General features: G+C 40.2%; 1 protein-coding gene across 5 annotated transcripts; it reads right to left on the bottom strand.

Moving 5' to 3' along the window:
- Positions 1 to 9,222: 9,222 nt before the first annotated feature.
- On the bottom strand, positions 9,223 to 59,476 carry CYLD (CYLD lysine 63 deubiquitinase). 5 transcript variants are annotated; one of them, XM_019732335.2, is made up of 18 exons: positions 59,399 to 59,476; positions 58,677 to 58,755; positions 52,152 to 52,804; positions 50,654 to 50,956; positions 48,077 to 48,182; positions 34,787 to 34,885; positions 33,077 to 33,193; positions 29,815 to 30,194; positions 28,749 to 28,914; positions 27,718 to 27,859; positions 25,891 to 26,013; positions 23,715 to 23,806; positions 22,832 to 22,898; positions 18,406 to 18,538; positions 17,380 to 17,488; positions 16,432 to 16,550; positions 15,943 to 16,159; positions 9,223 to 14,336 (listed from the first exon to the last, which is right to left on the bottom strand). In XM_019732335.2, exons 3-18 carry the CDS (start codon positions 52,653 to 52,655, stop codon positions 14,152 to 14,154), a joined length of 2,862 nt encoding a protein of 953 aa, XP_019587894.2. In that variant the 5' UTR covers positions 52,656 to 52,804; positions 58,677 to 58,755; positions 59,399 to 59,476; the 3' UTR covers positions 9,223 to 14,151. The 5 variants fall into 5 exon arrangements, with proteins under 5 accessions (XP_019587894.2, XP_019587896.2, XP_019587893.2 ...); XM_019732337.2 differs by having other exon boundaries at positions 58,697 to 58,755; positions 59,399 to 59,451; XM_019732334.2 differs by lacking the exon at positions 59,399 to 59,476 and adding an exon at positions 59,306 to 59,396.
- Positions 59,477 to 60,948: the final 1,472 nt, after the last annotated feature.

The raw sequence follows: 60,948 nt of genomic DNA on the forward strand, positions 1-60,948 counted from the left end.
ACCTGGCAGAGGTGAAGCATCCAGCTCCTGGACGAAGCAAGAGAGAGGGAGGTACAAGGCTGGAGTGGCTCCGTGGGCCAGGTGAGCTCTGGGGAATGGGCAAACGAGGAGCTGGGATGCGCTGTGCTGAGGCTGGGGGAAAGGGAAGTCATCAGGAGATGAGCAACCGTTTGTCTGGAACATTCTACCCCTGTCCACCCCAGCTGCCAGAGCAGACTCCCATGCTCCCTATTCATTACCTGACATAACTAATTGCCTGGTGACATTTCCCATATTATAGACAAATGTGAAGTATGGGCCCAGCTGTTTCCCTTCTCGTCACCAGGAATCGGTTGATAAATATGTTTATTTGAGGTCAGCCCGCCCTCATCCATTAGAAATATTGTTTTTCTAAACATTACATTGATTTAATTTAACTCTAATCAATTTAAAATGGTTCTGACAATTAACAAAAGCTTCAAATATGACCTTAAAGTAATAGGATTCATTAGCTATGTTTAGGATTAAACTTACCCTAATAGGGCAATTTTTCTTCCGAGGGTATTTGGTAAGCGACTAGTGGTCAGTCAAAATGAAATCAATTATTATAAATTATACAGTTAAAGTTGATTATGTATCCCCTGCTAATTTGTATAAATAAGGGCCTCTGACAATGGGAGTAATTTATTAATAACTATCTCTACCCCAGCCCGGTATCACTTCACGTAACAGCTGCCAGGGCATCTGTAACCCATGAAGTATTATTTTCCAGGGCTGCTCTCAATGTATGCTAATTAAACCCATAATTAATTGGAACAGTTATAGTTAAAGACACAATGCTGGCGCCCTTTGCCCTATTATTCATGACAGTCAACTCATTCAAAAGGCAATCTGATCAAAAATTCATATGCTAGCTCGGGCGCCCCGAAAGGAAGGAGATCGTACTACAAAGGGTGCCTGTGATGTGACAGCTGGTGCACTGGGGAGGGGTGCGAGGCAGTCAGAGTTTCTGGGTTTCCCACCCTGCCAACAGCAGCCAATGCCTGTTCAGGGGGAATGTGGACTCTTAGAGGGGCCCGGACAGAATGTCTGCGTCAGAGCTCACAGATTGGTGGCCCATACAGCATCGAACATCAAACAAACAAACAAAATCCAGTTTTTGCCAGAATTTTACAAATTGGGAGATGTCACTTCTCTTGGAAATTCCTGACTGAAAAATCAGAACGCACAGGGCCTGCTTCTCGCACTTCCTTTACCACCAACCCTCTTCCTTTCTTTCCAGTACCTGCCTGGCCCCTGCAGGCATGTGAGCTTGAGAGCCATGGTCTGGGACAACCCCTCATTTCACAGGTGGAGACATGGAGGCCCAGAGAGGGACAATGTCACCAAGAAGCCTGGGTGGGGCTGGTTTTACAGAGTATCTAGGCCAACGTGGGGTCCCGGGGGGTGGTGGCTGTGTCCAGGAGTTGGTCCTCTCTCTGCTATAGACTGGCTGAAGCGTGGTGGAGGAGACGGTGTGCAGTGAACCAACACGCAAGGCTCATGGGGTCCTGAAAGTTTGGGGTGAGTGTGGACTAACACCACGGTGTTGGATGGCTGCAGTTGGAAACAACAGACTGAGTCTTGCTAATCCCAGATTCTTCAGGTTGGGCTGGAGAGGAGTGGGGGCCACTTTTCCCTATCCCATCTTCTGAGGCATGTGGATGAAGGAAGGGACCAAAGAGAAAATTCCTGACAACCAAAATAGCATGGACACAAAAGAACATTCAGTTTGGAAATGCTCATGAAAAATGACCTTACATGAACATTCAATCTTCCGGTGAAGGGGAAATGCCCTCCACTGGGGCATCCTGTGATGGATGCAGAGGACACAGGGACAACATGGCTTTGGCCTTCTTGCGGCCCCACTCCTGGAGCCAATAGATACGTATGACGCCTTGTGGAAGGCCAAGGAGCCCCGGGGTATCTGCGGGGAAGGGGTCATCTTGGGGATAAGGGCAGGCTGTTGAAGCTCTGATGTGCGTCCAGGTCTCCCTCTGCACTCAGGAAAGTGAGCCCAGCATCTCTGTAGGGAAAGTCATGACTTCTTCCTGACTGTGTTAACCTGAGGCAGGTTGGTGAGGAGGGAGAGGGAGGGAGGTGCAGGTGTGAGGCCCAGAAGGCCTTGGCAGTGAAGGCACTGGGGAGCCACAGATGACGAGGTCAGACCAGGAGCTAGAAACCGACCCTCTGGCTGCGGAGTGAGCATCTGAGGCCACCCGTGTCCGGCTCGGGAACCCTAATGGCCCAAGAAACCCAAGGAAGGCCAGCATCTGGGCCACTCTACCTCCTGCAACTTAGGGAAGGCCCAGCATGCATCCAGGGGCACAGCCACCTGCACTAGGAAAGCCTGCAGGGTTCAGGACCAAGCACCAGCCGCACTCACCTATTGCCCCACAGCTCAGCCCTGCACCCATTTTGTCTCTAATTCTCCAAATGCCCCTGGGCGCAGCCCTTCCCCCATAGGCTGCAGGTTCTCCAAACTTTAAAATGAAGGGTTGAACCTAATTTCAGCCAACCCAATGACCCAGGCCCCTGTACAGCAGACAAAGCCTGCTTGCGGACTTGACCTTCAGGAGCGTTTTCTCATTCTGCTCTGGGCCTGGGTTTTAAAAAGAGACAGAGGACACACACACACACACACACACACACACACACACACACACACCTTAGCTGGAAATAACTAAACACAGTGATTAAATTTCAACTCAAAAGGAAAGTTTGTCAAAACTCATCAAAGTGTTTACTTAAAATATTGCATGTATGTAACTCGCTGAAGTTGGTGTTAAGAGATAAAACGAGGCACCCTAAAAATTTCAAGAGTTTATTTGAGCATAAGTCGACTGGAATCCAGTAGCTCCAAACCAAAATTGGTTAGGAGTATTCTACAACAAAAGCTAGGGAAGAGGATTTTATAGAGAAGACAAAGAAGCAAAGCCAGGAAATTATGTGATTGGCTGCAGCTTAAGCAGTTGCCTTATTTGGGAAAGCCTCATTGGCTGTGATTGGTTGTCCTTCAGTTTCATTTTTTCAGATTGGAGTACATGACTTTGGCTTTGGTTTTGGCCCTCCCTGGCAGGAGTGATGGCAGGCTCTCTACATATGGGCGGCAGGGTGGCTCCTCACACTGGACACACCAACAGAGCATCACAATTGGGCCCTTACCTGGTGGGCAGGGGATTGAATACTGAGCGGAGAACAGAGCAGAAAGGGTCCCTGCGTGACTTAGGCTGAGTGTTTTACACAAGCCACCCAGGACCCAGCCATCAAATGCCAAAGGAAGTGATGGCTGCTCCTGTTTACGCTGCCCCTTTAAAAACCTCCTCACACAGGATGGGCCTCCTGCTCTGGGATTCCTTCGGTTTTGATCCAGCCATTGGCAGCACCTCACACCCTGAGCTGCCACCCACACCTTTGATGTGGTGACGGCCTGTTTGTCGCACTCTGGGTGCCAGCTGCAGTTCACTACCTCTCTGGGGTCGGAAAGTCCTCTGACCTCCTGGCCCCTCCGACCTTTCTTCCCAAATGCAAGTCCCTTGTCTTCCCAGAACGGCGAGGAAATGGGTGTCATCTTCCTTCGGAACTGCTGGGTCTTTATCATGCTAAGTGACCTCCCAGAGTACCCTCCTCACTCCCAAACAGGCCACTGTATTTCATTCACAGCTCACAAACTCTCTCACACCCATTATCTCCTTCTGATAACCGGCCCCTGCCCAGCCAGCCTCCCTGCCTATCCTGTCATTCAGTCAACTGTGGGGTTTCAATTTGGATCCCACAGGCAAGGGAGAAAACAAAAACATACAAATCATTTGCAGTCACTGCATGCTATGTAGTCAGTGTGTTCACTGCTAAGAAACTTCAGCACACTCATACGCATGTTGTTATAGACAAAATTATCTCTATGGAGACACTTAAGTTTTCATATGCTACTCTTTTCACCTAATATATGGTGGACTGTTGCTCATGTCCTTAAAAAACTGAGGTTCTAGAAGAATCCTCAATGGCTGCAGAGCGGCTATACCATAAATTGATCAAGTTCCTCCACCTTTAAGTTTTTCAAGTTTATCCCCATTATAAGCACTGCTGCCTGCAGTCTTACAGCTAATCGTAGAACCCCTTTGACCATCACTTCCTTAAGAAAAATATCCCAGCAACAGGGCTGCTAGGTATAAGGTATACAAAACATTAAGGCTTTTGAAAAATAAGCACACGCATATTGAAAGCTCACGTGTCTCCCAAGCTGTAATTGTTTAAGGCCAGGAGGCCTTAGAAGAACCAAACCAGAGGTCAGCAGTCCAATGAGGGGTCGTGCACACACCAGATCCAGTGTCACATGGGGAGGGGGCTTATAAAGCAGTGGGGCCCTTGAATGCCACAGCTGGATAGGACAGTGGAGACTATAGCCCAATCCTTTTGTGTTATGGATGGAGAAACTGAGGCTCAGAGAGAGGCATGATTTTTTCAGGATGATATCCCCTGAACATAAGCCTAAATGCGTCTTTTGGAGCAAAAATTAATATAAGACCCGGTCTTATTTTGGGGGAAACATGGTATCACTTAACCCACACCACAAAATGAGTGAAGGTGGGAACTATGACTTCATAAGACATTCCTGCATAAAATCACACACACACAAAGCGCCTTAATCCAAACACAAACTCTTCCTGGATTTTGCTCATGGAAAAATGTCTTTTCCACAATGGCAGGGTCTAAGACAATGGTTCTCAGACTTCTCTGTGTGTAAGAGTCATGGGGGGGTGGGGGTGAGAGTAGGAGGGATTCCAGAGCCCTCACTGAGAGTTTGATCCTACATTTGGGGGGCTCTGAGCCTGTATTCTTAAGGCCCCCCTCTGTGACTTGGGTGCAGGTGGTCTGCAGACCACTCTATGGGAAACGCTGACGAAGAGTGTGGTTTATTTCCATGTGGAGAACCTGACGACTTCAGCTGCAGTAAAGTTACTACAGTAAAGATGAGGCCCACATCGACAGCCTTTTCCCGTCCCCCCCCCGCCCCCATAGAAGAATAGCTCTAATGAAGGGGCTTGATGTCAGGATGCCATTATTTGCCTGTTTTCTTCTCATAAAGCTACTGGTTGGTAATTCATTCTTCCGCAGATCCCTGAGACCTCACATCCGACCTGACGCCATTTGCCCAGCAGATGGCACTAACCCATTTTAAATAAATTTGTAAAAGGAGACCGAAAGCTCCAGGTAGATGGACAGAGAAAAGATCACACAGAGACAGTGTGTGAGCCTACTCACAAGCAGAAAAGTCCAACACTGACCAGCTGTCCTGACATGACACAGAGGAAGCATAATTGCTCCCGGATGTATTTTGTAATCGGCTGTGCAGCCTGACCAATTGTCACATTTGCTTCTAAAAATCACCTGCTGCATCCCAGACCTGGGATCTGGCGGCTGATGGAAACTGGGAGGGAAGACCTAGGACCATAACCTGTTATGACCACACGATGGCAGTGCTGCGCCAGAAGGACGATGGACATAAGAAAACCTAAACCTTAAAAAGCTAGAATCTAAAGACTTGAGAGTATGACCTGAAAATAAGATCGTGCAGGGGAGAAGGGAGGTGGAAAGAGACGTGTTGATTACACTTGCACTTCGCAAACATGGTATCATTTCAAGCTCATAAAGCCTTAGGAGGCAAGATCTATAATGTAGCCACTTGTGAGAGGAAAGGTGGGGAACCAGAGATTGGGACCTCTTGTATTTTCTCTAAAAAAAAAGAAAAAAATGGGGACAGTGATGCAATATCGGCCACACCAACAGCAGTGAATGAGGTGGCTTCTATGCATAAGACGCTGGGGGTAAAAGTGCCTTCTTCCAGGTAGCAAATATCTGAGCACGTACTTTGTGCCCGGCATTGTTCAAGATGCTAAGGAAAGGGAATAGAAAGGACTAGAGAAAGTCCCTGCTTTTGAGTCTGTTATCACTTAATCCACACCACAAAATGCGCAAAAAGACCCCAATAAACCATTAGGTCCTGTGAGGGAAACAAAGAGCTCTGGGGCTCCAGGGTCCCTGCAGGAGCGTTTTACATGATGCCCGTGGGAAGTGGGCACTGGCCCCACCCAGTCACCAGAGCCAACTGTTAAATAGTCAGGAGTTTTGTGAACCAATTCTTAAATACATCCATTATTAAAGTTAAATTATATAAACTTACAATTAAATAAGTTGTACTTAAAAGCTACAATTAAATGCAATTAAATGTCATATCTAAAGCTCATCACTTCCTAATTATTTTACATTTTACAATCACCTCTGCCAGGGGTAAGCAAATTTTCCATAAGGACCAGATTGTAAATATTTTAGGCTACGTGGAGCATACAGTTTCTGTCGCAACTACTCAACTCTGCCATCGTAGAAGCAGCCATAGACGTGAAATATGAATGGGCCTGACTGTTGTTGCAGTAGGGTGTTATTTGCAAAACCAGGCAGTGGGCGGGGTTAGGCCCATGGGCCATTGTTGGCTGGCCCCTGGTCCATGCTTTGTACGGTACGAATGCTGTATGTCTGTGTGCTAATCCTACCTGCATCTCCTCTCAACGCCACCTCCAGTGATGTCACACTGGTAGCTTGCAATCAGTCATGGTGAGAGTACGTACATCACAAAATTGGCAAACATTTTTCTCCCTGGAGAGCTGGTTGTTAAATGTTTACCAGCGCACCACTGGCTAATGTGGTCAGAAAAGGCCTCTCAGAGGGGGTGACCTCCGAACAGAAACCTGAAACTACACTTGGTCTTTCCATCTGCCACTGCCCATCCCAGCCACAAGAGGCCACCTACAGGGCAGTTTAGAAACATATCTGAACAAAACAGCCTAACATTTGCAGAGACGGTCAGAAAGAGTAAAACACACATTTGCTTCAAACATATAAAATACATAGATTTCAACATGATAGCTCCACCAGCCACACTCCACGGAGCAGCCTTGCCTGTCCTTCACCATTTAGAATGCAGTTAAGAAAGCCGCACATCATGGCCCAATGCCTGGTCTCGTTTATTCTGCAGGCTGGTGAGACCCTGCCAGCCACCCAATGGAACCCGCCAGATAAGACCTCAGAGGTCACATTCAACATCGCACAAAGTGGGAGGGATGGAAAAGAGGGACTCAGGAAGGCATCCTACCTCTTCAAACTCACGTGCAAGCTCGTACTTAGGAAAAGTCACTATTTAAAGCAGGCCTGGGTGGGGGTGGCCGATTAGCTCAGTTGGTTAGAGCTCAGCGCTCTTAATAAAGTTGCTGGTTTGATCCCCGCATGGGCCACTGTGAGCGGCGCCCTCCACATCTAGATTGAAACAACTACTTGACTGGGAGCTGATGGGTCCTGGAAAAACACACTTAAATAAAAGTTTAAAAAATAATAAATAAAATAAAACAAATAAAGCAGACCTGGGTGTTATTTGTTAAGGTGATGATTTGCATGAATTTAAAAGTTTTCATAAACTCCTAGAGAAGCGGTAAGGTCAAAGCAGTGGTTTTCAGTTGCACTTTTGTGATGAATTACTCTAATTTTACAATGGCCAGTTCAGTCTTCGCTCACCTAATTACTTTCATTGCGCCCCAGAAACGCCTCCCCCTCCAACAGAATTCAGCACTGCAAACAGTCCTCCGGAGCTGGCCCCTCCCACAGACCTGAGTGTCCACATTCAGAGTGGAGATGCCCAAAGTCTGAACCCTTCCCAGGAACCCTTCTTACCTCAACAACCTGAAGGTGTTCCTTTTACGACATCGTGGTTCCCATACACGTTGGAGTATTTCCTGATCGGAGACAACAGCCTCTTCCCCATGCCCCTTTGAGAGGATCTGAACTCAAGTCTTCTTCCTAAGTTGTGAAATTCCTCCTGCTTCCAAATGCTTTCTCCTGCCTCCAGAGCACGTCCAACATACATTCCCAAGGCTCTTTCTCCAAGAGACTGGGCTGGGATCAGTACAGTAGATTTTCTACTTCCCCTCAGAGCTGGTCCAAGTCCACAAGCCTCTGTCGTTGGCAGGGCAGAGTTAGACCAGGGGGTGACAAGTAGATTGTGTCTCCCTCAAAGCCTCCGTTCCTCCTGGCAGGTGGCGCCCAATTCTGGCTGCACGGGGACCAATGGAAACAGCCTTGAAAAACACCAAGTGCCTGGCCTTGTCTGTGTATTCCTGTAGGTTTGGGTGGGCACCGGATTCGTACCTTTCAAGTCTCCAGATGTGGAGTTGAACTTGCAGCCAGGACTGAGAACCACTGTTCTAGGCAGTACATCCATGCCTCAGGTTTCAGGGAGGAACAGTGTCCTGAGTGAGTCAGGGAGGAAGGAGGGCGCCTGGCCCAGGAAGAGGCTGACAGTGGTTCCCCTGCTAGCCTGGCAGCTCCCCGCTGACAATGACTGTTTTCACTTGATGCCCACAACCGCAGGTGGGCACAAGGATACAAACTCACTGTCACACTCACCTGCCCACAAGGAGTCAGACAGAATGGGACCTATGGAAAAGCATGCAAACCCTTGAGCCCGACCCAAGGAGAAGCAGAGTGATGTCAAAATGGCCACGTTTCCTTATCACCGAAGTGTTCCTTCAGCTATGAGAAATGGGAAAGTTCTTGAATGTCCTCTTGATACCAGTGTGACCAACCCGGGCCATTCTGCCTTTCCTGCCGTGGTGTGATCAGTGACAAACTCCAAGTCATTCCTGGGGGAGCCTTATTCTACCAGTTACCTAAAAGAAGACAGAAATTTCATCTCCCATGGCATCATGGCATCATGCGTCTGGATTATCCAGACAAGGAAAGCATTTAACTGCCTCCTTGGCAACTGTGGGGACGGGACACACTGCTTTATAGCAAATGGCTTTGTGACCCTGTTTAGAAAGGATGAAAAGCACAGGGGAGTAACTTCAGGTTGGCGTGGTCGAGACACGCGTTAATTAGGATCAGAGCTTGGAAATGCCATCACCTCGAGAAATGACATGTAATCCTGACGGCAGGAGACGGCCCCGAGACCAGCACACCTCCCAGGACAGGAAACGTCTGTCAGGTTTTCTGAAGCAATTGTAATGATGGCAGAGGCATGGCAGAGGTGTGCATTTTCGGGCACAGCACTCCCACAGGGACCTTCTCTCCAGGCACCACTGCGACGACGTAAGAAGTTGTACTCAACCCCGGTTTTCCCACCACCCAAAACACGTCCCCAAAGAAATCAAGAAAAAGGAACCATAAAAATGTAATTTTAATGACACAGAAATAGTATCTCGTACATTTCTTTCCACAGCAGCAGTTCATTCATGTCTAAAAATTTTAACAAAATTAAGGCTAAATCAGAACAATCTGATAGTCAAGGGATATTTTATTTTTAAAGACAGTCTTCATAAATATAGGATGTTCTTCAGGGAAAAATAATAGTGAACAAGAGACCAGATATGGGAAACGCAATGCAGATTTACTAACAACCACACTTCCCTGGGAAGTTTCAAAGGGGGTTTTTCAAAACGTGCATGTTAATGACAGATACTAAGACTTTCTGTGTTAAAATTCCACAGTACTATAGGCCATTTCAGAAAATAAAGCCAAGGACAGTTGAGTCTCCAATACAATTTTTCTCTGGAGGAAATAAAAAGCGAACATAGACAGTGTTTAAAAGTGCAAGAGAATTGTGTATGAAGCCACGCTGACAGAACTATCCCCATAACAGGCCCTGACCTATGTTACACAATGAAAGGCTTAAAAACACAGTCAAACCAAAGCAGCACCACTGCCAAGGCAGAGGGTCAGGAGATGAGAGGCGGTTCCTGAGTGACCTGCTCGGCATCCTGGAGTTTACTATGACCAGGAAGGAGGAACAGCTTCCTTTCCCCCTTTCCCATTCTCCGGGGCCGTACCTGCTGGTTTGCTTTTCGCCACTGCTTCCTGACTCAAGAGAGACCCTCAGCTGTCCCAGGACTTAGAATAAGATGAAGGGGCATTTTTTTCTCTCTTTTCCCTCCAATAAAACTGAAGCGCCAGGCCAACTCCCAGCAGGAAGCCTCACTGTCTAAATTCCTGTCTCTGACGACGACGAGTGAAACGACCGCAGGATCCCGAGGCAACAGAAACGCTGCCCTCGCAGACCCATAGCTGCGGCTGCTGCCAGGGTTTCCTCTCTCTCCTCCTCCACGTCCTTTCGCACAGGAGTCTCTATCCTGTCGTGCTTCTCTTCCCACCACAGCCCCAGGCGCCTTGGGGAAACCAAGTATTCCTGTCGCTGAAGAATTGTAGGTGTGTCACTAACATCACCAACCCACAGGGAAGGTGGCCTGATTTTTCATTACAATCCTAACAGCCCACCTACTTTAACAAGACCAGAGGACCTATTACCCGAGGAAGACTCTTCTCCTATAACGTAAATGTTTTCATCAGAAAGTAGCAGATAGTAAGAAGTAATTGAAGCTTTTTCTTTCACTTTGCATGACAATTTTGTTTTTCCCATTTCTTTGGTTCCCCGAGTCTCCATTTCCCCTGAAGAAATAAATTGGAAGGCAAATGTCCAGGTAAAAAACATCAAATGTCCTCTTAAGACTGATGTGGGTTCCAAAGACTGCTAAAACCTCTAGGAAGTGGCGGATTGAGGCATATATATACTCAAATGCATTTCTTATGTAAACACAGATAAACGTGATAAAGCCAGTTACCCGTGTTTGTGTAGAGCAATTCATACAACAGTATATGATCGCACAATCATAAAGAAAAGGTATTTTTTGAGATCCCTTAGTTTAGTGGCTTTCCACTCTGGCTGATCATCTGGTTCACCCGGTAGGACTTTTTTTCCATCAAATTCCCAAGGCCCCATTCATGACGGAGCAGACCCAGCAGGGACGGCCTGCGGCCCAGAAATGTGTGTGCACATATATGTATGTATATAATATATACATATACATATATGTATATTTTCCCCTATAAATTTCGCTATTCCAACCCTCTTGTTACACAGAGCAAGACACTAAGGTCCAAAGAAGCCAAGATATCAGCCTAGACTAATAGTGACAAGGAAAGAGCTAGGGTCAGGTCTCTTGTCCCCTAGCCCACTACCTTCTCATCACCCCACGCTGCCTCCCCGAGTGTCCCAGACCTGGCACCCTTCCACTTAAGCTAAGCAACCATCAGTAGACACTGTGCTGTTAGAAGTAGGTGGTAAGCCATTTGGGGCTGGGACCACGCCTCACGCTCCTTCTGAAGCAATCCTGGGTAATAAACGTCTAATAAAGACGCGTCGGTCGGCTGTCAGTCACTCAGTTAAGGCCCGATGCCGGAGTTCTCCACTCACATCTGTCTACGATCACACAAGCAGATGCAAAACTACCCAGCTGGCTACGGAGGTCCACCTGAGGGGGGTAGGGATGCCTGAATGTATGAAAATGCCATGTTCAAACAACAGGACGTTAATAACAATGCAGTTCCTTCTATGGCTCCCCCTGGTTCCTGAATTATGTGAATTACGTGAAAAAAATAAATGAATCCAAAGGAGAGAAAGAAGCCATTGACCTCTAACATGTGGCAAACACGAATTAGAAAAAACCCTAAGCTGTTCTAAGGGGATAATCCTTAGCCATTGCAACAACTGTATTTATTGAGTTTTGTTTCCGTTTCTCTTGGTTTTCACTATGTCTTAGAAAACACTTCTTTGTGGATGGAGTGAAACTCCTTTATAAAGCTGAGAGGGGGGACTGAATACATTAGGCCTCTAAATTTTGACATGGTTGCTCTTCTTTCTCTCTCCTATAATCAATTCACACACACACACACACACACACACACTTGCACGTGTGTATTTATCAGGAGGTGGGGGAACATGACTTGTCATATTTTCCATTTGTAGGTATGAATCAGAAACTGCTATAAATAAGATAATTCTACTATATTGCAATGTTTGTAAATATGATATGGACAATGTGATAACCAAAACATTTAAAAAGCCACCAGGAAAATACTAAAGAAAGTTTAAGGTTAAACATTAAATAAATCAACAGGTCCAGGGGTCACTGGGGCTCACAGCCCAGCCCTGGTGCCCACTTGACGCCAAAGCTCTGCGGAGCAGGGACAGGGAGGGACAGGGAGGGACCGCCCAGGGGGAGCCCCAGGGCCCGGGAAGGACCCACGCCTCCACAGGACCCACCACCACTGGCCCTGCACCCTCCCCCAGGTAACGCAGAAAGAATGGAAAGCTCCACCTGAAGGCAAGGTCCTTAGAAATAATTTCTGGAGGAGGCCCTTTCCGCTTGAAAGCCTCCCACCCTCAGGTGAAGCCGTGCGTGCTTCCAAACGAGTTTTCTTCAAGTCTTGTGCCAGGAGAGGCCGGCACGGCAGGACAGACCTTCCTCAACTTGTATTTTGTTGGAATTTTTACAGAAAAGGAACTGTCTTCTCCTTTTGCTTTTTAACTGCCAAATCCAGGCTCAGCTGGCTTCCCCCAGAAAATCTTTCAAAATCACACTGACAATAAGCTCATTCACCCATTTGTTCATTCCATACATATTTATTAAGGGGTGACTGGACTTGTAGATGGTCAGAGCTAGAAGAGACTTCAGACACCTTGCCTCCCACGCCCTCATTTACCCGAGGGGGATGGAGGCAGGGCCAGCCCTACAGCCCAGGGTTCCACAGCCCCAACCCCTGATCTAGTACCATCTCACCAGCCCACCCAAGCATCCGGCAAAACCTCATGCAAAAGTTATGAACTTTTTCATTTCAAAAATGAAAAAATTACAAGCTGAAAAAATTTCTGTATAGTCTGACTTAGAAAGCTAATCAATATTAGCAAATTGGAATGATAGAAACAAAGGGTAAACGTGCCTTTAAAAAAATAATTCCATTGTTTTGGACATTAAATGTTTATGAAGTCATATGCTATGCGCATATAACAACTTTTCTGTCTTTCTGCACGGTGAGAAAGTCATTCCTGAAAGACACCACCATGGACAACACATGGAGAACATACATGCCACAGCACTGACAGTTACAATCTACACTTCTAGTCTACAACACCCACTGTGGACCAGACACACACTACGGACATTAGCTAAGAAAACATCCATTTTCTACTTATTTAATCAGGAGGAGGATGAAGCTGCTGCTGCCATTTAAATAAACCTGATTCGTAACTGTCATTAGTTCAAGTGAAATCAAACTGAATCCAGTGAGGGGACTGACTGACTGATGAAACTTAGGTTCTGCACAGTGTTATTTAAAATGGCAGAGGTGTAGACGTCTAATAGATCTTCAGGGGAATTTTAATGAGTCATTTATGGGCCAAATTTATTTTCTCATGGACCAAGTATTTGTGTAGCATTATATTTATCACTCCAATACTTTAATAAAACTTACTGTGCCCCATTCCATAAAACAGAAGCCTCAGAAAAACCCACAAACCCTGTAGGCTGACAGTTACGACTGTGGCTGACAGCTTCGAGGGCTGTATACTCTAATCCCCCAGGAAAATTACATCGAAAATGGACATTTTATGACAAAAGCACTCATATAGCTCAACCCCAAAACAAATAGAAAACAACACCACTAAGGGAATTTAAGTACTTTTCTGACCACTACTGCAGAAACACAGAAACTCAGCAGATTGCAGACATGCAGGGATGGGCACTATATAGGAAAGAATTAGCAAATCAAACTCAGTGCAACTTTAATAACTGGATTGAAAGTAGCCTCTTAATACAACCAAAATATTTCTTCCTCAAGGCATCCGTTAGCTACAAAGGAAAAATGATTTCGTATCCTTGGTCCATAAAGAAGACACATTTATTTACATCCTCAATGGACTAAAAGAGGGTTTAAACTCTCACAATTAAAATTTTATGCTTCCAAAAATATCATATGATCAATGCACTTAACTTAAAGCTTCAGTTATTAATAACTTCATTGAGACTTCTTAAAAAACCAACACAAACATACTTTCTAGAGTGCAAAATGCTTCTTATTAAATACTTCAGTAACACAAAAGCAAGTTGTTTTGAAACACAGGAATTCTCTTCTGAAGGGTCATCACCACAAAGGTGTCCATTGCCGGCAATGGACCGTGCACAACACTGCCAGCTCGCGTGAAATCCGACACTCCAATTATGCCCTGGGCGGGGGCACCTGCGCAGACACCCCCCCTCATTTGTACAAACTCATGCTGAGGCTCTGGTACATGCACATGTACGCATCGCAAAGCAGTCTTCGAGCACAGCCCTGGATCCTTCTGGAGTCTAAGGAGTGCAGGTCTTCTGGAGACATTTTCAAGTACTCCCCTACTTCTGGGCACGGGGTAACCTGAGGAATGTTGAAGCCATTCTGACCACCTGCGGAAGAGAGAACAGCTCTGCTCAGGGCAGGGAAGCTCCCGACCTTGCGCCACCGCACCCCACCCACCAAAGCAATTTCATAGTCGTGCATCTGAGTCAAGGCAAACGTGTGTACTTCCGGAAGTTAAAGCCTCTTTTGAACTCTCGACAGTTCTCTCACTTCTTGGTTTCTGAAAGGACTCTGGGGCCAATAGTGAATAAAACGGGCAAAGAGACACGAGTCCTGAGCAAAGGCCCTTCGCTGTGCTCAGCAACCCCGTGATACACACAAAGGCACGCAACAGCCGACTCTCCACCTTCCCACACCCCTCCGCTGACACGACCACCCCTGCACCCTTCACCACGAGACTGTCCCGCTCACAGCACATCCAGTAAAATGAACACACCACCGTATGTCCTTAGAGATGTACCTGTGCGCCTCTCACAGGGTTTGTCTCCTGCACCATGAGGCTGAACGAAGATGCTGCGGGGTGTGGTTTTAGGGGTTCCCGCAAAGGCCCTGCTGGTGTAGTGACCCAATGGCTTTTCCAAACACCTAAAACCCCTATACTTTCGAGTTTCACTGGTAAATGAAATTTTACCTGGGGCGGGACACAGATGGGCCTGTGCTGTTCCCCTCCAGTGTCTACGCGCTGAGAAAATGTTGACAACCCTTGGTCTAAAGCTTGGCCTGTGGTCAGGAGGCTGCCACAAGGGGGTGTCCTGGGTTATTAGAGGGCCACACCAGAAGACTTGGGGCCTGGAGCTTGCATGAGCCGCCATAGGAGAAACAGGGCAGAAGGAGCGTGGAGGAATGCGGAAGCCGCAGCTCCCAGCCCTGCCTGGGACCGGTCCTAACCGCTAGGCCCCAGGCAGGCAGGGGTATCACCGTTCTGACAACTGTTTCATTCCTGAGACCTACTAGCGTCTCCAGCCGTTCACATGTGGTCACTAAGGATTTACTGAATAACGACTGAGTCTCCTAGAAAATGGCCAAAAAGGTGCAGCATATTGATCTCTTTAGGAAGAAAACATTACATGCAGAACAGGCTGTTTTTTTCCCGAAGACAATGTTAACCTCTGTTCTTAGTTTGTCGTTTAGAAGACAACATGCTGCAATTTAAAACACACGAGCACTGAGGTCAGAAAAACTGAGTTCTATCCAAGCTGTGTGACTCGAGGCACCTGAAGCCTCCGTTTAATGACAGAAGAGCAGGAATGAGTCCCAGATCGCTAGGGTATAGGTACGCTGACCTAGGGTACCTCGCAGCGAGCGTGGCACACAGGCACTGCACACTGCAGACTGCGGCTTGTCTAGAAAATGAGAGGAGCCCGAAGGGGCAAGAAGACAAAGCTTTCTGAAGAGAACACCTCTCAGCCCTGAAATAAGAATTTGAGGATTCTTTTTTAACGAAGACCATGTACAAGTCAAAATATCACGATATTATCGTTAGTTTAGTAGCAGGGCTGTGAATGCATTTCAAGGTTTCAGACTGGGTCCCCAGCTTCTCCCCAAAGGCTTCTCACACAGACGATTTTACTTCTCAGGCCAGGCTACCCCCCTGTGAACTCTCCCACTGAGGACTGAACTGCGGCCACGTGTAGAAGAAAGGGTTTTAAATACCATCGCGGTCGGCCATGCTGTCAAAGAAGAGCCAGGCAGAGTCGTCTTTCCCGTACTTCACAAAAGCAACATAGTGGCTTGTTTCTATGCAGAGAACAGCGAATAATTCCATCTTCTGGCAAGGGATGCAGCCGTGCCTCCAGTCCCAGTCGGGTAAATCTTTGGGAAGCGACACTGGGTTATATTTGTGACTCAGTCTCTTGGGATGAAGGTGGACCTACAATGGAACAAACAGGAGCGAGCCAAACTCAGTGTTGCGTGTGAATGAATGCTCCCCTTCCTTAACTGAATCCATCCCTGCTGACAGCAACCATGCCCTTCACAGGAGTCTCTCAACTGAACACAAGAGGCATACACAATACCACTTCATTATGAACTTTTACAAGTTAATTATGAGCTTGGAAACGTTTCCAAACCTAAAATCTGTTTTCCACTACAAAGAATTTCCTGGTTCATATGAGAGTATCCATTAAATGAAGTTCAACTTACTTGAGTGTTGCAGGTTTTACAAAACTGTTTGATTTTTCCCGCTGAGATGTCAGGATCGTCGTAGCATTCTCTGCACTCGTACATGGCCAGCCCCCCACATATCCGGCACTGCCTAGGGGCTGAGACGGCGGGAGTGGGGGCTGTTAAGGAGCCTTTAACAAAGTGCTTTCTTCCATTACAAAGATTAAAAAGTTAAGCTTTGAAAAAGATACTGTTCACGGACTTTAAAAAAGTTCCTCCCCATCCCCATAAACTTTAAATTTCCTTGAACTCAGGATACCTTTAAAGACATTTTGTCTGACCAAATGACTTTTCTTTTACTTAATATATCCCAGGGTATTCCCCCTCCCCGATTATAAAATGTCTATTGATGAAAATTCAAAGATACAAGACAGTACAAAGAAAAAATCTGAAAGCACCTACAGTTTTAGTTAGCAAGAGATAACTACTGTCAATACTATTGTGAATTTTCTCCAATCATTTTATATCTGCATATTTATATGAGTGAGGGAGAGGGAGAGAGTGTGTGTGTGTGTGTGCATCTGTGTGTCTCCCCTTGTAGAAAGTACCAACATACTTTTCACTCAACATTACATCATGACCACGCTCATATGCCTTGGTCTTCAAACACATGGTTAATGGCAGTATTTCGCTGACAGATACACCATAATTTAACTACTCTCCTCTGTGAATACACAGATTGCTTTTAATTTCTTTATCATGCAACAATAAACATATTTCCATATAAAATATTTATTTGCATGTCTAGTTCTTTTCTCAGAATAAATTCCTAGAACGGAAATTACTAGCGTAACATGCCCGCGCTCTTCAGATACTGAACTCCCTTTTATAAAATTCGTATCCTGTTAGACTCTTAGCTGCAATTAAGAAGAAATCCCAACAGACTATTTCTGAAAAACAAACAAAACTGAAAAATCTTATACTTACTATCTTCAAGTAAATCTGTGATATTTAATTCCAGAGAAGGAAAAATTTTTTTAAATAGTTTAAAGTCTTTTCCAAACCGAGGCATCTGAATAATCAGACATGATGGTGCCTAAAAAAAAAAAAAAATGTATATTTTGAGACTCAAAGTGCTGAAAAGCCCTTTTCCCTATGAAACTAAAATACTTCTGGTTCTAAAACCAAGCTCTGGTTTTGCCGTAACATCAACGGCCTATAAGACAGGACCCACGTGTGAATATGGAAGGTGAAGGCAGAGCACCAACGAGCCAGGATCTACAAGTGGTCCAAGACCCCGTGGACACATGGACACCCAGAGGTCGGGCAGGTCAACAACCCTGGGTCCCAAAGAACAGGACAACCAGCTAGAGTGACATTCTACTTTGGGTTTTTCTTTAATAAATGTTTGGGAAAAACTGTTTTTGCAAGTATAATAAAGAAACTGTCATTGCTGAAGGACACTATTCCTTACAGTCAACCAATAAATAACTGCAGCTGTTAAGGTTTTACCAGGACACTCTTTCAGAAATGAATACAATAAAAATAAACCACAAACATGTACTACTAAGATGAAAATACTCAATAAACAGTAAAGGTAAGATAATTTACATCACTTGTTCATTAACAATACCAATATAAGTGAATTTATTTTTTCTTATTGAAGGAGGAAAAGTAAACATTCTTTTTTGAATATTTGAGTAGTATGTTTGCGTAAAATTTTAAATTGGGTAAAATAAAGTGAAAAAACATAAATCTTCGTTTTAAACTACTTAAAAGTTTTCAAATTACAAATTTGCTTGATATTTTCTTTGGCACCAAAAATCAAAAAAGTTCCATCTTAATTCTAAGGCATTTTCTTCAAGGACAAAGTTGAAACACTGCGCTTTTTCTTTTGTGCTTTGTAAACAGCTTGTGTTTCTAACTGTTCTCAGTGGGTTAAAAGTAATAATTTTTGAATCTTAAAAATCCTAAGGACTTTCATATAAAACACAGTAAGTAGTTATCACTGACCTCTGCAAATTTCAGGTTACTGTTGATAAAAGACCATTCTAACAACTGCTGAATTGTAGGAACTCCAACTTTCTCATTTTTTTCCATGAAAATTTGATAGAAGTAACAATCTTGTACTTTTTGACCTGCTGATCTAAAAAACATGCAGAAAAAAAGAAAAACCCCAAGTAATTTATTTCTGAAATACTTAAAAGTATTTGAGAACAGAAAAACTATGAAATTGATGATGCAACTTCGTACAGTCAGAAGAACAGGGGCACAGATGACAATTGAGATAAAATAATTAAATGTCCTTATGCATAAGACCTTAAAAATGATGTCTTGTTTTAACTGTCGTACTGAAAAGTTCCCTCAGTGATTCAGAGAAAAATAATGGAATAACATTGTAATCAAAAAGCACTGAGTAATAATAACCAGAAGCTAAAATCACTTGGTTCAACTCAAGTGTCCAAATCTAGAAAGCGGCAAACTGCATGCAATGCCTGAAATAGGAAAATAAATTCTTATATGCCTGGATGAGACACACCCTTTTAGATCTTCTAAACCAAACTTTCCATTTCTAAAATGAAGGGCCTGATATCTGGGGCAGGATAATCACTTCCCAGCAAGTCAAAAGCAAAGGGAGGTGTAAAACCCAGGTGTCCTAACTACCACTCACTAGCCTGTCCACTAAAGCATGCTGTCTCTTTAGATGGTCACTCATTCATTCAACAAACACCAAGTGGGTGCCTACTATATGCCAATCAGTGTTACCCTTATAGTGAACGTATTTTACTATAGAATGCATTAATCTTCAAGACTAACTCTATCAAAGAATTAATCTTTAAACTTATTATTTACCTTTTTAGCAGAATTTCTGTGTATAGAGTCAGACGGTTTCTACATACGTCTATATGCAGATCTTAAGATTTTTAGAGAAAAATATTAACATAGCTTTCATAGTAAAACCTCAGCTATTCAGAGACCAACCTTCAGAAACCCTCAGCTTCCCAAAGCAACGTATACCCTGAAATACACACAACTTATATGGTAACAAAGCAGGAAAGTTTTGAGAACCCACAGCAAATAAAAAGAAATGATAACCAAAAAACTTGAAGGCTATGCTGTATCAATATTCCAATTGGCTCTGATGACTATAAAAGGCCAGCATTCTTCTGCGAATGCCAAAAAGCATTAAAAAAAATTAATAGGAAACAGAAAAACGTAAGACAGGAAACTAAAAGCGCAGAAAGTAGTAGAAGTCAGTCATTGCAACAATTAGAAACAATAATGGTGATGGGGAGGGAGGTGATGGTTAAAGGGAGCACAAAGTGACAAACACGGAGAGAGACGACACCCAGAAATGGGAATGTAAGACAAACAGCTTTGTGATCTTGGGACAGAAGGGGGGAGTGGGGGGACACAACTATTCAAACCTCATGAATGACGTTTTAGAAGGCTAAAGCCCTGGAGCAATTAGCTGGTCAGATGCAAGACAGGCATATGCAAGAAAGCTAGTGCTATCGCACAAAAACATACAATTCATACAGCCATTTTCCACTAAGAAAATCTGGGCACATGGGTACAAATGTTACATTAACTTTTGTAGGAAAAGGAAAACAGACATCTCAAGAAGATAGAAACATTCATGGGTTGTATAATATTGGTCTCTCTACCTTCATAACACAGATTATAATGGGCAGCCCACTAAAATTCTTTGCAGACTCTGGGTTATCTGGCACTGCAGAATATAATACACTCGTGTAATTGGAATACCCAGGCCATGTTCTAGAATGAGAGTAACACAATCTGAATGGTCTCCTAATGTTTGCTTCTTGTTTGTTCATTTGATTCCATTATTTTTCTTGGAACGCTTTGCCTCCTCTCTTCTCAGTGGCTATGACTTCAGTTTCACCTTAACACCCCACACACAGTTAGTCATTATTATTACCACTTCCGTTATTGTTTTTTAAATATGAAAGCTTAATTTACCCACATTTACCAACTTCTTGATTCTTCTTTGTTTCTTGCATACCACTCCTTGATTCTAAGTTCAGTTTTGCCTTACTAAAGTACATCCTGCAGTAAGTCTCTGAGTGGTAGTTTAGTCCTGGTTCTTCTCGCTCAGGAATTTTATACATCTTTATTCTTAGAATTTAAGTTGGGCAAAATGCAGAAAAATCTTCAGCTAGTTTCCCTCAAAATACTGCTTCTTCCCTATTTTCTCCAGCGTCTGCTCCTAGAACTACGATCAGAATCTATCGTTCATGTCTCTTGCCCTCTCTTTCTTGTTTTCTAAGTCTTTATCCCTTTGAGCTATATGCTGGGTAATTTCTTCAGATCTACCTTCCAAATGAGCGATTCTCTCTTCAGCTGTGCACGCTGCATTCAGTGAGGTACCCCCTTCCAGCTATATATTATATATGGAGAGATACACACTGATTTTTATTCTAACTCTGGGAATTCTGTTTTTGTTACCAAATCTGCATTTATCCTCCAGGGTTACTGAAGTCCTTCTTTTGCCTCTTCCATCATTTAAAAATATTCTATAGTCTCTTACAGACTATTTCAGATTTTTAAGGTACCCATCCTCCAATTTGTTGCCATCAGCTGACTCTCCCTCAGAAGGAAAGGCTCATGGAGGGAAATAATGACACTTGGGGAAAAAGGGACTAACTTTCAAAGTACCATTTTATATCTTTTTATATCTTTAAACCAGCGATTCCCAGATGAAGAGGCTGCTAAAAGGGGAGGGGAGCAGTGCACCTCTCGCGTGGAGTCAGAACAGCCTGGGGCCCTTTCAAACTCCACAGGCCCTCAGACGCTGAGATGTATTCCTATGTGTGTCTGATCCCACCTAACGCCCTCTGCGAACCACTGCAGCATTCATCCTGTGTTATTACTGGGAGTGCATGCCACCCCTCAGGGGTGTGGGGCTAGGACAAAAAGAAGGACAACTGTTTTAATCATCTGGAGTTTATCTATTCAAGATGAAGAACAAAAGTAACTTTTTCCTCCCAAATTGCCTGCTAAATTTCCTACATCATGTATTAAACATATCTTTTCCTTCCTCATTTGTTTGAAGGCTGACTTATATGGTACTGAAATACTACATATAGTTAATTCTATTTCTGAGCTTTCTATTCAGATCTATTGATCCATATTTCTAAGTTTATACCAGGACCACACTGTTTTAATGTCTATTGTTCGCCTTTATAGCTTATAATGGATTCTTTTTTAAAAAGTCAGTGTTTCCTTCCCTTTCATCTTGACGAGAACTCTGAAATCACTTTACTGAATTAAGATCTGGCTTACATGCAAATTATTTTATAAAAAAATTAACATCTTTAAGTTATTTAACCATCCTACCTGGAACACAAACTTTCTCATTAATTAGCCAAATCACCTTTCAGCCTCTGCAAGTCTTTTTAAAAACCTATCACAAAACAATTGACTTTTGGCAATTTATACTTTTAAGTAGTATGAAATTACCCCTTTTTCTTATTTGCTAGAGGGTATACAGAAATACTACTTATTTATTATTCATTGTTATTTCCTACATGGTCAAACTACAAATTCTTTTGGTAATACTAGTCATTTCGAAATAATTCTCTAGGCTTTTCTAGGTATACACACAGCTATTGCCATCTCTGCATAGATCATAATCACATGGTCTTGATGCTTATGTATCCTGCCTTATTTCATTAGTTAGAACATCCAACACATCAAAATATAACTGTTGGTACTGCCCACCCTTCTTCCTTCTTATCCATCAATTCAGCACTGGCATCAAATACCATCACTTAGGACACAAGCATGAGTGAGAGTACTTACTTGTCTGTGATTAGCTTTTAGGGAAATAAATGGTATAATAGCAAGATTTTCAACAGAGACACCCAGACTAAAACGTAAAAGGGTCCAGCATTGAAACTATCTGAAAAGTTCATCCACTTAGACTATCTCACTAAGAACTTCACTGCATTAGATTCAAGGCTTTGGTTTTAGATGGGGAAAAAAAAACCAAGTTCCAAAGCTGGGAATAAGAGAGCTAATTTAAGGCCAGATTAATTGAGTGAGGGATAGACAAAAATCAGTGTTCTCACAGTGTCTGATTAGGTTAGAATAAGATTCTCTTAAAAGAGTTCATTAATTTAAATTACGAAAGTATTTATATACAGTTTTATAAGAAAATGATCTGCAATGATATTTCTTACTAGGGTTAAATTAAAAGCACAACTTTACATTGGATTCGTCCTTCACATTAAGTATAATACTATGGAGAAGACAATGATTACCATTAATTTGCATTGTAGGTTCCTAGCATATTAAGATTCCTAAACAAATATAATAGTAAGTAATCACTAAAGAAATCATTTCTACTGAGTGATGGCAGTGCAAATGAGGACTGTCTGTTTTTCCAATGCTTCTGTAACAATTTAAAAGTTACCTTATTTTTAACAATGGTTCTACCCTTAAAATATGATGAAACAAGATATTCAAGAATTCTTCAGGATCTAGGAGAAAATTAAAAACCAAATAAGTCACAGACAAGGCTTTTAAAACATTCTATTTTTTATTTATAACAGACAAATTCCTACACTGAATTCAATTTTATAATCAATATTTTTTCAATTAAGAGCATAGTTCTCAAATTTTCCTAACAAAAACTACAGAGGATATGATAAAGTATTATGTCCTACTTTGTCATAACTGTATTGTATTTGAAAAGGTATAATTCACGATAGTGAAATAATTTCTTTTGGGGGGTTTAATATAAGTGGAATAAAACCTGAAGTATAACCTTGTATGCTCCTGATATTTAAAGAATTATCAAGTCTCTAAACATTATAGCCAGTTACAATATGCTGGTAACACTTTCAAAGTCAACAGCTGAATCTGGAGGAAATCCACTAGCTGTGAACAGATTCGAAGACTGACTCTGACCATACACTTCACCCTAGTCGCCACTTTGTAGCTGCCTTTGTAACAAGGAAAGATGAGTGGGACTTGGTGACCCAATACAGCCCTTCACTGTGGAAATTTTGGAAAGCAAATCCAAATTTCATTGCTGGATGGGAAGGAAAGAACTCTTTATCACCCATTCAATATCCTAGAACCAGCCAGTTTCTCAAAGGGTTCATTATTCCACATCATCACTCACTTTGAAAAGAGAGAAAACATTTTAAAAAGGGGAGAAAATTGTGTACCACACAGAAATTTCTATTTTAAAATAAAACCCCCACAACTACACAGACACACATTTCAGCCAATAATTTAGCATACGCTTTCGAATTATATTTAACGCATATTTTATACGTTAAGGCAGTCACCTTTTTCTTCAGAGGTAAATCCTGATGCAGCCTCAACTTTTTCAAGTATTTTCCTCAGTTTCATTATCTTTGTTGCACACACATATCCATATCTATGTTAGTAAAAAATATTAATTAATACTAGCATATACATTAAATTAATATATTTTGATAAGCACGCTTTTTTATATATAACTCCAGCATGTCATAAATCAATACGCTAGACAATTATTTTGAAAAATGCAATGGCCTTCTTCTTGAGGTTTGAAAAATTAAAAATCTAGAAGCAGAATTATTCCAGATACTATTATACCCTAAAAATATCTATCACATACAAATATAAGAAAAAATATTTTTAATTTATGATGACTGGATTTTTAATACTATTTGCTTAAGAAATTAAAGCTAATTTTGTAAAACAAAATGTACAACTTTGAGAGGGAGTCATTTTAATACAGGATGAAATAGCCACCGAGGGGAAGAAAAATCTAAAACCTGCAATCATACCAATCATCATAATTACGACACTTCTCTCATCATTGTCTGAATATGGGGTACCTTCAATACATTTAATGTCAATCTGTGACATAATTCTTATTCTAGCAATGGCTTCAGAAGAGACGCTGGAGGCCACCACAGGCTTAACAAGAGCCAGTCAGAACTAGCTAATCTTACAGCCATTTTTATACTGACTGTAATTCTTTGCAGCCAACATTTATTGAGTACGTACCACTTACACAGTAATCTAACATTTCAGCCGCTGGGAACAGAAAAATGAACAGTGAAAAAACAGGCTCACGGCCTTTGAGAAGCTTGAAATGGAGAAAGTAAAGGTTTCAATGCCAAATGAAACCAATTCTACGATACAGGCACAGACGCGCTACAGACAGAGGGAATTCTGGTCCCCACAGGGCATATGTGGACAGGGTGACAAAGTCTGGTTAAGCATGGCTCTTAACTGGTTGGACAATAGTATCCAAAGAATGTTTACTAACGGACTGAGGTGTTTTGGAAGGAAAAGAAGAAAGTGGTTTCGGATTGGATCTGTCTTGTTCTAGTATTAATCACATGGGGGGGGGGAACAGTCCCATTTAAAAATGTGCGTTTATATAAACCATACAAAATAACTGATATAAAAAATAAAGACTCATAATTACCTTAAGAAGTAAAAACTACAGACATTTTCATCACTACAGAATTTAGGGAAACAAAAGATATATGTGGGACGTTTATTCACTTATAATTTACTAGTCGTGTTACACAGTAGCTCATTCTGAATGCTCATTATCTTTTAGTATTCTGCACTTTTTGGTCAAAGTCTTCTATCAAACTATTTTTTTGCTTTAATTGTTAAATAGGAAAACTACGGCACAAAATTTAAATTTATTTTAATATGGACTTTAAATTATATATTTGCTCCCTATATTCCTGAATGAACAGATTTGTTGTATGAGCTACGGCCCTAACTCTTCATAGTTTAAATTTTATAATGTGACACTGTCACACATTCCTACCGCAACTTATCAGGAGTCTGTACTAGATGTCTATCACTTGTGCGTCTATCATTACGAATTGTTTCCTGTGGTCAAACAGAGGGATATTTATAATTCTCAAACTAGGAAATGACCAAAAACATCACATTTTTAATGGCGGTGCAACAAGGCCTAAATCTATTCCTTTAAGCAAAAAATGTGTTAATAAAATACATCTCCTCTCTTTCTAATACAAAAGTAAATACTAACTACTCTATAAATAAAAATTCCCTTTGCTCTTATTCTCTTATATGAAATGAAGTTTAAGAAGCTAGTCCATACCAATTGGATTAATAAGCATGATTACTGTTAGGGACAGTGTTGAAATAAACTAGTTCGGAAGATAGGAATCTGAAATACTTTATATTGTATCAGCTTTTCTAAACCTGCTGCAATTGCTAAATGGTAGTATCGTCTACCAAAAGGTTTACTCACCTCACAGCATGCACCATGCTATATACCTTGGCCAGACTTAATGAAATAAGGCAGTACATAGACCAAAGGTTAAAAAAAAGCTGTTAAAACTTCATCAAGAGAACTTATTTTTGCCCATTTCTCATTAAATGAAAGCAGGGCATAACTTACTGTACAAAAACAAAACAAAACAAAAAACAGCAATTAGGACACCACATAAAGGCAAAAATAACGACACGTCTTTCACTTACATTCTCAGAGGATTAACAATCTCTGTCCTCAGTAGCTCTTGCGTCTCACTATAATATTCTACATCACTCTTTTCTTTGGGTCTCAGCAGCACAGTGTCCAGAACAGAACTAAAAGCAAACAAGCTGCAAAACAAAAAGAATATTTTGCCTCATGCTATAAGTGTATTTTTTTGTGTGAAACACATACTAAAAAGAATGTGAAGAGAAAAAAACCCACAAAGTCTGGAGAACAAATAACATACAAATGAGTTTTTTGTTAACACAGGTTCCCAAGACTCCCGCTCAGGTTCGATCACCACGGCCTAGAGATCCTTCCAGGTTAAGGAGAATACTAATGTCAGGAAGGCAAACTCTAGATTGACAGGTGGAAGGGTAAAAACATGCCTCGGTATACTGGGACTTCTTTGCAAAAGCTGGAAGAACGCCTACAAACCTGAATCGAACAAATGGACATCAGGGGAGGAAGTCTGGAAACTAACTCCCCCAAGGCACACACACACCCAATGTGTAGCCCACTCTAAATACTATACTTGGCTCTCCCCATGCCCTTTTGCAGAGACCCACATTTCTTTTTTTCCCCCCCTTCTTCTGCCTCCCGCCCCCACTCTGATTCAAGCCGTTGTTTCTCAGCTCCCCGGCCCATGCAGGTATTGGTATTTTGAGCCTTGTGCCCTCCTCACCCCCCAGCTGAGGCAGTTGGTCGCCAGTCGTAGGTCAACAGCTCACAGCAGCTCTTGCTGGCTGCCAGCCACTCAACGGCGGCACACAGTAGCCCACAGCAGTACGCGGCGGACCACGGCAGCTCACACCAACCTCCAGTAGCACAAGGCAACCCAGCTCCAGGGAGAGCTGTTGCTCACAATCTTAGCTGTAGAGGGTGCAGCTCACTGGCCCATGTGGGAATCGAACCAGCGACCTCGGCATTAGGAACACAGCGCTCCGACCACCTGAGCCACCGGGCCGGCCCCCACATTTTTTTAAATGCCAAAATCACTTGTGATTGACTAAGTGCGATAACTTGCTGATATCAAAGAAAAACATCTGGCGAATAGATTTTTATCGGGGCATCTAAAGAATATTATATCAATTCTTGCTTTTGTCAACATATCTGAGAGAGTGAAGTATCCTGCCAAAAAAAATGGCCTGTTACTTTTATTCTTGTCCCTACCTTTACATTTTTAATATCTCATTAACTTCCAAATTCTTACACCATGGCTGTACAGAGCTGGCAGATTACACTCAACTTAACTGGCAATGTACTTGATTCAGTCTTCAGAGTGTAAAACTTCTTGTCATGTTAAGTTATTCCATTTTGGAATAAACTACATATACAAGAGTAACTGTGCTTCTACTGAAAATAACTGTTCAAAATAAAGTCTTTTTATGACTGCCTCTACCTAGTAAAACAAATATAAACAGCAGCCAATGGCTTCTTACAAGTCACCTTATTTGACAGGTGCCCAAAGACACTGCTTACTGTCTTCAGGCATGTGATGGCCCACACGCCCACGGAATATTCCCTCCACTTGTGACACTAGCATTCACCTGTTAGCCATCATTCACTGCATTACAGTTTTATGTTAATTTTTTGGATATGGCACATGAGACAACATTCATTAGCTTCCAAGGAGTACATAATGAAATGCAAATCTCCCTTTCTTTCTTATCCCCTCCCACACACACATGTCCCTGCCATAAATAAAAATTTTCCTAGCTCCCATTCTTTCAGAGAAATTAAGTTTAAGAAGCTAGGCCAACTGGACTAATAAGCATGATTACTATAGGGGTCGCGGCACTGTAGTCCTCTCACATTAATTTTAAACTTACCAAAATAAGGTCGAGTCCAAGTAACAAGAATTGTAATGACCCTGGATACCTTTCTTCTTTCCAATCATTATATCTAAACCTTCTTTTTCCATTTTTGGTGGAGTATTTTCTTCTACTACTTCACTTAAGTAGCCTCCAAAGGCTGAAAAGATAAAAATGAAAATAGTAAGTCTTTTAAACTATTATGTGTTCCCATATATTTCTTCACTTAAAAATATTTTTTGTATTTTGATGCAAAATTTATTTCTCAACGCTAAGTTAAAGGTAGGTTTTGTTTAATTGTTACTCAGCTTGGCTTGTAAAAAATGCTACTGTTCATTTTTAACCTCACTGCTTTCATAATTTAAAAACCACGTTAGACTACTAAGTAATGCTAAAAAGCATCTGCCAAGTAAAATATTTTGCTCCCCAAATATTTTATTTTTTGTTTGAAGATATCTCATTTTCAAGGTGGAAAACAAAAATTCCAAAGTAATATTTCAAATGTAATGAAAAATGTTTTTTATGAGGATGGTTCTCCCATTTACACCTGTTTAACCTTCAAGGGACTCCCACTATTACCCCGAGCTGGAAGGGGACGGCGTCAGGAAACTGACACCAATTACAAATGATGAGGTGATCTGTCCTTCATCAAGCAATCCAAAAGTACTTCTTATAATAATGCTGGCTTCTTAATAAAATAGGTCTATTGATGTACTTAAACAATACACTGAGAGAAAAGTCAGTGCCGAAAAGACTACCTCCTGTGCTGTTGAAAATGAAATGTCTAATTAACAGGAAGAGAAAAATAAGTCCCACTATTTTTCACTTTGTAAGTCTCAAAGGTTCACTGGCTAACACTTTTATTAAATGTCTCTTAGGATAACTGTAACTTGTACACCAAGTAACATCTTTTACGGATTTAAAGCTTGATGAACATTGGCAAGAAACAAATCTAAACACTGTCACTGCCACCTACTGCTAAATGGCATAAGATCAGAACTAGAATCATTCTGGACTGGTAGATAAATCAATGAAAGGCACATAAATACCTAAGGAGTTACAGCGTTCGATCTGATTGGAAACGGGCTGCAGCGACGCAAACCGAGAGTCGGGCCGGCAGCTCTTGAGTTTGACAAACAGCGCCTTCTTCAGGGCGCAGGTGAAATAGCGAACACCCCTGAACGTTCCATCTGTACAGCCTGCACATTCGTCTTCCTGATAAAGATATGGGTCGTATGTGTTATTCTGCTTCTTGCAAAGATAGTATACAAAGAACTACGGTTTGGTTCCAGTCTACCCTTTCGCTGAAATCCCTCGTCACACCTGTGCTCAGAACTCCATTGGAAAATGGGGTTGACTAATCAGTGTTTCAGTCCACAGCTAAAGATTTAAGAAATAAATGCCTTAAATCAGCATGAAGTCCTCTGTGTATTTCCTTTCAGAATACATGCTTAAACCTTCCCTGGTTAACTGACTTTCCTGCCCCGTTTCCAAAAGTATTAAAACTGGGCGTTGGAGGGAAGTGGGGGAGAGAGACTATTTATTTTTACAACCCATAACGAAAAACTATATTCACCAGCATGCAAACAAATAAAAAACCAAGAAACATATTTAAATGAAAGCTAACTGTACTCAAAATCAAAGTCTCCTCTCCTGATTATGAAATGTGAAACAATATGCTTTCCTAATCTCCAAAGGGAAAATCGTTCCCTCTACCAAAGATCCAAAAGGATCTCTAAAAATAGTGATTAATCTTAAAGGCAATGATATAAATATTAGAACTGAGTAGGGGAGGGAGACTGAGGAAGAAAAAGAAAAGCTGATAAACAGATTTGCTTTCCTTACTGTATTCTGTCTAATACAATGAGCCTAAACATATTAACCTAATAATCTATTTTCATTCCTTGGACACAGACCAACTAACATTTTGGAACAAGTGGGTCAGATGCTCAGTGGGCGGCAAAGGAAGTCAGGCAACATGGTGATAAAATTTTTCTCTACTGATGGCTTTTTTGACAAGTATAACATTTCACCAAAAAGCATACAATAGAGGAAAATATCTGTGCAAAACCACGTTCAGAAAAGAATTGCAACTTTTAAGTCAAATTAATTTACCAGTTCCAGTCCAGCTAGTACTTCATTGAGTCCGGGGGGTTGACCGATCCAACGGATCACCCCATAGAAAGGGGGGTTCTCCTTCACTTCAGCCAGCGAGCCCACCTCCAGACCATGTGAGTTCCCAGAAGTTCCGGCCAGTGGAGGGCTCTCCTGGACAGGTGCGCTGTTCAGCTCTCCCATCACAGACTGCACTGACAGAGAAAGCGGGCTGTGGCCAATACTCCCATTGGTGTTGGGCATCTTGGTCAGACTGAACGGCAAGGAGTGAAACCGGTTCTCACTGGATAACGAGTTCATGGAAGGAGGTTGCAGGGGAGGTGAAGCTTGTCCAAAATCTGGAGATAGCTCTGTGAGCGATTTTGCTGGGTCTTCAGCAACTATAAAAAATTATTCTTCATTAGAGAAATGTATGCAAGAATATTAAATATGCCCTACATCCTTAAAAACTAATATACACATCTACTCCCACTGCCCACCTGACCTCTGTGGTGGAATTCTCATAAGCATCGCAAACTTAATATCCTCAAAACAGTGTCCGCGATTCTCCCCGCCACCTCCAATGTTTGCTACCTCAGTAAATGACACCTCACTGTGCAAACAAAAAAAAAATGTCTATTATTGATTGGTACTGTATGAATAGGTAATACTCTTTGTCCATAATACAATTAAGTTAGAAACCAGTACAAAAAGATACCAAAAAACTTAAGAAAAATGCTTCTAACTAAATGGATCAAAGAAGAAATTACTTAAAATTTTTAAATCCCTCTTCTTGCCCCTCTCCAATCTATTCACCATACAACGACTAGTGAGATCTTTTTAAATGGAAAGATCTTAAATGATCTTATAATAGTCCCGTCTAAACCTTTCAACGGCTTCCCAACATTCTTAAAATAAACACCAAATTTCTTACCAGGACCTACGAGGTCCCGATGACCACGCTCCGACCTACCTGCCCACACTCACCTCGTGCACCCCTCTCCCTTGCTGACTGTGCTACGGCCACGCTGACCTACTTCCTGTTCCTGGAACATCCGTTCTCACCTCAGGCCCTCGCCCTTGCTATTTTCACTACCTCGCGTGCTCTTCCCAAGCTCCTTCTCTAGCAGGTTCATTAGCACCATCCAGACCAAAACCGAAATACCATTTCCTCAGAGTCTTTGCCAAACCCCTGGTAGCCGGCTTTCCACCTGTTGCTCTCACCTTGTTCATTTCCTTCATTGCCCTGTCCAAAGATTTATTGTCCGTCATGCCAACTAGAATATAAGCTCCCTAAGAACAAGAATTTTGCTAGTCATTTCCATGGTTGAATCCATAGCCACTAACACAAAAAAATACTCAACAATTGTAAAAAAAAAAAAAAGGAATAAATCAAATGTTGTAGAGAATAGATTTTTTAAATGTGTAAGTAAAATTAATTACAGAAACATTCTTTTACAACTAAATTACTTCTATTTTCTAACTTAAGGATGAAGGCCTTACTCCATACAAATTTCATTACTTCATACGTCCCATTTCACCCGTTAGGACTAGTTAGAAGGGCACTGTATTAACCCAGACAGCAACAAACAAAGAAAAGAATCTGAACTAAGGCAGGGGGAAAGATGCTAGTGACACTGAAGATGAGGAAATCCAGAGGACAGGGTGACATCTGGATGTGACTAATGAGAGATGGAGGAAGTCCAGGATAAAGCCTACACATCTGTTTTAGGCAACTGGACGCATGTCTCCATTTCCTCACTCCATAAAAACCTAAGGCCATCAGTGCCCACCACCGGCTAAATCCATGGGTATGTGTGTGGTCTTCCTCTTACCTGCCTCTCGGGGGCCATCCATACTGCTGGCCACTAGCTCCTTGGCTTACTGACCCAACAGCGTCCTGGTTTTCCCCACATCCATCTGGTCACTTTTTCTGTTTACTGTGAAAATTTATCCTCCTCCCAGACCTTAATTTCCTCAAGACTCAGCTTTAAGCCACACCCTCCGTCCCCACTCTCTCCTCAGGTGATATTATTCATGGGATTTTAATCACCACATATGCGAAGGCAGCCCACAAATTTCTTTCTCCAGCTCTTACCTCTCTCCTAAGCTCCAGACCTGTGTATCCAACTGCCTACTTACTTGACAAATCACCTCTCGGAAGTTTAAAAGGCCCTTCAAACTGAACATATTCAAAAGCCACTCATCACCTTCCTCCATAATCATCTAAGTAGGCAAGCCAGGAAACCAGGAGTCATCACTGACACCTCTTTCTTTCTCAGCTCTCACTTTCACTCTGTGAGTCCTGTCAAGTCCTCCCTAAAGAGCTCACAGCCATCCACTTCTCCGCGTCTCTTCCCCAACAAGTCAGGTCCCAGCTGCTGTGATCTGGTACTGAGCCCTCCAACAGTAGTCACACACTCCCCGCTTCAATCCACTGTCCACCCTGCAGCCAGAATGATCTTTTCAAAAGGGAAAATGCCTCTCTCTCCGTTCTACCTACTCTGGCTCTTTTTAGTCCTTAGCAAACACCAGGTTCCATTTTTCCACAAGACCTTTACATATGTTATTCCCTCTGCCTAAAAGGTTCTTCTGTCCCCTTTCACTTTATCTGCCACTCCTCTGATAAATCTAAGCTCATGACACTTCCCAGAGAAACACCCCCGAGCCCCGTAAGTAAAACCATCCCTTCATACACTCCCACAGCATCATGGGCCTTCTTGCACTCAGCACGGTTGCAATTCTACATCTGTTTCTCTGATGGTTTGATCAATGTCTGTTTTAACAACTTGATCATAAACTCAGAGAGGGCAAGGACGATGTCTATTTTTCCTCCCCGTTGTAACCTCAACGCCCAGAAGAATGTCCCGCACGTCGTGAGCATTCAAAAAAATAGTTGTTGAACAGATGAACAAAGAAAAGAATAAACCAGAAGAAAACGATGTCCCAGAACCAAGGCAAGGTAGAGTTTTTAAAAAAGGGAGTGTTATAAAGAGGTAAATACCAGACAGAAAAGTCTTTACATGACTTAATTGAGTCTCGAGATCTTCTACCCTCAACAGATCAGCTAAGGGAAGAGAACAAGTTGCTAATGCGTTTTCTACACGTTTTTTAATATTAGCAGAGCAGTAAACTGTGTACAGTATTTCAGTTCAGCAATAGTAACAAAGAATGGTCTAATAATTCTGTTTCCCCAAACTACACATCATGATGAAAAGGCCATTTTTCTCTGATGGGTTCAAAGGAAAGGATCATTATAGAGAACACTAAAATTATAGGTTACCTTCGTCAATGTACCACGCATTTTTTGATTTGGATTGTGGTTGTGAGTCAACAGAAGACCCATTTAAGGTATAAAATATTTCAGATCTGTTTCTATTTCCAGGGTCTGAGGTAGATCCTATGGAACAAGAGAGGTTCCTTTTAAAAATAAAGTCAATATGGTGTGAAAGATTTTCCTTAAGAGAAATTAATATGCATATGGTATTAACAACTATTCACACAACCAGTACATGTACACAAACACAATGTATTTCATTAGTGTCTTCAGCTTTTAAAAATTTGGTAACCATTTTGGCAACGTCAAAAAGATTCTTCTGCCCAAGAGTCAACAGAGGAGGGGAACAGGAGTTGGTTAAAAGGAAAGCTTGCTGTTCTTTGGGGGGGTTCTTTTGGTTTTTTTTTAAGTAAACTGCTTTAAAAAAATCATTTCATGTACCATGGCTTATTTCCAAATGTCTAAATCACCATTCCCCAATTTCATTTGATGAAGCTGTTGGTTCACAAATTTAACCTATTATTTTAAAACAGCTGCTCTTAGAAGGAGGCAATTTTCAAATGGACACAAATCAATGAACAAATTAAATTTCAAAAATGTAAAGTTTAAACATTATGGAATTGTTGATCATCAAATTCCTTGCTTAACTTCTTCATGTCTTTGAGAAAGTGAAGCAGTATTATTTCTCATACGCTAGATTTATTAAATGTAAGAAACAGTTAGTGTCGCTGAGTCACAGACATGTCAAGACATTACCCTGCCTCAGTACTAAGAGGACACGTGACAGACGAGAACAGTGGGGTCTCCAGAACCCACACAGTCTGATTCTTCTTTCAATTTAAAGCAGATAGCTCTATACTTTATACATATAACTAATATCCGCTATAGTGTAAGTAACACGTCTTAAGAAAATCTTTCAGCTATTTATATTTAAGTAAAAGTAGCATGTTTGAGCTATTGTATCTAAATTTACAGGTTAACATAAAAATTAACTATTACCCCAATATATTCTATGTAATTCTAAGTCTCCTAGGGTCCAATGTCACAGAAAATATTTCTTAAAGTACAGTTTACTTTTAAATGAGCCAAAATTGTTATGTTCACTAGATAATTGAGGAAAAAATACTCTTCTAACCCGTCTAAGATAACTGAGGTTAACAAAAATTCTTACAACTTTCTAAATGAGCTGTTTAGTTTATGTAACTATAATACCACCCTATAAATCTATGAAATATGTGAAGCTAACAAACAAAAATGAGCTAGGAACTCCATAACTATTTTGGGGGAGGTTTCTGGAGGAGAGACAAAAATTTTTGCTTAGCAACTTGGAATTTAATTTGTACCACATCTAGTTAGCAAAATCCACATAATTCATCTCTAGTATACTTTATCTTATGTAACATTATCTGTATGTGATTATTTTATACAGTTGCAACTCTATACAATGTACAAATGTTATGAGCAGGGAGTTCTAGCAGATAGGGACCAGCAAAAGACACAGGTGCTCACTGGAAACTTTTCATCAACTAGAAAAAGTTGGGAACTCTTGGCTTAACCAACACCATCTGTAAAAAAAAATTTAGCAAACTACTAAAAATGTTTGAAAGAAGAAAATCTACATGTACATTAAGGCATAATACCTTTTAACCTTTTTTCCATGCTATGGTAAATCAGCTACATGTTATAACTAAGAACTATATTCTAATGAATCCATACCTGTAACCTTTGGTTTATTGTGACTGGATGAACCTTTGTCCCCAACACCTCTTGACATAAAGGCAAGTTTGGGAGGCCTCCTTTCCTGTGTCACGCTATCTGAAACAGTAAACATGTTCTTTGAAGATAAAAGTAAATGCTTATGGAAGAAAAACAATTGAGCTAATAATGATAATAAGAGCAACAACAAAAATCTCTTTCAGGGCAGCCGGATGGCTCAGTTGGTTAGAGCGTGAACTCTCAACAACAAGGTTGCCGGATCAATTCCTGCATGAGATGGTGGGCTGTACCCCCTCAACTAAGATTGAAAACGGCGACTGGACTTGGAGCTGAGCTGCGCCCTCCACAACTAGATTTAAGGACAATGACTTGACTTGGATCTGATGGGCCCTGGAGAAGCACACTGTCCCCCAATATTCCCCAATTAAAAAAAAAAAAAGGACTTTCTTTAAAAAAAAAACCTCTTTCAAACAAAAAAGCAGCATTTTCACAAGTTTTACAAATTCTTAAAGGCCATCAAAAGTATCGAAATAGATGCTCTACTTCAAAATGTAATCTCTACAAGATAACACCCCCCAAATACAATTCAGCCAAACGCTTTAACTTCTTGAAAATTTAATCACTTTTAGTCAATTTTATTTGATGTGTTAGAACACTACCAAGAAAACCTTACTCAGTTTTTTGCAGGATTTCCCAAATCAGTATCCCCGGAACACCCTATGTGTTCTGAAGTGTTCCACATGCAAACATTTCTAGAAGACGCTGAGATAAACAAAGAAACAGACTTCTTTACTGCCTAACACCAGAACCTCATATGCTAATGTGCACTGCAAACCTCTCCAGGAGGGACATAATCACTTATTTGATAGCATGTTTTGTACCAGCTTACTCAGCATCTCAGATTAATGTAATTCACGGAACACTGTTTAGAAAAAGTCTGGTTAAGAATATGTATCAGCTTTTAAAAACATATTAATGTTAATAACACAAATGTGTATACAAACACATATACATATACATATAAACAGGAAAGCCACGGAGAACTATACATTGATTAATGTTACACAGAACCAGAGATAAATATCAGTAATATTTCTGAAGAAAACACTCAGAACTTTTTTGAAATAGAGGTGTAATAAATTCTGCAAACTTGTTGATACAAAGACTACTCTAAACCTTAAAGGCTAGTCAGTTTCATACGATAATGCCAAATACTGCCAAATATTGATCAAGCAAATGCAGAGAAGTCCATCTGGGAAGTTTTTCTCTTGAGAAGTTCAACAACATATCTGTGGAGTCCCACGTGACACTTTGGAGCCCTACTTGATAAAGGTGTGCATCAACCAAAATGTTATCACCCACAGTGGATTTTTGAGAACCGAAAGAAAAAAACAGGAAATTTTTTACATTTTAAATACAAGGAAAAAGCCTTTTTCATTCAAATATCTCCAACTACCCCATATGAGAGCTACTGTGGAAGGTAACACTTCTTAGTCACTGGCAAAAGTTCCAAATAACAGCATATAAATTGACTAAAGAAAACTAATTCCCACTATTAACTGCACGTAAGTACATTTAAAAAAGGTATTCACGTGTATACCGTAAACTACATCCATGACAGAGTTAGCGGTGATTATAATAGGCAGCAAATGGTCTTCGCTAAGGCAGCCTGGACGGACAAGAGGGCCAGACGGATGGGCCGGCGGTGACAGCTGAGCCGGTGCTACTGTTCTGGGCTCCAAAGACGAGGAGCACGGAGGGCACTGGAGATGGGGACGTGGTCATCTTCTGCAGACTCTGTCTGAGTCGGGGTCCAACAACCATTAAGAGGATAGGACACTCCTACAGGATTCTATGTAGGTAAAGGGTCAAAGGCACGTCTAGCTTGACCTCCAGCGATTACACACAAAATATTTCTTCTTGTTTTTTGTCACAACTATGTTCATGATCCAAAATCAAAGCCTTCTACTTGAAGTGAATTTTAAGAGATTACCATCTCAGGAAAAAAGTATAGGGGAGTAAACAAGGTAAGGAATAAATTCAGTAGACAATTTTGTGGGATTGAAACAATGCTGAGTAAGAGATGTTAAAAGAGCTAGCATGTATTTCCACCAAATGGCAGGTGTAAAAATGTTCACAGCAGCCTCATGCATAATAACTAAAAACTGGAACGACCCATTCTACGGGGGGGGGGATAAACAAATTGTGGTCTGTTCGTACAATGGAGTCCTGCATAACAATAAAAAGAATAAACTACTGAAACACACAACGTGGACACTGTGTTGAGAAAAGAAACCAGACCAAAAGTATACATCACATATACATGACAGGAGTGCATTCAAATGATAAAATCAGCAGTTCCTCCACCATTCTAGTTGAGTTAATCAGATAAAGAAAAATCCCTTGGAAAATCTTGGGTTGGAAATAACAATAAACTGATGAACAATAACAATAGAACCACAAGAAATGCCTGTGAACTTGAACGACCCATTAGATTAAGAAAAACCGCTTAACTGTTACACTGCTTAACATCGTCAGCCACAAGAGCATAATTCAAACCCAAATGAGAACTTAACAGCCACAGAGAAATATACTGAAGAACATACACATTCACTGGGGTAGAACGAGGTATTAGAAAACCCAATACCAAACACACTGTACATAGCAACTATCTCAAAATCTCCACAAGGCAGAATTACTGATCCAAATAAATACTTTCCTTCTATTTTAGACAATTTTATATGAAATACTGTTCAAGAAACGCAGGAAGGTCCCATGAGATAAGCTCAGAGTTGCATCCTGAGATCTAGTGCTTCCCCTGGGCTCTCACTGTCTCCTCGGAGCAGGAGTCCTGCTTATACAGACGTTCAGGCTGACTCAGGCTTCCAAGCATCTCCGCGGAAGGGCGTTTAGCACCATCTATCAGAATATAAAATGCACACACACACCCTGGGACCCAGCAACTCTACTTCCAGGTAGTCACTGTGTTTTTTGAAGATCTTATGAATATTTTATATGAATATGAGCAAATATATCTTACTTAAATATTCAGATGAGTATATTGATGGCAAAAAATCTACAGATGACATGACGTTGAGAGGGAAAGGCAATACATAAAAGGACCGAATTAGTACCCAAAATGATCTGACCATGTTGGAAGACTGGCTAGCTCTAATGACATAAAAGTTTGACAGGGACAAATGTAAAGTCTGTCATATGTCCCCAAATCAACTATACACGTATACAATCAGAAGCAGAAGTACATGTAGACAAAACTGGGGGTTTGGGTCTAAAACAAGCTCAGTATGCATTATTAGTTCATTGGCTGATAAGTGCATTCATTCAGTCAAAAAATATTACCTACTTCATGCAAGGAAGGCCCTACAATGGTCTCTGGGATTCTAATTCAGACTGTGACAAGGATGTCCCAAAATTTCTCTGTCAGCGTCCTGTTCTATAGCAACCATTAGTCCCCATATGGACTACAGTATTCCGTTCCCTTCTAGATGCCCAGGTGGAAAGATATGTTCAACAAACCAGTCCATACGCAGAATATCGAGATACCATGTCCTAGGAAAAATGGCTAAAATGACTCAAACTTTTAGGCTGGAGAACAGAAGATGTAGGTGCCAAAGATACTTGTCTTTGAATGTCTGAGGGTTGTTGTGAGGAAGAGGCCTATCTTCATCCCCAGTTCAGAACTAGAATCCAAAAGGGAATTACAGGAAGGTAGATATATGCGTGCATCATACAAGGAGTGACTTTCACAACTAGATCGACCTGGAATGAAATAATCTGACTGCCTTTAGGAGATAGTGACTCTTCTATCAGATGAACACATAGCTCCCTAAGAAGATACAAATAATAAGACAGGAAGTTATCTTTTAGCTATATTGGCACACATGCAAACCGCTACATATACACGTATCATTCACTACGGCACTGTTTGTAACAGCAAGAGTGAAAACAACCAAAGGGGACTGGTTAAAAATTCATATACATTCATAAAATGAAATACAATGCATAATTTAAATAAAAGTATGCAACTTATGTAGTAATATGAAATGATCCCTAATATCTATTGTTAACTTTCTTTAAAAAGCTGTAACTTCCACTTCCAGGAAGATGAGTAGACATCCTTTTTCTTATTCCTCCTGATAAGTACAACTAAAATCTCTGGATAGGATACATAAAACACAATTAAAAGACTGAAAGGTGGAGAGGAGACAGCAGACCCTCGGGGACCTCTGGGCCTAGGGAAGGACACGGTGGAGAATTCCCTGGGTTTTCTTCTTGCCTAGTGTGTCCCAGACTTGGAGCTGAAGAAGCCAGCAACCTGGCAGTGCCAACTGGCATGGACAAAAGAAAGCCCCCACAAAAGTCAGCTCTCCCTGTGTCAGGAATCCAGGTGAAAGACCGAATATCAGTGAATATTAGCAAGAATCGGGAACAGAGACATATAGATATATAGAGATCATATACAGAGATATATACACATACATGATTACACACCATAGAATGGAATATTTCTCAGCAATAAAAAGACACATAAACGAGTCAAAAAATAATTACCTTAAATGAAATAAGTCAGACAAAAAAAGGAGTTCACTCTGAGTGATTCCATGTATATAAAATTCTAGAAAACGTGAACAAACATGTAATGACACACAGATGATCTGCGGATGCCGGGACTTGAGGGGGCAGGCAGAAGGGGGGGTCACAAAGGACAGACTCTGAGGGGACGGATATGCTCACATTCTTGATGGTGGTGGTGGTGTCACGGGCACACACGTACGTTAAAACATACCAAATTATATACTTTAAATGTGTGCAGTTTATTGTATGTTAATTGTATCTCACTAAAACTGTTACAATTTTAAAAAGAAAGTGCAAAAGCGATACAATATGCAAACACTGAATGACACAAAGAAAACAATCAAGATACAAAAAGAAACTAGTTGGGGGTCAATGTTAGGAGTGAAAGTTCTCTAAGATTCTGTGCAAATGTGAGTGCACTGCCATAATCTAAAAACTAAAATTAGCCTGCCATTCCCAGCCCTCAAAACTAAAACAGAACACACAGACTGGATTAGAAAAAGCAGAGATGCATAATTTAGATGTGGAACTCAAGGACACACTTCATCACAACAGCTTGAAGAACCTGAACATAATCTCAGAGTAGATGTTAGAGTTTTGAAACATTTGAAAACAGAAAGGAAGAGAGGAAAAGTTGGTAACAGGCGGAAGACTCCTGCATCTTTTAGGCATTCTTCAGAAACCCACTGTAACAAGCAACCGACTGGGATGCATTCTTTCCTAATCTCACCAGCTGTTCAACTGCTTCAAAAACATGTTTTCAGTGCTGGAAATATTAATTCTGTCCTACAAATGAAGGTAATTGGCAAGAAAAAGAAACTAAGGAACTAAAGGAGCCACCATGACTCTTTTTTCTGTCTTAAGAAAAGGGCGCTAATGATGACACACAATACAGATGAAGACCCAGTCAAATAAACTAAATTAATTTCATTGACACATCTTCAATTTTTTAAAGTCTATTTGCAAGCTTTATTTTGTTGGCAAAAAAAGTATAATTTGTGAATTATGCTATAAAAGCTGGTATCATGCTTACTTATCTTCCATTCAGGGTTTACGAAAATCAAGCGTTAAAAGGAAAAGCGTGCCTTTCCCTTCTTGTCACTGCTCTGGGAGCCAGTCATGACAGTGTTAGCCGCTGAGCTAGAAAATCAAAGGGTGCCTGACATATGATGCCCAAGAGATCCCTATAACTAATTTTGTTATTTTAATCCTATATCATTACTTAAATAAACTATAAGTGTTTTTGAAGATAGATACTACTAAAACAGAATTCTCGTCAGGTTATACATTAATTCCATCGCAGGAAAAATAGAAATGGTAGCTTTTTCTTTTCAAGTGCTACGGTAGAACCCAAGATTTACATTTCAAACCACATTGAGAAGTGAAAAAAACATACAGAAAGAAATACAGCTCTAGAGTTTGGAAAAAAAGCATTTCAAATCTTTATTCTGCTGCAGACGGAGAAAAACACAATAAATTATACATAAGCCAACTTCATATTTCAGGTATCTTTTTCTTTCTTAAATTATAATACTAAACTAATGATTTCTCTAGTTTCCCAGTTTACTCAATATAATGAATTATATCCAGTTGTAAAATTCAAAATTCAAAGAAATCCAATTAAGGTAAGTAAAAAGTATGGTGATACAAATATGGTTTTGAGCTTCAAAAAGTACCTTTGGGAAATTCCAAAAAAAAAAAGGAAATGAAGAAGGAAACCCACAAACGCATTTGATTTGGTAAGACAAGTAAATTACATATATCCATGTGATTTTGGAGAAACAATATTAACACAGAATTGGTTACCCCTGCAAGAATATATAAATAATGAAATTTTATTTTACAAGGGATTCCCCTTAGCCATCCAGCAGGTTAATATTACAAAATTAGCATACATTTTGGACCAGATCACTATTTAGGGGGGGGGGGGGGTCAGCTCTCTGCATCTCTGCCTCTACCCACTAGATTCAGGTGGTGCTCTCACCCGAGACGTCACAATAAAAAATGCCTGTATTCATTGCCAAATGATCCCTGGCGACAAAACCACCCCAGGTTAAGAACGACTGGTTTTTAAATGATAAATGTCTATTACATTGTTTTGTGCACCTGAAACTAAAAAAAAAACTGGCTTAGAAAGGTTTTGTATTAATGCTAAAGATAAAGGTTTTGTATTAATGCTAAAGAAAAAAACAAACAAAAAAACACTTAAAAGGCAATAGTTAACAATAGTTACAGTGTGAAACAACACCATATTTCAATCAAATACTATAAAAATAAAATCTAATCATAAAAACTACCATACCTACCCAGAGAAATCCCTTTTTTTCCCTTATATAAATGAGCTCCATATTCCAAAATAAATACTTAAAAATAAAATTATTATGGAGCAAGCTCATACCAGACCATTTCTCTTCAAATAATACATTTAACTTTGATAAAATACAAAAAACAGCTGCCCTCCGGCACTAGAGAGTGAAAAAAAGCAGGCAGACTATAGAGGAGACACAAAATTTAAAAAAAGGGAACAATACAAAAGACAATCCAAAATTGCTCAACAGACCAAAAAAAGGAAACTGACCTAGTCTCAAAAGAAAAAAACCACAATGGATACTAATTCAAAGATGATTCTGATGTTGGAATTGGCAGAGGAGAATTTTAAAGAGGCCATTATAATTATGCTTAATGAAGTAAAAAAATATGCCCACAGTGAAAGAGAAAATAGCAATATCCCACCAGAGAAATAAAAATTATTTAAAGAAAGAAAAAAAAAAGAATCAAGTGGAAAGTCTTAAAAATACTTTTAAAAACTTAAAAAGATAATATCTGAAAAATAGTAATTCATAGGATGAGCTCAACCAGCACAATAATAGACAGGAAATCAGTAAAACTGAGGACAGAACAATAGAAATTATCTAAAGAACAGAGATATAGAAGGTTGAAAAAATTAACAGAGCCTCAAGGACTTAGAGGACAATATCAAAAATGCTGACCTGTGTCTAACGGAGTCACAGAAAGAGAGGAGACTGAAAGGGACAGAAAAAGCCCTTGAAAGAATTATGTTTAGAATGCTTCCTACTTTGTTGGAAGATAAAATTTACAAATCCAAGAAGTTTTTAGCAAAGGCCAAGCAGGAGAAATATGAAGAAAACCATGCTAGGTACATCTCAATCCAAAAACAAACACACTGGGGATTGGGCAGGAAAAGTAGGACAAATAGAAAACTCATGTGATGATAGAAATCAATCCAATTAGCAGTGATGATAAATATTAATAGATGAAAATCTTAGACAAAACTTATCAACCACTAGATTAAGAAAGGATTGCCAACTACATGCTGTTATAAGAGACATACCTAAACATAAATGATGAAAAAAATAAATAACAGGAAAATACTAACCAAAAGAAAACCTATCTAATCATACAAAACAGAATTTAAGGCAAAAAGAATTACTAGCATTGGAGGTGGTTACTACACAATGACAAATGGTTCAAGTCACCTGAAAGATGTAACAATTCCAAACTCTAGGTACCTAACAATTCTAAATTTGTATGCAGCAAATAACTATCTCAAAATTAAACACTTATAGAATTAAGAAGAAATTCACAAATCCATCATCATATTGGGATGTTTTAACATACCTTGTTTAGTAACTCATAGATCTAGCAATTCAAAACTCAGTAACAATATATAAAATTGGGATAGCATAATAAATTAGCTTGACCTTAGGGACATATAAAATATGCATGCAATTCATGCAACTACAATTGGAGAAAATATTCTTTTCAAGTGGACACAGGACATTTCTGAAAGTTGATCATGTACTCAGCCATAAAGTGAGCCTCAACAAATGTCAAACGATTGGTATCATATTCTCTGATCATAAAGCAATGGAATTGAAAGTTAATAATGACAAGAACAAAACACCACACACCTGAAATTTTAAAAGCACATTTTAAAATCACTCATGGATTACATAAAAAAAAAATCATAAAGGCAAATACAAAATGCTTCAAATTTTATAACAAAGTAACTATATATAACAAAGCTTGTAGAATGTAGCTAAGTGGGTACGTAGAGAAAACCTATGGCCTTAGATGTTTAACACTAGAAAAAAGGCTAAAAATTAGTAAGCTAAGCATCCAAACTCAAGGAGTTAGGGGACAAGAAATCCACAAAAGTCAAAGCAAAACTAAAAAAAACAGAAATTCCTGAAACAGAAAACAAATACATCTAAAAAAGATTAAAAAAGCCAAAAGATGGGTTTTTTGAATAAATGAAAGTGATAAAACTCTGATAAGATTTTTAAAGAAAACCGAGGGGCACAAATAACGTTGTGCGTGAATACCAGGACATAACTGCTGATACTGCTGAGATTTGACAGAAAATAAGAGGATTTTATGAACAATGTTATGCTAAAAACTTTTAAAACAAATATTAAATGGAAAAATTTATGAAAAAATAAAACTTTCACAGAAGACCCCAAATAGCCAAAGCAATCCTGAAAAAGAAAAGCCAGAAGCATCACACTTCCTGATTTCAAACTATATTATAAAGCTATAGTCATCAAAACAGTATGGCAGTGGCATAAAAACAGATGTGCAGACTAATGGAACACAAATGAGAGCCTAGAAGTAAAAACCCATGCACAGACAGTCCACTAACATTTGACAAGGGAACCAAGAATATTCAGTGGGGGAAGGATGGTCTCTTAAGTCGATGGTGTTGGGAAACTGGACAACCACAGGCAGAAGAGTGAGACTGCACCCCTACCTTACACCACTCACAAAAGTGAACATGAAACAAATTAAAGACTTAAATTTAAATACCAAAAAGTTAGAAGCAAACCAAATATCCATCACTAGGAATCTGGTTGACTAACTTATGGAACCATGATACAATGGAAAATTATACACTGTAAAAAAACAAGAACCTCTCTGTTCAGATACACCAAGATACAAAGTTAAAAGAATAAAGCAAGGTGCAGAATACTGCAAATATTATGCTACATGCATTAAAAGGGGAAGGAGAATAAGACCATGCATTTATATTGTATAAAGAAACTCTGGAAAGATAGACAAGAAACTAAAAAATAGTTACTTGTGGGAGGCGAGAGATGGAGTGAGGGGGCAAGTGAAGGGGATAAGAATGGAAACAAGACATTCTACTGTACTTCATTATTTTGATTTGAGAGAGGTGAATGTATTTCTCACTAAAAATTTCTTAGTAATTGAGAGTTACTAAATTCAACAGTATATGCATTAGTCAAAACTCAAATGATATAATGTGCATTTCATTACCTGTATGTCTTTTATCTCAAAAGGGAAAACAAAAAACCGAAATACTTACCTCTAGCTAATTATATACACACTTAATATTTAGGAAGTGTACTGATGTCATGTCTGTAATTTACTTTGAAATTCATAAAAAAAAACAAGATGAATCAGTGCATGGATAGAGGGATGAATAAATATGAGACAAAGCCAAGTACTATAAACTTAATTGTGGAATCTAGGTGGCAGCAATAGGCATGGTCAGTAAAAAATTCTTTCACCTTTTCTGTATGTTTGACAATTTCATAAGAAAATGTTAAAACAGAGAAATGTTAAATTTTTGAAACAGAGAACTCATAAATCAATAACTTAACCAAAAAAATGATCAAAGACACAAACAGGTATTTAATAGAAGACACGAATATTTCATAAATATATGAAAAGTTATTCAGCCCTACTTGTAATCAGGGAACTACAAATTAAAACCACCTTGAGATACCATTTCTCAGACATCAGACTGGCAAAATTTTAATCAGTACCAAGTGTTGAAGAGGATATGGAAAGAACCCAAACCCAAATGTCCATTAACATTAGAATACACTATTAAGTCGTGGGACAGTCACACAATGAAATGTGCTATAAAGCAGCCAGGGAGAATTAACTATCAATACCCTCAGCCACGGGGAAGAATCTCAAATACATTTTAAGTAACCGATGCCAAGTAATTAAAGAATACAGTCGGTATGATTCTGTTTATACTGAGTTTAAAAACAGGCTAAACTAAACAATACGTTACACGTGCCACCATCGCCTCTCACAGGGGTAACTGCAGTAGTCTCCTTCCTGGTCTCCCTGTTGCCACCCTTTAACCTGTACCAGAGCAACCATTTTAAAACCTACCGTTTAAAAACCTACATTAGGCTAAGTTGTCCTTTGCTCAGACTCTCCCTCAAGGTTAAGGCCAAGAATCCCAGCCCACTTGGCACTGCCTGTCCAGTTCCCACTACCTCTATCTCTCTCCCTCGCTCAACAGGCTCCAGCCACACTGAACTCGTGGTTATGCCTCCAACTGGCCGAGCTGGCTGCAGCCTCAGGCCCGTCCCTTAGAAGCCACTTAGAAGCCATGTGGCTCACTCTCAAATCTCCTTCAGGTCAAGAACTCAAACCTCACATCGCTGCTTTAGAGGCTCATGGGACGCTCTACCAAATAAAGTATGAAGCACTCCATTTCCCCCTTCCATTGTTTGTCATGCTCCATCCAATCACCATCTACCTGACCATATATTTCAGTTATTTAGTAATCCATGTGTTTCGCTTCCTACTATACCCTCAACACCTAACAGAAGCCTAAGTAAGGGCTTATTGATATTTGAGTGAATGAACGACCTTTTTATAAAATTACTTTTTAAACAATAAGCCCTTAATTACAACATTAAAAAGTATTTCAATTTATCAAATCATAAATTGTGTTATTTTCACAATTAAGCATGAAAAGGCAAATTAAATATTACTAGGTAAAATATGAAGCATATATGCTTTCCTCTGAATGTAAACCATTTGTTTCCAAAGAGAAGCAAAGCAATAGGTACCATGTTTCCCCAAAAATAAGACCTAGCCGGACAATCAGCTCTAATGCGTCTTTTGGAGCAAAAATTAACATAAGACTCAGTCTTATTGTACTATAATAAAAGACCGGGACTTAATATAATATATAATACTGGGTATAATATAATGTAATGTAATACTGGGTGTAATATAATATAATATAATACCGGGTATAATATAATATAAAATATAATACCAGGTCTTATATTAATTTTTGATCCAAATGACACATTAGAGGTGACTGTCCAGTTAGGTCTTATTTTCGGGGAAACACGGGAGGAATCCAATTTGCAAGAAATTAAAAACTGATTTTAAAGAAATCAAGAAAAGCAAAGTATGTCAGACTTTTACAAAGCAAAACTGAAATAAAGGTATCGTTTGAATCCCAAACCTCCAACTAAATTAATGTACTCTTGCTGTAAAGCTAAAGTAGAAACCATTTCCTAACTGAGCAAAACAAGCATTTACTACTTGCAAGCCAACAGGGAAAAAAAGCGGGGCAAACAGTGCAGGCTGGAAGGAATCTCAAGGATTATCTACTATGAGCCTCTTCATTTTTACAAAAAAAGAAACTGAGGACGTGTAGTGACCTGTGGGGAACTCAAAAGCATTCTGTGTCAAAATTAGCAATAACGGAAAAACACTGGGAGCAAATGAACCATTTTGTTCAGTTGTGATCCTTGTTATAGTAAAATTTAGCTTTTATAGAATTAGAGACAAAATACATCTCCATGGAAACAATATTCTCAAGCATAGACGTGAGGCTGAGAAGCATGTTTTCCTATGCAGTCTTCATATCCCACGTACACACACAGGATTTGGGGTGAGGAAGGAGTGAAAGGGGCAAAGCTTTATAATTTGACAGTTCGGGACTTGAATTCCAGTTTTCCCAGAATCAAGTAGGATCTTACTTGATCCGATTCAGTCATGGCCCTATCTGGTCCTAGCTAAGCCCCAGTTTTTTATCAGGAAAATGGGGATAATGCAGACCTACCTTACGAGTTTGTCAAGAATATAAAAAAAGTACAGGTCATCTAATTCAGGGATCGATACATTTTGGCTACTAAACGCAGGCTTTCTGACGTTTTACTCAGAGTTGCATAATGCTGGGTAAGAAACACCACCCCTGATTGCCTGTGAGTTTTATGATTAACATATTACCAATAAACTAGCCTATAACTAGAATTCTACTCAGAGCAGGAGAAGGTGCTATTGTAGCTATCAGCAGGAATTTATCAATTAGTTGACAGGGGCCATCAGGTATTACTACTTGTTGGAGGTAAAACGAAAGGATGCTTAAGAGTTTTTTACGATGTAAAGTTGAGTGATCTGTTTCTGACCACAGTGTCATGAATCCTGATCAATTACACAGTCTCAAAACCAAAGGATCTTATAGGGCACCTGGTAAGAACCCCTCCACTGTATATTAGATTATATTAAATGACCACTTCTGCTTAAAAGCTTCTAGTTTAAACCAGGCTTTCACTCAAACTGATAGCAGTTTACGTGTATTATATTTTCTGAATCCTCCAATTATCAGAAAGGGCTTTTATTCCCCCACTTAGAATGGACAGGTGATGAAAAAGTGAATAATACATGTAAGTGCCACACCACACTCACATACTTTTGGAAATAAAAATCTGTAAGTATTGTTTTCATTTGTGGGGTAAGAAAGGATATTATTCTATTTAATAACAATCCCGTAATATAAAAGTCAAGTTCCAAAAACACACCTTGAGGCTTATATTTATATCCTCATAACAAAACAGGTCTTTCAAACTCTGCCTAATTAATACATAAAACACAAAGAAAACATACCTGGGATGATATCATTGATATGCAAGAGAATTGTACTTTCAACACTTGCAAAACTACAAAGCTGTACTCCATCAAATCTTCCGTCCCAGTTGCCAATAGGATTATCCTAGAAATTAAGTAATAGAATAAACTTTAAAACACTCTTCAATAAAACATCAATGTTAAAGTCTGCATTTTCCATGAAAGGATCCTCCAAAACATTTTACACTGGTAAATATATCAGGAATAACTACCACAATAAGATATTTTGTTTGTTCATTTGTTGTTTTTTTTGGTTTTGCAAAAACGAGACAAGAATAATCAAGCTATTGTAAATCCACAGACGAGCAAGGAGTCAAAAGTATTTGTCACGCTTTCCTGGATAATAAATATTAGCCTATATAATAACACCCACCTGCATGAGGAGATTTTTTAATACACTCTTCTACCCAGATATCTGCCCCTAATTAACCCCAGCTTGCTCTAAACACTCCTTTACATTCCCTGAGCACTTACTCAATTTGAACTCCCATATGCCTTTCTGTACATAGTCTATTCTTAATTGTTCTTTTGTCATTTTACAGGTATGTAGGAATTCCTTCCAAAATAGAGACTTTCATATTTAATTATTTCATATTCCAAGGTAGCACCAACTAGTCCAGTGCTGTCCATGGACTAGATGAAGACATGGGCAGTCAGACAATTACCCTGAGCACCAAAGTGAACACCATGCTAAATGCCACTGGAAATAAGAGGAGATGAAGAATGTTGCATTTGCCGGAACTTTCCTTTCAAGGATCGCGCGAGACGGGGTTGGAATGAATGCGTGCACAAGCCAACTGGAGGACAGAGAGGCAGCGGGAGAAGCTGGTGGAGCAAACCTCTGGGCAGCCTGAGCCGAGTGAACAAGGTGATCCCCAGACAGCCGTCGAAGGAGAGGAAGGCCCATCTGGCTTCTGCCAAATTTGAGGCCCAAATGACCGGAAGCCAGGGAGACTAACCCCAGTGACCAGTGGCCCTCTTTCTCCAACCTTCCCTCCACCCAGCCCACAATCTCTCCTCTAACTTAACACTGAAGATGAAAGAACAAGGGTTTGAACGTGTGTGCAATTGATAGCCCTCCTGACAGAAGCACAGCCTTGACTTTGGCTCTAACTTTTCACGTGGTAAATATTCAGTAAATGTTTGTCTAAACAACATAGTAATATGTGTCGAACTGATGGGTATCACATAGAATTTTCTAGAACTTCCAAGAACCAGGTAAGAGAAATTTATGCTAGAACATTCATACCCTACCGAAAAGCATACCTGAATAAAAATAATCACCACAAACATCGTGAGTACAAGTCTTATTTCTCACATCCTCTCCTAACTCATTCTAGTGTCTAATAATTCTGCATGAATTTCCTTCTTTATACCTAACAAACTCTTGTCTATATTTTCAATCTATGATAAAAATTGTTCTCAGCCTTTTTTTCTCCTTCTCTTGGTCCCATAGGTCTCACTCAACTTCCCAAATTGGAATGTACCATTATTAACAATTATGAGTGTAAGGTAACATTACAAATGAGTGAAACAAACAAAAGGACAAACACTGTATGATTCCACTTATATGAGGTACTTAGAGTAGGCATATTCACAGAGACAGAAAGTAGAATAGTGGTTGTCAACATAATATTAGCTGAGGAGACTGAGCGATGGCAGTTAGTGTTTAATGGGGACTGAGTTTCATTCTGGAAAATAAAAAAGTTCTGGAGACGGATGGTAATGATGGTTGTACATCAATGTGAATGTACTTAATGCCAATGAACAGTAAACTTAAAAACGGTTAAAAAGGGGGCGGCTGGTTAGCTCCGTTGGTTAGAGTGCGGTGCTCTTAACAACAAGGTTGCCAGTTCAATCCCCACATGGGCCTATAAGCTGCACCCTCCACAACTAGATTGAAACAACTACTTGACTTGGAGCTGATGGGTACTGGAAAACACACTTAAAATAAATAAAAGTTTTTAAAAAATAAAAATCCCTAATTCATTTTTTTTAAATGGTTAAAATGGTAAGTTTTATGTTACATATATTTTAGCACAATAAAAAAAATTTTTGAGTGAGTTACAGTGTAAGAAAATACTCAGTTGTGTTTTCCGCTAAAACAATATGCTTTTCCTCTATTCAGGTATTTTCTGTAAATGATTTTTACACTACTCATTAAAATCAGATCAGCCAATACAATTTTGCAGATATTACAAAAAAAGAAACACAGATAACAGAAAAAAAAAACCTTTTCAAAGTAAAGAAAAATAAGACATTATGTAATATATTTGGGTGTGTTGTTTTTTTTCTATTGGTCAGCTATCATACAGCAAATTTACAGATGGGAAACATTACTCCAGTTTATTCAAACAGGAAAAAAGAAGAAATGTAATTCTCTATGTAGACTCTTGCCCCAACATCAGTGTTCCTTTAACAAAGATAAATCAGAACATGTTCTTTAAATTACTCCAAATTAGTCCGTTTTAAATATCCAAAGTGTTTACTTCTACCTAAATTGGTCATAAAACTATAGATATATTCACAAAGGTAATGTAATCCAAAGTTTCTTACCATGTCCACACCAACAAAATATCCTAAGCTTTCTTTTCCCGGCAAAACATCACAGAATATAACTGTTCCAGATTCTATAGTTTCTCCAAGCTTCAGAGAAACTCTGGAGTTTATTTCCAGAGGGGGAAGTTCAACCTGGCCCGTGTCCACTGGACCTGCATAGTCACTTTCCAATCCGTTGTCATCATCTTCTATGATTTCTAGCTTGTCCAAGGCAACAAACACTCCACAATCTTCATCACACTGAAACAGCTGTTTCCCTTGGTATATTCCATCAGTGAAACCTTGGCCCCGACCTTCTTCCTAGTTTTTAAAAGAAGAAAAAGTTGGGTAAATAGGTAGAAAATAGATAAATAGAAAAATGATCCATAAGAAAAAAGATCCATTCTGGGGATTTCAGGGAAATCACTGAAAAAATTCTAAATGACACATAAGAAATATAATTATTAGCAGTTGCTTTTGGATTTAGGGTATTTAAAAAAAATAAGGAAGACGCTGTATTTGATGTGGAAATAAAATGACTTGATAATTTCAAATCATAATTCCACTGTGAGAAAGTTGGGCTGGATTCTACACTGTCATTTTAACAATAATTTTGTCATAAAAAGAAAATGTTACTATAAAATAACAGTAATGTTAGCACCGTTTATTGAGCGCATACTATGTGTCAGCACCATGCTAAATCCTGAATCAATGTAACACAAAAACCCTGCAACCTGCGTACTAGTATCAATATTTTACAGATGAGGAAGCCCATTCCGAGAAGTAGCTTCAGTAAGTAACCCAGTTAGCCCAGCTACTAAGTGACATAGCTGGGATTCAAATCACCAACTGCGTTAAAATCATTGCTTTAGAAAATTAAATCAAGAAGCAAACAAGTCCTGAAATTCTATCTGCAAGAATGTCAAAATGTAACTGGCATTTAAGTTCTCGAGAATCAACATTAATTTTGAAAACATATCACGAGTTCTTGGTTCCCTTTTCAGTAGAAATAAATTCCCAGATGACTTTCACATACATCATCAGGGACAATTATCAGCAAGTTGAAATTGCTGCAACTTCTTAAGAAAAAGTCTTAGATCCAAATTCCATCACTTAGTAGCACACATTAAGAGAAAAACTGAGAAAGCAACTGATGATCACGTCACAAGATAATGAACAGTTCTGTGAAGTGATTAATTAGTTAAGAATTGTTAGCATTCGTTTTTAACACAGACAATGTTAACATTTCTCAGGTATGAAAATCTTTAATAATTGCACGCTGTTTTTATTTCCTACTGTGGGAAGTAGTTTTTTTAAAGTTGTCAAAGCATCGTCTTTGTATCATCTCAATTTATTACTAGAAAGTAGTCAATCCTAAGGATTATGAATATTAAAAACCACAGAAGATGCCTGGGAACACATCTGGTATTTAAAGGGGAAAAAACTACGTGCGTGCATGCAGACGCGCGCGCGCACACACACACAGAGCTCACTACAATGGTTTTAGCAAACTTACCATTAACTCTACTCCAAAGAAGATCCCGGACACTGTCCTCTCCGCTAACAAGGGTCCCCTGAAGCGCACGACTCCGGGAAACTTGTCTTCCCCAGATCTCAGCTGCACTCTCACCGGGCAGCCCACATCTATGTGGAGGCCTTTGCTTAGTCTGCTCCTGTCTTTAAACAGGCCGACCCTCTCTTCGCAATTGGTAATTGCCAAAAGTAACTCTGTGAATTTTTCACTTATTTCTACCACATCCTTTTCATCAACAAACAGAACTGCATACGGCTGCTCTAGAATTTTTAATCCGATCTGATTTTTCTTGCCTTTTGCAGAAGGAATCCTCGAATGGCCCACAGAACGGTCTTGGATAAACTGCCCTATACTTCCCTTTGGTACTTTAAGGAGCTTTTGTGTTTGTTTGTCCGTAACACTACATTCTTGAAGAAGTAAATAAAAAATCCGCTCTTCCCAGTACGATGAAGTCACTTTTTCTTGGCTCCATAAGCCTGAACTCATTGTGATATTAACTCCAAAATTATTAACTCAAAAAAAAGGGAACTACAGAGTTTGTAGGAAAACTGCAAAAGATCAATTCACTGGCAGTCCCAAAGCACGTTTTTAGCAATTTGGTGCCCATGCTGTAAAAAGACAGCAAATCGCAATGCCTGGAGGACAAGCAAAAAGAAACTTTACTCTTCATGCTACACGAGCTAAAATTTTAAAAATCACATTCCGCTACTAAGCGCGCACACACACACACACACACACACACACTCCCAAAAATATCTACAAAGGTTAAAAGACATATATTACTTGTACCTACTATAATTTTACATACTTAATTAATGAGATCCAATTATAAAGTATCTTCAAAGACAATATAATATTTGTTTTCAAGGCACTGAAGTTTGTAAAACAAAATTCTAGGAAAAGATAATCTCATGTATACAGAGGGTGCCAAAAAATGTATACACATTTTAAGAAAGGAAAACTGTATTAAAACTGTAATACTCAATATATACTGATAACAAAAGATGAATACAAGTCACGTGTGACTTCTGCAATGACAAGAGGTGCTCAGAGTGGTTACCATCAATGTCCAGACACTTCTGATTACGGCGAACTACTGCTTGGGCAACATTGACCAAAGTGTCCGCTTGTCCATTTTTTTGGCACCCCGGGTATATTCTGACATTTTTAAACTTCAAAAAGTAGCATTTTTAATAGATCCTGCCTAACTTAAACAGATAAGCTGCTGCATTTGGACCAAAAAAACACATAAATCAAAGGTTATTATTTCTGTATGTATACAGAGTTTAAGTAAAAAGTTATCCATCATAACTATTATGTTAAACATCATTTAACAATAAAATATCATAAGATCACATTCTGAAACTTCAACCACAATTCATTTATCTGTGTGCCATATTTTGATAATGGAACATTTTATCTCTGACTCAGTTTCATTTCCTTAAGCTTGTATATTTCATCCTTAGGCAAATGTTAATCATATTAACCATAACTATCATTTAATTTATCACAATCACATATATCAGATCTGGTAAATCTGATTATATTAAAGATATCTGAAAAAATCAATTCTGTAGTCAGAACTTGGACTGCTTAACAAGGAAATATAATTGCAGTATACTATCAAATACAAAATGCTTGTCTATCACAATTTTAACTATGTGTACTAGAAAAGAATACACAAAAGATGATTTTCAGTTTCAAATGTTCATTTAAAATTGTTCACAAATACTAATCTTTCACAATTAAAATGGCCTTCTCAACCCTACTTTGGTAATTAAAAACTAGACAATCTCATTAATTCAAATTGAGACTTTAATTCATTATTTTAATGAATTAACTCACTGAAAAACAACAGTTCCTATCTATTCTCTGTCACATGAATGTGGCTCCTTGGTTTCTAAAGACGATACTCATCCCACCCTTCTCGGAGAGGGATCCATTTCCATCACCCTGGGTAACAGCCAGTTGACAGCACTATCATATTTATCTGTTTTGCTCTTGCAATTAAAGAGTAAATACTCCTAAAACTAAAGAACTGGATTTTAAGTTTAATCATTTAAGTTAATGATTGAATAAATAATCTGGCAAATCTATACACAGACTAACTTTTCCTTTAGGATGCGTTGTAAGATAATGAGATCTTCTATAATGATAAGTTTTTAAAAGCCTGCCCTTCTAGGAGCCAGAGTGAGACGTGGAGCTTCCCCAAGACAGGGTAGAGAGTGGGGCCCCCTTCAAAACCACACGGTTGAAACATCTGTGCAACATTTAGTGAGCGCAGGGGCAGACAAGGTCCAAAGTGGTTCTCTTTTTCCTTTTCTTTTTTTTATGTGTTTGTCGTAATTCCACTTGAGGGCACTGTCTCCTTCAGCAGGAATAGGATCAATTTCTATTTGCCACTTACATAAGACACCTGTGAAACCCTGATCTTGGCACCACAGAAACAAAACCCCCAACTGAGGGTTACGCAAACAGCCACCCAACACTCAATGTGCCCCTATTCCTTTACAAGTACCAAAACAAAGTGTTTGCTCTTTCTGACTAGAATTCTTTTTAAATTTTTCAGCAAGGAAATAGCTATATTTTTTCTTGATCACTGAATTATCAATATGAAATAAATTATTATGTGTGACTCTCAATAGTCAAAGGTGTTTGTCGCTTTGTTAAAAGGCTTTAGATTGTGCTTTCTGAGTTCCTGTGTCTGCTTTCTAAAGGTTGACAGACTCCAGTTTTCCCTTGCCACCAGCCATTTTCTGTGGTTTCCTGCAGTATATACATTGACTCCTTTTATGGCCTTGTTGCTTTTCAAATTACTGCTTCTAATGAGTTCTGGGAAGCCATCTGATGAAATATGTGTGTGTGCTTAAAAACAAACAAAACAACAATAACAAAAAAGGAATACATAAATTCTGAACAGGTCTTTTAAAGAGTAAAGTGCATAGGCTTCAGTGTACAGACATATGCAAAAATAATATTTGGTTGCTTCCAGAAGGTTGAGATGGTCAAAAAGCAACTTTTAAAAAAGTGAATAGTTGTTTCATTCTCCTTAACTGTTTTGAAATATTTTTGGCCCCCACCAAAATTTCTAAGTATGGCAATTCTATTTTGAAAAGAAATTTTTTAATTCCTAAAAATTATATCTTCCAATATTAAAATGAAGAACTTTCTTTAATCTTAATAATTATTATATGCCAACAATGCCTACTCTATTGTTCTCTAGCTTAATGATTCATGCCACAATTTAAAATAAAACCATCAGTGCTAATGAAATATTACCAAGACGAAACTAAATTACTATATGAATGCATTAAGACACTATACGTTACATGTTTTCATTACAAGAGTGTTTTCTGCAAATCATTTAAGAGACAGTCCACAGTAAAATTTGATATAACTGCTTTGGTTTATAGACAGGTTAAGGGCAATTTAACAATGGTGATCAAGAACCATATTTTATAGTGAACTACACAAGGAGCAGTGGTTTTTCTCTAACTTGCATTAGCACAAGTGAGAGTAAGCTTAGACATAATTGTCATGTTAGACAATTAGAACAGCCAAAGCAAAAGCTATAAAATATTTAAAAAGCAATATCCAAAAATAAAAAGGGCATGGTCTTTCCCCTTTTAGAAAGAATACATTAAGAAAGAATACGTTTGGAACTATTGTATTAAAAATTGATTCTCTTCATTGCAACTGACAGTTAGAGAACTCTGAATGGGGATCTTGATGGCTCTTAGAGACGTACAAAAGGATACATGTAATGGTCATCAATACCTCAATATAATGGCATTACAGCAGAAATACGTTAATAAGAGACTTTCTGTCCCTTTCGAAAGAATATAATGCCAATATTCTTCTTTCACTGGGATATGCAGAACAGCTAAATTATGTCTTAAGAACCCCTAGCAGTAAAACTGACTCGAGACTATCTGGGAAAGATTTAAATCACATTACCAATGAGTTCTTTATCAATCAAGAAGGTGTCAGTTTGTTTAGTATTTTTATGCACTCAGCACAGGTAGACACTGAAAAATACATTAGATATAAAACACAGTGACTACCCTCATTAGTGTTCTCTTACTACCTTTTAGGTCTAATTGCTTAAAAATTGCCTCTAATAGTGCACTTCACTTTGAGCACTAATATATCACAAATGATTCATCTGAATACCATCGTCCTTAACGCAGGCTGGAAAACTGAGTGATTACGAATATCGTGATAATTACTGTAAGTACTAAATGAAGATTACCAAAGCACTGGAATACAGGAATACATTTAACCCTAAAATCATACTGAATAGGACGCCTTGTTTTGGACAACATTTGAGATGAGGAGCAGTTCCGGGTCAAAAGTTCTGAAAATGTACCTGGTTATCTGAGCTGGTTGATGGTCTGGATTCTGAGTAAAGAAGAATTTAATTGTATTAAATAAAGCCATTGAACTAAGATAAGGGTTAGAGGACACAATTACTTATCAGTTTCCTTTCTATGCAAAAGCTGATGAAGAAATCAGTTTTATAAGAAAATATTAACAGTCAGGATTACCACATTCTAAAAGACAATATATAGCACAAATAAATGGCACTTTGCAGCCATATAAAATTGATAATGGTTAACTTATCAGAAGATAGTGTCATTTTGATTCTCAAGTTATCAGGTTTACGTTGTTCAAAGAACTTCACTAAAAGAAAACAAGACAGACCTAACTCAAGAACAGTTTGCATCTCCTGAGATATCCGACCTTGTTCTAAAGACCACAGGAGGCTATCTAAATCAGAATAAAAACTACAATACTAAAATCCTGCCCCTAATTATAAATGCAAAGAGGTAGCAAAGTCAGCTTGAATACCAAAGAAAGAAGACAATGGGACTTTTCCCAAACGTTTCTGAATAGTTAGAATAATTACCATTTTAAGAAAGACTCTCTCTCTCACTAAAAGAACAAGTTGTTATATTCCTAGACTGCAAAAGAATAGAAATGCTGAGATTCCATGACCAGAAGAGAGACAGCTTTAATTTTCCTCATGGATTAATTTGTGATCCAGGCACACAAGTATGCAGTCCCTCAAAACAAAACAAAAAGGGGGGGGGGGGGGATTTACAAGGTTAAGAAAATGTCTGGCTCTCACACCTGCATATCCATGGCAAAAGAACACGACTCTCTGCTATCTCACTAGAGTGAAACCTGGCCACTACGCTTCCAGACTGAATCCCCCAAGTCCTTCATCTTTATATTTCTGTTGCCCAAGCCAGTGCCTATCAAATGGCAGGCATTCAGGACATAAGAAATGAATGAGTTAATTAACTCAGGTGACAACAGTGAAAACCAAAATTCCATTTCCTCATCCTAACTGTTTAGTGATCAAAAGCTTTCTCCAGGTTAAAAGAAGAAAAAGAGAAGAGTAAAAGACTCAAGAGTTGAGAGTATTTAATGATTTTTACCTAATTCCTGAAAAATAATTCTAATTCACAACAAAGTTATGGTCAATTTTTATACCACTTCATTGTTACACACATAAGAAGAGGCAAATAAGGAAAATTTCACAATTATGAAAACAACTTGTTTGAGGTTCATTTGAAACTGGCTTCCTAGATTCTCACAATTTATGGATTCGCCTATAAATTCTGTATAACCAATAAAAATAACCTCAACAAATTTAAGATCCTGGTGTGACAGTCAGGAACAAAATACTAATAGTTTGATGAACAGGATAATTACGCCTTTCTCTCTTTTTGTGTTAAAAGACTTCCTCAAATCAAACAAAATCACAGTTTAGGCAAGCAATCATTGCTCCAGAATGTTTGTTTTACATAACAAATGCCCTGGTCTTCCCAGCTCCTCACAAATGCTACCACCCCAAAGGAAGGCTTCTTCCGAAGAATGCTACAAAATTTTGCAGCAGATCATTAGAGAATGTTCTGGGTGTTACCAACATTCAAAGTACACGAATTTCCTCAAGAATTTCCAGCAAATCATTTCCTCCTAATAGTGTTCTAGTTCAAATCCACCCACTACCCAGTGGGGAACTGGCAGCTAAATTCTTAGGGCCATTCAGTCTGCTTGGGATATGAGGGGGCGTGCAGAAAACCAAAACTTGAATGAACACCCTCTCTCACGGCCTGGATTTTTCTCTAGGAGTCAATGACTGCAACACAACAATCTTAGTAAGATCCCTATTAGCCTGAATCCAAAAACAAGGTAGGGAATGCTCCTTAGCTGAGCTAAGGATACAGCTGTCCAGGGAGACTGGGGACAGGAGGGGAGCAGGGAAGGTGGGGACTGGGAGACTGACAGGCTCGGTGGCTGGAAGATGACAACCACTCTAAAACACGCTAATGCCACGGGGTGGAATAGAAAAGATGCCAAGGACGTGAATAACCGGGCAGCTGACCCAACTGAGAACCAAACTCAGGAACACTATCTTCCTTCAAGACTTTAGGATGTCTCCGCAGATCTTTAATACGATAAATAAGGAAAAACAAAAAGAAGGAAAAGAAAGAATACCTTGTTTCAACAGAGCGCACCTTTCAACTAAAGGACTCCGGGTTGTGTGAAAATCCTCCTCACCCTGGAAAGAGGTAAACTGAAAGAAAAAGCAGAACACGCCATTAACGAGGCCTGAACCCCAACTGCTCTTTCTGGACGGGAGCCACAAACACCCCAGAACCGATCCATCGATACGCCCCACCGCACGGATGTGAGATATTACAGCCCGGGGCTCTCGATGCCAACCCGGGAGGTCAGGATTAGGCCAGCGGCCCGTGCCTCAGTTTCCCCATACGTGAATGCGGGGCCGAAGGGGGAGACGGTTTCCTACGCTGCTCCCACCCCAAGTCCTCTCTTCTCCGGAGGTCCCGACGGCGGCGACCGCGCTCCCACCACTCAGGAGCCCTCTCCAGAGGGCCCGGGGACGGGGGGGGGGAGAGCCCCGAGCTTGGGGAAGCCCGGGATGACGTCAGCGGGCTCAGCACCCCGCGGGCCTGATTCGCTCGGAGCCCGGACAACTAACGGGCCGGCCCGTAGGGCCCGACGGCCTCGGCGGCGACTCTAGGCACCCTGAGGTCGGGGAGGGGCGCCCGAGGGGACCCGGAGGCCCACCGCTCGCCGGTTCGGCCGCCCGCTCACTCACTCACCTCGGGCGGCGGGGCGTCGCCCCTTCCCCTCGCCTCGCCAGCCCCAGTCCCGGGCCGGCCCCAGTGCCCCACACCCACCGCCCTAATATTTACCTCCGACGCGCGGCCCCCGCGCAACCGAACCTGCTACCTGGGCCCGCCCCCACCTGCCCCGCCTCCGATCCGCCCGGGGGAGAGAGCGGGAGCGGGGGTGGTGGGGGCGACGGCCGCACTAACCAATCACAGCCCGAGCTGCGTTCCTGCGCACGCTCTGATTGGGCTACCCTGTGACAGACCTTCCTCCAATGGCTGCCGGCTCAGAGCGGACCATAGGGACTTTCCGCTCCGTCAAGCTCGGTGGAGCCAAAGGGAAAGCGGAGGGAAGGGGAGCAGAAGCGGAGGATGAGGGCGGGAGCTCTGGCTGATTGGGCGAGGGACTGTGGGTGCCGCGTTACCGTTGGCTGACACCAGGGCGGGGCGGGGCGCCTTGCTTCTCGCTGCTCCACCTGCGGTGCCCGGGTCTGGGCTCAAGGCTTAGCTGTCAAAACTCCCCCCGTAGAGTGAGAGTTTGGGGCAGGGGGGGCAAGCAGTCCAGATGCGAGCTGGGCACTGCAGATCAGGATTCCATGAAAAAGCATAGCTTTAGAATCAGACCTAAGTTTGAATCCTGTGTGCTTTCAGTGGGACCCTGCTTGACGTGTGAGACTGACAACCACACCTTCGGCCTCAATTGCCTTGTCTGTAAAATGTAGATAATCCTATTACCTGCCTTACAAAGATTGCTGAGAAATAGCGCCTGGAAAGTTCCTGACGCGCAGCAGGAGCTCAGTCAGGCTAGATCTCCTCCTCTCTCTCAAATTGGGCCTGGGACACTGGCTGTTTCTGAACCTCTGTTGGCCACCTATCCCAGGTTGGAGGGACGTCTCCCTACGGTGGTGAAGGGATTGCCACATGACGCCTCACTCAGCTTTGCACCCCTGGCCACCTGCCAGGACTTGGGGTGTAGTTAAGGATCTTTCAATTAGAAGGGAGGTTTGTGATTCCCCAAAGTGCTCAAAATATTTAAGGAAGTGCTTTTTATAATCAGTCTCAGAGCTTGCAGCATGCTTTGCTGCACTGGATACTCCTGTTAATTAATCCCTTCTCCTTTGACATTTTAAGTACCAATTATAGGAGAAGGTGATTAATACTGAGGACGGAAGAGGTGTGTGTGTGTGTGTGTGTGTGTGTGTGTGTGTGTTTAATCATGAGAGGGAAAATTTCCCCAGTGGAAAGTGATTATTTCTGCAGATCTGGGGAATTTAAACCAGTGAGTACATAAAAGAAGTCACATGAGTGATTACTAACAGTGCTAGTAAACAGGCCACCCATCTCCCTTGCCATAAGCACCCAGAATGAAATGGACGTCTTTAGAAAAGCTAAGCCTCAATCTGCTCTTGTCCAGCCTTTATCCCGTTTCCCGAGCTTCAGGAGCACACTGCATAGAAAGCAATAAAATGGGAATCAACAGGCCTAGCTCGCAGTGTGGCCTTAGGCAACACTGTTCCCCTTCTCCATCTAGATTCTCCAATAAAGTTGGGGGACTCAGAGGTCACCACCTGGTTGTCTGGGAGAAAACTTCAGCCTGAAGGCGGTTTTTGCGTGATGTACAGTGGGGGGGGGGG

This window comes from Rhinolophus sinicus, linkage group LG11 (genome assembly GCF_036562045.2).
Source record: "Rhinolophus sinicus isolate RSC01 linkage group LG11, ASM3656204v1, whole genome shotgun sequence".
NCBI lineage: Eukaryota > Metazoa > Chordata > Mammalia > Chiroptera > Rhinolophidae > Rhinolophus > Rhinolophus sinicus.

Coding starts and splice junctions, on each gene's coding strand:
- CYLD (XM_019732335.2), bottom strand. CDS start 52,655: ATGAGTTCAGGCTTATGGAGCCAAGAAAAAGTGACTTCATCGTACTGG. Junction 26,014..27,717: donor TTGGACTCGACCTTATTTTG/GTAAGTTTAAAA, acceptor TTTGTTTTGCAG/CTTGTTTGCTTTTAGTTCTG. Junction 16,551..17,379: donor CACAGATTTACTTGAAGATA/GTAAGTATAAGA, acceptor CCGCCGTCTCAG/CCCCTAGGCAGTGCCGGATA.